The following is a 72,089-nucleotide window of genomic DNA, read 5'->3' as shown; positions in this document are numbered from 1 at the left end:
GACCAAAAATAAGACAATGAATAGATATATTTTTTTTATTATTTTTTAATTTTTTTTTTTTGAGGAAGATTAGCCCTGAGCTAACTACTGCCAGTCCTCCTCTTCTAGCTGAGGAAGACTGGCCCTGAGCTAACATCGTGCCCAGGACCAAAGAAATTGAAATATGTACAGACCATACAACTAGCTAAAAGTAGGTCAGTTCAAAGACCTAGGCCTCTGAGAAATCATTTCAGTGCTCTTTCCTCTGGAGTTTTGTTCTGCTCTAGTACCCTCTATGTAGTAGATACTCATATATTTAATAAATGCATAAGTAGTTGATACTCATATATTTAATAAATGCATAAGTAGTTGAGAACTGATTTTATATTTGCACAAGTAGCATTTGGATTATTGGAAATATAAAATAGAAGTAAATGGACTATAATATAGGTTTTTGTTACAAACATTTAAATATTTTCCTTTAAACTAGGGTTAAAAATTTTAGCTACATTTCATTCTTGGCCTTTTACAAGTTTAATAAGATTGCGCATCTTTGGATAAAATCTGTCAGGAGAGATATTCCACATATGTCACTCTCTACCCCATTCTGAGTTGTGATGCATTCATATCCTGACCACATACCCCCAAAATATCCATGAATTTGGTCCTTGACACAAGTACCCCAATTCTTGCCTCATCCTGGGCAGTGCTCGTGTGGACGATCCTTCCGATATGCACCCTCATGGTTCCTTGACTTAAATGCCAAAGCTGTCATCTATACTTGACTCGATCCCTCTGTCATCATCCAGAGCTGCCCTCCCTCTAACATCTCAAGTCCCCCTTTGCTTTCTGCCCACACCTTCTTATCCTTCCAGGTGTTTCCGTCCCTCACTGTGCTTACACCTGGTCTTTGACCTCATCGAGTTCTCCAGTCTCCCCATCCCTCCTTCCACCCCCAGCCTATGGTCCATCATAACACAGCTTTGCATATATCTGTGACTTGCTTACACATTTCCCTTTGTCATACCTACTCCACAAAACTGTCCACTCTGATGAAGTTAATCATCTTTTTCCTATAATTTTCTGTGAAAATTATCCCCAATCTCAGTTTTGTCTTCCTTGCCACCCAGAGGCAAATCCTTACGGTTTTCCTTTGTGAGTTCTCATTGTAGTTCCCTTCAGATGCTAAACCAACCTCTCTCCCTCTTCATAAGCTCTCTTGCTTAGTTAGGACCCTGCTGGACCCTTGAGGTTAGCTATCACAATCTCTATCTTCAGTTCCTTTCTCTCGTGCCTGACCCTACTATACGGGTAATAAAAAGGTAAAAACTTGATTTTTCAGCCTCCCTTATAGCTGAGTGGCCAAGTGATACCACTTTTTCCAACTAAGCACAAGCTGAAGTCTTCGGAGCTCTTCTTCCTCTTTCCTCTTTGTTCCTGGAACATGACTGTGAAATCTAGGAGCGCAGCAGCCATGTTGTAACAGTGACTTATAAAGCAACATGTGAAGGACAGGGACACAGGGACACGGAAAGCCAGAAGGGTTATGCTGATGATTTTGTGGAGTCCCTACACCCACAGCTACCCCCAGCTGCCTAATCTTTCAAGTTTAGCAAGAGAGTGGTTTACATGTCATGCCTGCTTCCTCTCTTCTTACTGACTTCTTTTTTTTTTTCTTTTTTTTGAGGAAGGTTAGCCCTGAGCTAACTACTGCCAATCCTCCTCTTTTTGCTGAGGAAGACTGGCTCTGAGCTAACATCCGTGCCCAACTTCCTCTACTTTATACGTGGGATGCCTACCACAGCATGGCTTGCCAAACGGTGCCATGTCCACAACCGGGATTGAACCGGCAAACCCTGGGCTGCCGACACGGAACATGTGAACTTAACCGCTGCGCCACCGGGCCGGCCCCCTTACTGACTTCTTAAACCACTCTACTAAAATTGTTCTTGGAAGGATTACTCCTAACTTCATTTTAAGTTTCCAGTTAATTGAGTTTCCTGTAGCATTTGCATTATTGATCAGACTCTCCTCGAAACTCTCTCTGCCTCTGGCTTCCTCTGATTTTCTTTTGACCTCCAGGATGAATCCTTCTCAGCTTCCTCTTAATTCTCCACTTGACTTGCCCCATTCCCCCATTCCCTCAATCTCCAATTTTGCTCCTTTTCTAACTGCCCCCTGAGTGATGGTATCCTGAGGCTCCCTCCTTAGCCCCCTTGCATTTTACTATTTATACTCTTCATGATTAATCATTTACTCTTTGGTTTAAATGCCAGCAATATTCTGGACACTTCCAAGTGTGAATCTCCTGTTTAGATCTCTCTTTGAAGCTGCATCTACAGCTTCTTAAGAGGCATCTTCACGTATGTGTTGTATTGGTCAGGGTCCAGTTAGGAGATAGAAAACACACCAGTAATTTAAATAGAGAACATTTACTATAAAGAATTGTTTACTAGTAAAAGGTGATTAACTACTAAAAGGAGCAATAGAGGACTCTAAGGGTATAAAAATAGTAAATGCAGAAAGCAACTACTGCCTCTAGGGCTAGGGAAGAGTGAAAAAGTAAGAAATAAAGAGTTTTGAAGAGCTGCCCACGCCCCCCAAGGTTGAAGCTGGGACCTCTCTGCAGAGGGCGCGGCTGCCAGAGGAATAGGAACAGGAAGAGGCAGTGGTGGAAAAACTTGCCAGAGGGCACAGGGCCGGGGCTGGTGGGAGAGGGTTTCTGAGTTGAGGCCCCCGGCTTTTACATGCTGACTGACTGGCTGCCATACTCAAATAAAAGCCCACTGGAAATAGGAAGAAAGCCCCTTCCTGCCTATACGGCCTCACACTGTCCCTCCAGTGCTCTCTATTGACAAAGCCTAACATGGAGCCAGCTGGCAAAGACGTGTCTACAGGGTCCAGCTCTAGGACACAAAGCAAAGAAGGGGACATTTGGGGGCTCAGAGTCAATAAATTGATAACTGGCATTAATGGTCAGCTGGCACCTCCAAGTCAATCTGTCAAAAATAGAGCTAATTACATTTCCCTCTGGTTCTTCTCTCATTGAATGGTATCACCATCTCCCCAGTCACACAAACTGGAAACCTGTAAGGGGTCTTAGACTCTTTCCTTTTCCTAACCCTCACATTTCATCATCAAGTCCCATTGATTTTACTTCCTAGATGTTTATTCATTTAATAAAGATCTACTGATGTACCAGGCACCATTCTAGGCACAGGAGATACACAGCAATGACTAAAACCAGATAAAAATCCCTGCCCACATGGAGCTTACAGTCCAAGATTGGGGAGGGCGGCATAGAAGAGAAACAGAAGAACTAAGTAAAATATACGACATGTTAGAAGATAAGAGTCATAAACAAAAGTGAACAATGTAAGGGAATAGGGAGTGTTGGGGGCTGCAGTTTCTATAAGGTACTCAGGGAAGCCCTCATGGAGAAGGTGGCATTTGAGTAAAGATTTGAAGGAGGTCAGGGAAGAAATGCTTTGGGGAAGAGAATTCCAGAAAAAAGGGCAACAAGGGAAAAACCTCTAAGCTAAGAGTGTGCATAGTGTGTCCGGGGGCAGCAAGGGGGAGATGAGTAGGAGAAGAGGTCAGAGACATGACAGCTGTGTGGCTCTGTAGGCCATTGGAAGGCTTTGGTTTGTGTTCACACTATGATTGGAGGCCATTGAGAGGTTTTTTTTTTATTATTGTGAGGAAGATTGGCCCTGAGCTAACATCTGTTGCCAATCTTCCTCTTTTTGCCTAAGAGAGATTGTTCCTGGGCTAACATCCATGCCAATCTTCCTTTATTCATTGAGGGATTGTGAACAGGGGAGTTACATAATCAGATCTGCTTTAACAGTATCACTCTGGTTGCTGAGTGAGAACGGCTGAAGGGGGAGTGAGGGGAGAAACGGGAGGCCAGTTGGCAAGCTTCTGTGAGCATCCATTCAAGAGATGATAATGGCTTGCCCCACCGTGGTAGCAGTGGATGGGGTGAGAAATAGTCCTACTCGCAAAATGAGAAGTCTCTCTGTCATTGCTGCCACACCATCTTTGTCTTAGACCTCACTCTTTGTCTCCCATTTTCCCTCTTAAGTCAGCTTACTGCTTGCAACCCCAGTCCCTTCTTGTATCCCTCACTAAAATTTCTCTTTCACACTGATGTTAGTCATCTTTCTAAAATGCAATTCTGATTTTCTTAACCACTTGACTCCTCATCTCTAATAGGATAAAGCCCAAATTCTTAGCATGGTCTACGAAGGTTGTTCCTGCAGTAATCTAGCTCCCAGCAGTGTGCCACGTGCTCTAGGCAACCCACTTTACTCTCAGATCTTCAAACGGGCCATGACCTCCCTTTCTGTTTTGCCTTTTCGCATTCTGTCCCTTCTCTCTAGACTGCATTGTGCTTGACACTGAGTTTAACAAACAGATCAAAATCTCCTAAACTTTTGACTTTCATTCGAATAGTTCGGGAAGTCTTCCCTGACCCTTCTCCTCTTTGCCCCGCCTCTGAGTCTAATGATCTCACACATTGTTCTTTTGGAACACATGCATCCTATGGTTTGAAGTCTGTCTCTCTTGCTAGACTGAGAACTCCTTGAGACAGTGTATGTGGTTTTTATTTCTTTCATCACATTTAAAGTTCTTAAAAATTTATGGAATGAATAAATTAACATAGTAAATGAGAAGTAAGGGTTAACACGTGTAAGACTGAAGTCACGCACATAAGCTTCCAGAGAGGGATTGTGCCCCAGCAAAGCTCCATGGAAACCAGCTATAGGCCGGAGCTTAAAATAGTAAGTCCAGGTCAACGGCAAGACTTACATCTCTTCATGAGATTGGGCACAGGAAAAGCGAGGGAGAAGGGTGTGCCCCTAACAAGGATAAATTCTACCACAAACTTGGTCCATCATATGGCTGTAACCTTGAGGTTTGGACTCCAGACCTCTGCTCACACCAACAGTGGGATTTGTGCTCACTCCACAAACAAATGCTGAGCTAGTAGATGAGACTGGAGCCAATGCTATGTTATATACCGTATTATATCGTCATTTTATCCCAGCCTCGATCTTACCAGAGGAGGGCTGGTGCTTCCCTCTTCAAGGAGTAGAAGGGCCTCTCTCACCAAGAGCTGAGATTCTTTTCCCAGACTCTGGAGTCAGCCCTTCGAGATACCTTTCACTCTCATAGGATGCAGCAGATCATAAGGCCACCCTCACGTCTGCTACTGTTCCTGTTTCCAGCGCGTCCTGGAGGAGTACTGCTAGGCAATGTACCCCTATTTGCTTGATATTAAGTTTATTAACAAACAAGTCAAAATCTCCTAAACTTCTGATTTTAATTTGAATAGGATAGACTAAAATTTCTAGTTGCTTTTCTTTGCATAGATCAGAATATTCTCCTTTGTATGTAATTAAGTACACTTTGAGATTTATTGAGAAAGGTAGGCTGGGACCAGGTACCTAATGAAGACCCCAGGCAGAGCCTTTGAGCCATTGAGAAGGAGTTGGCACACAAAATTTTAGTGATTCCTTAAAAGCTTTAAGCAGGAAATACGCTGCTGGGCATTTTGGCTGGGCTTCTCACACTATTTCTCCCTTTTCAGACTTAACCTATTTATCCTTGTTTGTCTCACAGATTTGACTTATGGCTTTCCGCAGTCACCTTCCTTAACATTCAGTGTCTCCCAGTGGTGTTGAAAGCTGCAGGGTACAGGCCGCAGTGGTGGGAGCATGCGACAGTGCACCAGGTTCAATCCACAGCTCGACGTGAGAGCCCAGGCCTGTGAAGGGAGCCTGCACGAGGCCAAGCCACATGTGGTTCCAATAGGGACACCAAGGACAGGGGTGGGATGAAGCTGAGGACAGAAATTTGAGTCAGAGTGAGTTTAGCCCAGACTTGACCCTGCCAGCTTTTTGTGAAATGCCTTGTTTCTCTTTAAGCTGCTTTTCCAGTGGCTCAGGAGGCAAGGCTATGGTAGGTGCGATGCTGGGGATATCTTCTGATGTTAGTTTCAATTTTAATCTAAGAAATATAAAACAGAATCAAATACTGGGAGAGTACTAAATGGCTTATGAAAACCCGCAATCCCTCCCCTGGTTTCTCACCTCTGGGCTAGTCCGCAAAGGCAAATTCTTTAGAGTCATTTAGTAGGCTCCTTTTGTATTTATTTTCATTTTCCTAAATACTGTTTACTCTATCTCCTGATTTGCCAATTTTAGACATTGTCTTATACCTTTTGACCAAGGGAGATGAGGATTTAGCTGCCTTACAGAGACTCGCTGCCCAGCCTCCCCACTCTCTCCACACACTCTACTCCTCACATCCCATCTTTCCAAAAAGTTGCATCATGACTTGGGATCATCAAGATGCAGAGTTTACATTTTTATGACTATACGAAAATTGTTCACTCACTGCTGAGCCAAGTAGCATGCTAAAATTTCATTTCTTTTCGTGAACAAATATTTTTTTCTTGGAGTTAATCATTGCTTCATTTCTTCATCTGTTTGAGTTTTCTTTGTACCCATTGCTAAATATTTTCATAACTTTCCATGGCCTCTCAATACAATTTTCCATATTTGAAATGAATGAGGTCATCGATCAGCGTCTTGTTTGTCCTTGAAGAAGCCTCTGCTGGAGCTTTTCAACTTCTTGCTTCCATCTGGATTGTGTTCTCTAGCCCGCTTCCTAGCTGGCATCCTGAGATTTATGTTGGGATTTGTTGTTGAGTGTCTTTGTTGGATTCCTGGATTCCTATATTCTGTGTCTTTTTCTGTCTTGATTTTTTCCCCATTTATTTCAGTAGATCCACAGCTTGCAATGGGTTTTCAGAAAACTACATGGGAAAAATCTATGAGACACTGCATGTGTGAAAAAGTGCGTATTCTGCCTGCACATCTAATTTATAATTTGATTTGGGGTAGAATTCAGGATTCACAATAATTTTCCTTCAGAAATTTGAAGGATTTGTCCCACTATTTTCTACCTTCAAATATTGTCAATGACTTGTCCAATGTCATTCTTCTTCTGATCCTTTGCGTGTGATCTATTTTTTCCTGTCTGGAAGGTTTTATGATTTCATGATTTCACATTTCAGAGTGATGTGCCTTGGTGTGGGCCTGTGTGGGTCCTTTCAAACTGTATTCAGTTAAGTGAAAATTTCTGGTAGTCTTTCTTTAATAACCCCCTCTCCAGTCTTTTGTTGTTTTCTCTCTGGAATTTCCATGAGTAGAATGTTGGACCCCTTGAATTCATCTTCTAATTCCCTCATCTCTTCTGTTTTGGTTCAGCATTTAGTCCTCTCACTCCATTCTGCGAGATTCCTTGGCTTTATCTTCTAACTATTCTATGGAGTTATTTATTTTAGCTGTTGTTTTTTAATTTGCAGAAGGTTTTCTTCTTTTCTGATCACTCTTTTCTTTTAATGGTGGGTTGGGGAAGGGAGACAGTCCAACTGTTCCTTATACAATCCTCAACCATTTTCTGAGTTTTCACCACAACACTTCACCCCTGCCTTGTGTTGTATGTGTGATGCTGGTGAGTCCTGAGCCTGTCTCAGGCTCTCTGTGGGTGGGCAGCATTGTTACTCATCAGCATCTGTGGGCACTCTGGTCCCGCCCTCATCTACTCTCTGTTTCTGCCACTCCTCTCCATTTGCTTTCAGTTTTCATTTATTGCGGTTTAGATGTTTCATCAAAGATGAAGTTTGTGTTTTGAATCTTAACACTTTATGCCATTTCAGATAATTTCTGAGATAAGAAGGGGACAGAAATATCTATTTTGCTATTATAAAACCAAAAATCCTTGGGATATATTTTAAAGGCATAACACAGTTTTTCACCTAACAAAGATCAGACTGAAAAACCATCCTTGACTCTATACTTGCTCTTAAGTCTAATATAGAACTATAACTCTCTCTTTATAATTACACATGTGTAGCCTGATATTTATTTACACAATGAGGAAAATTGTAGCAGCACAAGCTTGCCTCAACTTGAGGGGTTAAATTACAGCTTTATTAAATCAAAATATCTGCTTATCTGAATCCACCCATTTCTGCAAAATTAGATAAGCCTTGCCCTTATCCTGGGCTTAAGCTTAGGCTCTTGACTAGATGTTTTCCACAGCTACGGATTAATCTGAAACTGGACAAGAATTTCTCTGTTTACCCACCATTGCCTCATGTAACTTGCAATTTAAACTTTTTTTTTTTTTTCCTTAATGGAGGCACACCATTCATCACCACTTAGAAGAGCTTGGTCTGGCCAAGTGGAAACTGTTTCTCCATGGGTCCCATTACAGGTGTCAGGAGGTACCAGGTGGTGGGGTGCAATTGCCCATTTCCAACGTGATAGGTATTTGAAGCTATAGCCTTTTGCAACTTTGAACCCCTTGTGATGTTTGGAAAATTCCCCTCTTTATGATGAATCTGTGTCCCCGAAGTTGAAGTCAGAATACTGGTCTTTCCATTTTCTCTTGTGGCTGAAGCATAGCTGTACGACCTAGCCTCCACCAGTGAGGCCCACTCACGCAAGACTTCAATTCAGAAGCTAATGGCATGAGGAAGTTGTTGTGGGGCGTCCAGCCTGGTAAAGGCGGAAGCAGAGACAGCCATTCTGCAAAGGCAGCATGACAGAGGTCTAGTAATGGCATCAGGGGTGCAAACTGTGGGGTCTCTGCCCACTGGTGGCATCTTCACTGGGGCAGATCTATGGTATAATTGGGGCATTGTGCCAGGTAGCATAGCCTCTAACCCTGCTTTTCTGGTACTCCTCTCCACCTTCTGGAATATTTTGATATTCTGTAAAAAATTGATTTTTTGTAAACTAGCCAGGGTGTCAATCTTCCTGATTCACCCATTGGAGATGGAATACAACATCTTTTCTCACCTGTGTTGTTTCCATTGTTTCTGACATCTAGTTTGAGTTTGGATTTTGTTCACCCTTTTTGTTACCTTGCTGGCTTGCAATTGGCTTTATTTCGTGTGAAGAAAAGGCACTTCTAGTTGATTTTGAAGTTCTGAGGCCAAGAAGCCAAAGACTATATTCTCAGAAACCATTTCTAAGTAGTCTGAAGTGTGGATCAGACTGGGTTTAGTTTCCGACCTTGCGGGGCCTCCCAGTGAATTGTGTTCCCTGCACTGTGCAGCGTTACTTGGAAGACGTGGTGACCCTCAGTGATTCCTCATATGTAGTGGTACCAGGGCGGAGTAAGTTTATCCTTTGCCATGAATTCTTACGAAAACATTTATTTCAACATATATTTTCACCTCCTTTTTTCTCAGAAACATTCTTGGAAGCTAAAAATTCTTCCTGCTTTCTGAAGAGTGGCAAAATACTGACTAATCACCAATATCCTGCTCCTTCAGCAGTCCAGGAGGTGAAGATGGTTCTGCTGTCTCAAAATAGATGGATAGTCCCAGAGAATTCCTGCTTGTGCCCTGAGGAGATCCAAATGGCGTGATTATTTTGTTTCAGCCAGTGTCTCAACCCTGACTTCAGGACTTCGTCTCTGCTATGGAAATTCGGCCATTGCCTGGGATGCCCACATTTTGCTCTGCAGTTCTGTGCCTTGAAGAAAATCCCTCACGTATTTCGCTCCTGGGGACAACTTGGAGGTGGCCAGTCAGAACTAATTATAAGGGGTACGTATTTTCTTTCATTTTGTATAACCGAGGGAAAAAGTATTTGAGTGCAGCCACTCAGGAATGCAGTGAACATTATGGATATTTGCGTCTTGTTTATAGCTTATTTTAAAACTAGTGGTCTCCAAACTTTTCTGGTTGTTTCTTGAGTTTGTCTCTTCAATGTGTATATATTAGTGTATACATGATATTCATGAGCTTCTCTAACAATGCATTATATGTATATATAAAAATAGACAAAAATAGTAATAGGTTACATTAAAATTAATATAAATAGAAGTTTTAGTGTTTTCTTCTTCTGCCCTGATGGATTGTATTGTGTGTCACTTAAGGTCTACAGATCCCATTTTGGAGACGACTGTGCTTGTCTATGTGTGGACAGGGCAAATGGGAAATAAGATGTCTGAGCGTTCTCCAAGGAAGCATCCTAGTTTTGAAAAGATTACGGGTGTGCATCCTGCCCACATTCTCATGTAATGAGGATATGCTTTCTGCTCTTGCTCTTGCCTTACCATACACCTCTCTCATGGGTTCCTCCTCCTGCAGAGGGGGCAGAGTGGTAGAACAGGAAGGGAATTGATAAGGCTCTGGAGTGCGGAAAATGCAGCTCTGCCGTGAACTAACCTCGCAACTTTGTGCAAGTAACCTGACCTCTTTCAGCCTCGGTTTTCTGGGTTAGGGGGGCCTTCAAGCCAAAGGAGCAGGCTTGGGAGCTGATGAAGCACATTCTTTCCCTGACCAAGTGTAAAGTACTGTCCAATCTATTATGAGAAGCTGGTGTGTTTAAGAAGGACCAAGATATTCTTCGGTTGGAAGGGAGGTAGTGTTGGCACTATGAGACTCACCGGAAGATAGCGCTGGAGATTCCTGAAAGCGGAGCTCCTGTGTAAGGCACGGTATCAATGGCAGACTACCATCTATGACCTTCCTGCAGAGGGTCATCTAACTTTCGGCTCCTGGGATGGAAAACTCATTTGTTTTTAAAAGTAGACCATTCATTCCATTAAGAAAAAGTTGATCTGAGACTGTGTATTTAACACTTGAAAACTAAGAAATAATACGCAAATGTAGCATGAAATAATTTACATTTATAGATGTACATGGCACCCCTTTAACAAATCTGAAGACAATGATTATGCTCCTCTTAGCCTCCTTTAAGATAAGCATGCTCGATTCTTTAAATAAACCCTCACATTCAATGACTTTCTGACCCCTTGGTATCCTATTTGCTCTTCTCTGAATACTCTGGAATTGGTTTAAGGGTTACTGGTTCCCAAAAGGAGACTCCTAGAGTTGATTTTCTGAGCAGGCACCAGTGTCTGGAGAGCACCGCCTCACTGTGGGAAGACCCATTTCTACTCCTTCTTGTCCATCCACTCGTTCCAAGGAGTCTTTTTGTAAGCAGGCAGGGCTTCAAGTCTTCTGGAGGGATCTCCATGCTTCACTGGTTTCTAGGTAGCTGGCTTGAAGACTGAAACCTGAGTAGTAGATGATGAGTTTTGGATTTTACTCCCATTGTGTCTTTCTGCCGGGCTTGGATCTCCAAAAGTTCAATTTGGCCAGTTTTCTTGGATAATAAAACTTGTTCACATCATCTGGTTTGCTCTGCCAGCCTAGATTCTGACCTCATCTTTGCCCTCAGGACTCCCAATAACATTTTGCTCTGCATACCCAAACCCCAGACCTAATTTCTCCAGAATTGCTTGTCTTATGGTCATCTTGAGCTTGGAACAGCAGTCTCTTGTTCCTCTCAATTCCTCCACCTCTTAATGGCTGGGCAATTTATTGCACATTTAAAATATTCAGGCTTGTATTGTCTGTTACCCTTATAAGCCCATGTCTTGTCTGTCTAGCTGAATTATACATATTCTGTAGGTAGGAACTAGAGGTTTTGCATCTTAATATCCAATACAATGTTTATTGTATATTCTTGAACTAATTAAATGCTTAATAAATGTTTGTTGAGCTGAAGCAAGATATTACTTCTACCTTAAGGTACTTTGGAGAATTATTAGACTTTTTGGGCCAGTCACTATTTTTATACCTTGAAGAATTTCTATGTTTCTCCTTTTTGTTAACTTTGTAGGTTGTATAAGACATTCTGCATCCCTTTTAGTTTTGGTTTTCAGGAAAATTATATCTAAGTTCACTTACTGTACTTGGCTCCCTGCTCCCCTTACTCTCCTCAGTTTTAATTTCCCATTTCTATTATACCAATTTTTCTGTCTCTCTCTTTTATTTTTTAGCAAGACATTTTTAATCATTTTGAGGGAGAAAGATATTATGAATATGCTTGGATAAGTCTCTTTTTAACAGAAATCAAATTTTTAAATTTATTTTCCGTTTCGACATTCGGAAAGTATTAAAGGAACTGAACTAAAAACGTAAGAGGCAGAGAAGTTCTAGATGCCTACCCATTAAAGAAATATTCATCATTTTTGCAAGACAAACTGATTGTAATGTTTTTTTGAAAGGTAATGCAATCTAAGGTGAACTGAATAACTGGAACTTCAGAGGGAAAAGAAACTAAAAGATTCGTGTATTTCAAATAATGCTACTAAATTACCTGGAATAGAGCCATCTGGACAAATTCCATGTTAATACATGAAAGAAAGACAAGCAATTTCCTTGGAGTATACCTGCATGAGCTATCTTCCAAAATAGACAAAATACGAGTTTGGAGAATAATGAGAAATATTGAACCTAAATCAATGTTAATGGCTCTACGGGACATGGAGTGGCTATAAAATAATCAAAAGTCTTGTGTGCTGTTTTTGAAGTTATTCTTACTTATTTTGGAGTCCTTTCTCCATACTACCATAATGTTGTAACAAGGTGAAAATGGCAAGTTTCATAAAATCTGCACTGGAAATTAGAATATATTCCTTATCCAAGTTTCATGGGAATTTGTTTTATACTACTTACTTTAGAACTTTAGTCTTATATTGTTCTCTGATTGATTCAACAAAATAATTATATACAGGAGATACAAATGAGTAAGACCTGGAAATTGACCTTCAAAAACTTTTTGTGTAATAGGGAGCTCATAGTCTGGAATTAATCTAATTATATCAGTTACATTCTTCAAATATATGATGTGTGGCCCAAGAGAAGTATGATGTCATGTTATACCCTGATACCCCCTTGTTGTGTTGAGTAGCAGTAACAACTCACAGAAAAATAAGCAGGATTTTAACAAGAGGGTACAACCTTGCTATCAAACTTTTGAGTTAACCCTACCATAAGTCACTGAGGTGTATAATTCCAAAAAAAAGATCACAACCATAAAGGAATTAAAAAGGAATAAAAAATTATTAAGTTCCAGTCTCAGCCGGCATGTAGATAATTCTGAGTGACTGGCACAGTGTGATCCAAATAGTTGGTGTTCCACAAATACTTAATGTTTGATTGATTGATACAGAAGAGTAACTAACCTATTGGAGGCTTGAGATCAGGGTCTCTAGATCACATTAGTTTATAAATCAGTTCACGTATACATTGCAGAAGGAGTGCCGTGTTCCGCTAGAGGCATGAAGGATATTGTTAGACATTAGGATGGCAGTGATAAAGGAGAAATGTATGAATGAAAGTTACAACAGCAGTGGGGTCTGGGTCTGGTATGAGAAGGAGAATAGTAGAGTTCCCAGATCTGAAAAGATGATTATTTGGTGGTTGGAAGTCACTCAAGAGATAGTAAGCATTAAGAACTAATCTCTGAATTCCCCTAGCCATGATTTTTAAGTGACTGGGAGATGAAAGATCAAAGACAATGACCAAGGTAAGATAGAGGACCACCTTTGGGGAATAGTTGTAGGCAGACAGAGTCAATGACCCATCAGATGAAGTATATCAATTACTGAGGACACCAGGACATCTCAAGTCAGTTTTCAAGTACTAATAAATCTAGTAGGGGAAATAAGACAGTGTTAAAAACTATAGCCCAAGGAAACTGTCAAAAGAAGTACACAATCAAAGTACTGTAGAACATCAAAGACTAAATTTAAGGAAACTAACATTGAGTAAATGCATACCACGTGCCAAGAACATGCTAGCTATTTTTTTTTTTAAATGAACAGGAAGACAATATCATTTCTGACTGGAGGATCAAATTAGGCTTTATCATTAATGTCTCTAAAATAGATGCTTGGTTGCAGAACCAAATCTTGAGTCAAATGATCTGGATTCTAATTTGCCACTTAATCATTGTGCTATTTTGGGCAAATCACTTAAAAAGGATTCTTAATTTATAAAGATGGCACTAGTTGTATAACCTTACAGAGTGATGGGGAGCACTATTAAATGAGATGAACTTAAAAATGATTTGAAAGTTGTAAAACCTTATACAAATGTAAGTTATCATTTATAACAAATGGACATCATTCTGTATAAATTTTAGATGTTCAATAAATTTTAGATGTTCAGAAAAAAATGGAAAATTTGAAATCAACCCTGTTATTATCACTGCTGCCAAGTGATTATAATGTGGCTTATTTCCTTCTAACAGCAAGAGATCCATTATACTTTGCTTTATTAATGGGAAAGGAAGTCTAGTTATCAGAATAACTGAATCGATTTTATATTGGGTTATTTTCTAAGTAATTTCCTTGAAATAGGATTCTAAAATACCAATTGGTATTTAACTGATATTCATGTTGATGAATATGCCAAATTCAACTTGACTTAGCATAAATATTAAAAAGACTTTTGGCTCCTTATCAGATCTAGCAAGGAATATTTAAGAGTCAGACATTGCTGGGATAATGGAAAACCAAAGAGATCAATGAGTTGCTTTAATGAAAGATTTATTATTTATATGTATGTATTGTGATTTCTCTTATAGGTTTAATCTTGGTAGCATTAGATGTTGGTTTTAGGGAGGGGTATTTTCAGAGAGAATAAAGATAATACAGTCTCTGTCTTATTCTGCTTCCAGAGTTAAGACTCCTGTGTAAGTTGAGGAGCCAATTCTTTTGGTGGACTCTGTTCAAAACTGGTGGCCTTGGAGGTCATCTGATAAATGGGTTATCATAACATACCCAAGTGTGATATATACTTTCTCCAAATCCAAAGGGTCCTACCAAATGCTGTACCTCTTTTTTTGTCTTTCCTAACAGAGAGGTTTTTCTGGCATGCCCCAAACCATTGTATTCCTAGAAATTTCACAGAAGTGGCAGGCCCCCGGACCCTTGGGATTTTACTCCAATTCTTTTGTATGCAAGGGTCTTACTAGGTGTATATAGCGTCCTTGTCAATTTCTGGACTTGTCATTTAGTCCAAATTAGTATGTTGTCATTAATATAGTGCCAGCCCTGGTGGTCTAGTGGTTAAGATTTGGTGCTGTAGTCACCTTAGTCCAGGTTCTTTTCCCAGTCAGGGAAACACATCTTCTGTTTGTTGGTTGTCATCGTGTGGCGGCCGTGTGTTGCTGTGATGATGAAACCTATGCCACTGGTATTTCTAATACCAGGAGGGTCACCCATGGTGGACAGGTTTCAGCAGAGCTTCCAGATTAGACAGACTAGGAAGAAAGACCTGGCCACCCACTTCTGAAAAAAATTGGCCATAAAAACCCCACGAATAGCAGTGGAGCATTGTCTGATAGAGTGCTGGAAGAGGAGAAGGTGGTGCAAAACGACTGGGCAGGGTTCTGCTCTGCTGTGCACAAAGTCACTAGGAATTGCAATCGACCTGATGGCACTAACAACAACAGTAATAAGGTATACCAGCATGAAGAAAGGATGATTAAGGGAAACTGGGGAAATAATCACTTTATGTGTGTGGAGGGGAAGGTTCGTGAACCTTTGAATGGTGTGCAACAGATTTGGGTGGAAACACAATGTACCATTTGGGCTCCACAGGTTCTCATCTAAGCAAGGACCAGACTGCGTTTGGAATCCCCTGATATCAGTGTTATCTTATACCTTATATCTAACAGTTCTCAAAGACTGAGAATTTCCCATGACCCAGGGCAGCTTACTCTAGAAAGTGGTCTCAGACCCAATGGGGAGAAACAGAAGGAATACACCCCATATATCCTTATGGAGATAATTCAATGTCCTTACTCAAGGGACTGGCCTTTGCTTCAATGAATGGACTCAGTTCCTAGCAATTACTTGGATCTGGAAACTGTGGGTAAGTCATACTTTCTTATAGTAGTGACTGATTTCATGTTTTTGCCAGCTTTTGATATTTTTGATTATATAGATCAAGCAAAAGTTAGTTTGCTTTTCTACAAAGGTGACAAGACAATTCAATGGAGGAAAGAACAGTATTTTCAATGAATGATACTGGGAAAACTATACATCCACATTCAATTGGATGAAGTTGAACTCCCAAATCTCTTTACATACAAAAATTAACTGAAAATGTATCATAGACTTAAACGTAAGGGTTAAAATTACAAAACTCTTGGGAGAAAACATAGGAGTAAATTCTCATGATCTTGTGTTAGGCAAAGGTTTCTTAGATATGATACCAAAAGCACAAGCAAAAGAAAAAATAGATGAGTTAGATTTATCAAAATAAAGAAATTTACGCTGCAATGACACTATTGAAAAAGTGAAAAGATAATCTGTAGAATGGGAGATAATATTTACAAATCACATATCAGATAAGAGACTTGTGTTTAGAATATACAGAGAACTCTTACAACTCAACAACAGAAAGACAAACTAATTTTTAAAATAGGCAAAGCATTTGAATAGACATATCTCTAAAGAAAATACATGAATGGCCTATAAGCATATGGAAAGATGATCAACATCATTAATGGTTAAGAAATACAAATCAAAATTACAATGAGATACTATTTCATACTATTAGGATAGCTAAAATAAAGAGAAAGGCAATAATAAGTGTTTGTGAGATTGTGGAGAAACTGCAATCCTTTTGCATTGCTGGAGGGATTGTAAAATGGTGCAGCCTCTTTGGAAGACACTTTGGCACTTCCTCAAAATGTTAACCAGAGAGACCCAGCAATTCCACTCACAGGTTTATACTCCAGAGAATCGAAAACATATGCCACTCAAAAACTTGTAAACAGTGTGCATTGTAGCATTATTCATAATAGCTCAAAGTGGAAGCTACTGATAGATGGATAAACAAAATGTTTAAATGGATAAACAAAATATTCATACAATGGAATATTATTTAGCAATAAAAATAAGTTAAGCACTGACATGCTATAACATAGATAGACATTTAAAATATTATACTAAATGAAAGAAGCTAGTCCAAAAGGCCACATGTTTTATTATTCCATTTATGTGAAATGCCCAGAATATCATAAAGATAAAAAGTAGACTAGTGGTTGTCAGGAGGTTGAAGGAGAGAGGGAATGGGGAGTGTCTGCTAATGGGTAAAGGGGTTCTTTTTGTGGTGAAGAAATGTTCTAAAATCATGGTGATGTTTGCACAGCTCTGTGAATATACTAAAAAACACTGAATTGTACACTTTGAAGGATGAATTTCATGGTATGTAAATTAAATCTCAATAGATTGCTCTTTACCTAACAATGCCATGATCTATTAGCTCTCATCGTAGATCCCAGTAGATCAAAACACTTTGGTTGCCCCTCCAGTCTTGTGATCCATTGCAATAAATATGACCATGTTGCCTTTGACAGTGAAGTGCCTCCATTTTGCCTCTGCATTCCAGGATCCCACCATCCCCATTGATATAAGGAATCCAAATCCACATAGCATCCTCCATCACTCCAAATTACAGAAGACATCTAGAACAGAATTTCTCAAAGCTGCTGCTGCCCTTTTCACATGATTATAGTAACTGTCTTTATGAAGAGAATGTCCTAAAAACCCTCTCCTGGAAGAGTTAGATGGAGGTTCTTGAACCATACACAATAAATCCATTTTAACATTTACACTTCCTTGAGCTTTCTCCTCTCTTCTTCAATACTATGCCAAAGACATTCTATCACACCTGTTTCATTTACTGTAGGCCATAGTCAAGGGCGCACTTCAAAGAACTTCCCCATCAAGCCATTTGGAACTCTTCCATGTGCTCTTGCCAAAATATTGAACCCTGAGTCCAGGGTTAGTGCTCCCTTGTTAGTAAATTCTCCTCTCTCTAATTATATATTCTGTGCCCTCCATCCCACTTCATACTGTCAAAATCCGGGACATAGTCACCAGGTTCTGCAATTCCTTCGGTGTGCAGGCTCTTTTCTCTGGAGCCTGTTCCTCTCTGCTCAGGCTATGCTAAGACCCGACTCAGCTTTTAGCCAGGAGGCAATGAGGAAGAGGCAAGTTTTGTGGAGAACCAGATAAATTTCTGCCGTCATGCTGTTTTGCATATTTCCTAATGAAAAGCTCACCAACTTCATATATACTCACAGTATGCTCATATTTTGTGTCAAATTATAAAAATATCAACTTGGTAATATTTCAGATGTGTACTTTTGGCTATGAAGAAATTTTTGCGATGGTAATTGTGGAAAAATGATCACCAAACAAATTATTCTTAATCTTGCCCAGAAAATTCAAGTCATGATTGTTTAGTAAAATAACATACTTACAAAACAAATTGACGTAATCATTTTACCTGACCTTTCAGTGGAAATTTATTCAGAGAGTATATTAGACTATCGATCAAGACTAAATTCAGAGACTATTGATCAAGCGGAGGAAGAAGGCAAAGATACTCATTTGGGATCGTTTTCAGCTGTGTTTCCCCAGAGGGTGACCCTAACCCAAAGAATTAAGCGAAAGTGGCTGATTTGGGATCTGTGTTCCTACGAAGCACAGAGTATAAGTGAGACAGGAAAGGAAAAGATGCTGAGTCAGAGCACATTAATGAGTAGTTACCCCTGTGGGCAGCAGGCACCTAATCCCTCTGGGGGTCTCTGGGAGATGGTGTGCATGCGGAACCCCTCAGAATGATCTCACCCAAGGAACAAGGGGGCTGAGGCACTATTCTCCAACTCTCAACTGTCCTAGAAGGCTGCCTCGAAGGGTGTTGACTCCATAGCACTTCTGGCCATCCCCGCTCACCCTCAAAATGCCCTTAGGTGGCGACTTACAGGTGTCTGCAGTTGAACACCTTTAGCCTGTATGAAAACAGTGAGTACCAGGGGATGTGGGCAGGATCTCAATAAATTTCAGCTGAAAAAATAAGCAAATCCCACATTCTTTAGTATTTGGCTCTCAAAATCACATATTTAATGATATTTTTTATTCTCTTCTCAGTGGAGAATTGAGAAGTGAATAGAAGGATCATTTAATAATGATATATGAACCCTCGCCCAACCACACTATAAACACCATGAGAGCAAGGGGTTTGTTTTTTTGATCACTGTGATGTCTCCAGTATCTAGCAGAATACTCAATTAATGTTTGACAACACCATGTCTACTACTAACGTTATCTAAATGGAAAGTTTCTCTCTCCCTTTTAATTTTTAAAATTATGCTTCAGAGCCTTCTACAAAGTATTAATCAGTTAACCAGGGCCTGGTAAAAAGTAGGCGCTCAGCAAATATTAGTAGAATGAATAAATGAACCAGAGGAAGTCATTACTAGACAGTGTTACATCTTTAGTCATGCTATATTTATTTTCATCTGTTCTAATATTTAGCTATTGCAAATTTTACTATGTTAAATTTTAACGGAAGCCAGAGTGCTTAGTCTAAGGGTAGAACTAGAAGATACAATTCTCTTATAAATGATACACGAGTCTATTTAGCCTGCATATATTATTAGTTCTCGTGTATTTAGAATTTCAGATTATGCAGTTTATGTCTACATTAAGGATTATTTTGACTTTTGATGCAAACGCACACACAGACACACACACACACGCACACTCACACAACTAGCCATCTCCTTTATTCTCTTCATGGAGATATAGAAGATTCCTCTGAGTTCAGAATAATTCATATTTGGCCCTGGACTATGTTAAATAATTTATTCTTGGAAACTTTTCTTAAAGATTTTCCCCTTAGGTTTTTGAAATTGGTTTGTATGCCCTGAATAAAGATCAATTGAAAGTGTAGGGGAGCCTGAGTCAGAAAAATTTGGGGTAGAGAGGAGAAACCAACCTGAAATTAAATATGGGCTTCACACGATCCACAGAATATAGATTTGGCTTCTGTTTTCTGTGTCATGTACCTGTATTTGGAGTGTTTGGTGTATTCTTCATCTTAATTCTTTTTTTCTCTCTTTGGCCAGGACTGTATCTGTCTACATACAGCTTAATTGATGCATGACCTGGCTAATTCCCCTGGTTTCTTACAAGTAGAAAAAGATGGAGGTAATTTGATGTCTGTTATCCTACTGGGAGGGAGTTGTCTGTGAGGTGAGGGTACATAGATTTTTCTCCATTGTTTTTTTTTCCCTAAGCATTTAACAATGAATAGCGATCTAACGCTTGCAAGTTGGTATCAAAATAATCTCTAGTTACAAATTAGCTACCTAAAATTATTTATAAGTAACTTCTGGTGGCATTGCTATTGCAAATATCTGTGGCTGTACTATGCAAAATACATATTTAGCTTTGTAATGAATTGTATCCCTTGAAAAATAACTGTAAGTGAACATAGGGTGAAGCTAGGTTTTGTGGAACCCAAAGATTATACTTTTGAGAGAATTCTTTTAAAAAAAGAATGCAATATTATTCCAAAATTAGATATAAAAGCGAATATTTATTTAGAATGAGAAATCACAACATATTACAAAATAATCAAAACTGGAAAATCCTACCTACCACAAAACCTGGACAAATAACATAGCTTGCTATTATTAACTACCTGACACATACGCACGGTAATTTTTTCCTGTATTTTTGACTGCATATTTTTGAAAGTCTCTTTTCATAACAGCTATAAAATTTGTTTTTTCATAAAGAATCGATAATTTAGTCTTTCCTCTAAGCAGGGTCAGTCAGAAGTTATTTTTACTGTTGATAATTTAGAAAATTTGCTTTCAGTTTCCTAACTTGTGATAGGCAATGCCCTATAATTGTCAGGGTTGCTGTCTTATTTGGGAAAACTTCTCTGAAGTTTCTTTCATATCTGAACTGTGAGGTTGTGGGGCAGCTCTAGCTGTCTTTTCATGTATGGCCTGTTTCCAATTCTTACTCATCTCCGCTTAGCTGTATGTTGGACTTTTCCGTTATATTCACTGTGTCTCAACTTTTCTTCCATCTTTAATCTCTTTGCCTTTTTTAAAAGTTTTGAATACAGTCATGTGCTGCGTAACGATGTTTCTGTGAATAATGGATTGCATATGTGACAGTGATCCCATAAGATTAGTTACCATACAGCCTAGGCGTGTAGTACACTATACCATCTAGGTTTGTGTAAGTATATTCTATTACCTTCGCACAATGACGAAACTGCCTAAAGACACATTTCTCAGAATGTATCCTCTGCCTTGAGTGACACATGGCTGTATTCTCTTCTGATTTATCTTCCTGTTAATGTCTTTTTCAGCTCTATTGTTAAATATGACTTTTATTTATTTATTTTATTTTATTTTTTTGGTGAGGAAGATTGGCCCCAAACTAACATCTGTGCCAATCTTCCACTATTTTGGATATGGGATGCTGCCACAGCATAGTTTGATGAGTAGTATGTAGGTCTGCACTGGGATCCAAACCCATGAGCCACGGGCTGCCAAAGAGGAGTGTGTGAACTTAACCACTATGCCCCTGAGCTGGTCCCCAAATCTGACTTTTAAGTTTTGATTTCTGTTATTAAAGTTTTTATTTCTAGAAATTCTTTTTCAAATTTGCTTGGTTATTTTAAAATCCCTTATTCCTTGGTCACATTATCGGTCCCCTTTTTATTTCTTTAAATCATAATATTTATAGTTATTTGATATTCTGCTCTTATTCCAATACCTGAATATTTTGCAATCTGATTCTGTTCATGACTGACTCTGTTGCCTCCTGCGTGGCGCCATATTACCTTGTGTGTTTCGATTTTGACTGTGAGTTCACGTTTTCTGGAACTTTATCTACGGGGATATTTTAAGGCCTGAGTTGGAGGGGCACATATTAGAAGATTTTTGTTTGCCTCTGCTTAGTCATCAAGGATATCAACTCAGGACTACTTTAAAGTTAGTTCTCAGCCCGAGATTTTGTTATTTTTATTTTTACTTTCTTTTTAATCTCACAAATAGTATCAATTCGAATGGCGGCTTGCGTTTCTGAATTCTTGGTGGAGAATTTCCCCCTTGACTCAGCACTGAAGTTAGGGCAAACACGTTACCTTGAGATCCCCTCTTTGCGTGGGCTTATTTCTAGCTCTCCCTCGCATTGAAGGTGAATGTCATTGACATCCCACGTTTATGTGGGGCGTCCTCATTTGACTCCCTATCTTGAGTTGGCCCTCGAAACTCAAGCTCAAGTTTGTCTCCTTTGCCCTGTACCAAGGGCCATCAAAACCCAAGCTCAAGTTCACAGGGTTCAGCTGATGCCCTTGGGGTGAAGCCAGAGCCAGTGCTCTGCTTGCCTTTCTCAGTTTCTCCTTTCACTTGGTTTTTTAGCCTCTGAGCATTCTCTACTTCCTTTCCAGAACAGCAATACTTTTAAAAAGATAGGAAAAAAATGTGCAGTGTCTTTATTGCTTTCAGCAAGAGAGTTTTTCAGGTTATCTACTTTCTGTACTGTGAAACAACAATCTCTTTTATGTTGTGTTTAAAATTGGCAACCTGTGGAAATAGGATGGCTTTTGGGTTCCCATGGCCCTGCGTTTGGATCCCGGTTCCACCAATTACCTTGATGCATAGCCTTGCACTAATCACAGCGTCTCCAAATGTGTTTCCTCAACTTTAAGCAAGAGACAGTAACAACCACCTACTCTACCTGATTGTTGCAATTGTTATTGATAATGTAAAGTACCGATCTCAGTATCTAACATATTGAAGATCTTCAATAAATGGTAATTATCATCATCATCATCACCCTAATATTAGTATACATAATTCCTTACAATATTTACTATTTAGCATCTTATTATATATGTGTGTTTATATGTATGTATAGATATAACTACTTTAACATCTTATTGTTTGACATCTTATTGTTAAAATAGTTATTTATATTTCTATTTTATATAGTTTATATATATTATGTATAATATTATATATATACTATGTATAATCTCCATACATGCATGTATACTTACGTATGTATCTATATCTGTACTTTATCTTAAATTATTTTGGTTTATGATGTACAATCACAGACAAATAATTAAATCTATAAAAGAGCACTTACCCAAATAATATTCCACTCCCATTGCCCTAGTCCAGGTCATCACCATCCTTCATCTGTACTGTTACCACAGCATCTCGACCACTCTTTCTATATCCAGTCTTGGCCCCTTCCAATCCTTTCTGTAAACCCCCGTGGGAATTACCCTTCTGAAATGTATGTCTGTTCACATTACCCCCCTGCTTAATGGTTTCCATTGCCCTTGGGATGACATAAAATTCCTTTATGTGGCTGTCGAGGCCTTTGAGACCTGTCCTTACTCTTCTCCAGTCTCCCTGCTGCCCTGCCTCATGTTTGATGGTCCAAGCGCACTGAAGTCCTGCCAGTCTCCAGGCTTCCTCTTACTTCCAGGCCTTGGCACAAGTTTTATTCCTCTTGTCTGGAATGTTCTTCTTCCTCATTCCCCTTTCCATGGATCATTCCTATTCATTGTATAGGTATCAAGGTTCTCTTCGCTAGGAAGCCTTCCCTGGATTCTTGTCACTTAAGTTAAAATTGGTTGTTCCTGCTTCCTATTTCCACAAAACTCAATTTTTACCCTCTTATAACATTGTGTGAGCCCAATGGAGTGCTGAACTATTTTGCAGAACACCAACACCAGCACAGAGCCTGCCATGATGTGGGTGCTCAAAATCTCAAAATGCATGAAGAACTGAAGCAATAAGTCATCAGTGATCTTGGCCTCCAGTCTCACTTCCCTCCACTTGCCACTTCATGTTGTTGTCCCAGACAGAACATACTTTAGTTTGTCATATGTTCTTTCCCTCCCAGGCTTGGCACATGCCGCTCCCTGAAAGAAATGCTCTTCTTCTTCCTCTTTTTTTTTTGATGAGGATTAGCCCTGAGCTAACATCTGCCACCAATCCTCCTCTTTTTTGCTGAGGAAGATTGGCCCTGAGCTAACATCCATGCCCATCTTCCTCTACTTTATATGTGGTATGCCTACCACAGCATGGCTTTTGCCAAGTGGTGCCATGTCCACACCCGGGCTCCAAACCAGTGAACTCCGGGCCCCCGAGAAGCGGACCGTGAGCACTTAACCGCTGCACCACTGGGCCGGCCCCTTCGTCTTACTCTTCATATTTCTAAGTCCTCCTCATCCTTCAGATGTCATGTCAGCTCACCTGCCACTCTCCTCTAGGATGCCCCTCTCACCCTTTGCTGCTGTTCAGTAGGGAATTACACTTATGCCCTCATGACACTGCCCACAGACTCTATCGACATTAGTTGAAATACGCCTTCCTTGTTCCCTTTTGCATCTCTAGTGCCTGTCACAGAGTTTGTGCACCGTCAGTTTTTGTAGAATGAATGAATGAGTGACCTAGTGTTCTGTTGAACGTATCTTGTGGAAAACTCTTAAGAAATAGTGGCCGCAGGGTATTTGATTTTTGCTGTCTGATTTCCTGGATAAACAAAACCTAAAATGAATTTAAATTTAATTTAGTGGATATGTTTTTTCACTCAGAGTGTGAGGTATCAAATTATAAAGAAGAGGTCCCTAGCTTTTTTGGTTGTGTATTCCATTTGTAAAACAATTTTGAGTATGTGTCCTGTTTGTGTACGCATGTATGTATGCAAACAGGCATTTTTGTACAAAAATGCATGTAATATAAAACACACAGAAAACAAGATAAGATAAAATATCAAAATAAATATACACAGAAATTATGATTTTTCCCCACACTCCATCTTGAACTCATGCCTCAGGTCTCACTTATACAGATTTAAGGGCACCAACGAGACCTGAGCTCTCACAGTAACTCTGTAATTCATGAGCAGAATGACTTTGCTCAGAAACCCCAGGCCTCAATTTCAGTATGTGTAAAATGGGGACAATAGCTAATACGTGTGGTTTTGCAGTGATTAAAGAAGATACTGTATGAAAAAATGTTTAGTCGCTCATTGGACACATGGCAGTTGCTAAATGTTATCTGACTTAAAATCTTCCTTCTGATGAATTATCATTAAACATTTCAAGATATTCTCGACTTATTTCAGATATAACATATAAACATGGATACTGCTGTGCTCATTTTCAATTATTGAAATATTAAATCACGTAGCGGAAGTATATCTATTTTTATAAACCAATTTTATTCTTCTATAAAGAAGGTAATTGGAATAGTACCAGGATGTTCATTGTTATTTTGACATAAAACTTATTTTAATTCTTTTGATGCAAACTGCAAAAATTGAGTACAATGTGTATATTTCATAAGCACATTGATATTAAAATACTCACGGAACTATATTTTATTAGTATATGCAGACATTGATCATTTAAAAAAAATTTTTTGGTGAGGAGGACTCGTCCTGGGCTAGCGTCTGTTGCCAGTCTTCCTCTTTTTTTTTTTTTCGTTTAAGGAAGGTTGTTGCTGAGCTAACGTGTGCCAATCTTCCTCTATTTTTCATGTGGGATGCTGCCACAGCATGGCTTGATGAGTGGTGTGTAGGTCTGTGCCTGGGATCCGAACCTGCCAACCCTAGGCTGCCAAAGTGAAGCGCTTGAACTTAACCACTATCCCACCAGGCTGGCCCCGACATCTGCCTTTTTGTTTTTTTCAAGGAAGATTGGCCCTGACTTAACATCTGTGCCCACCTTCCTCTATTTTATATGTGGGATGCCTACCACAGCATGGCTTGATAAGTGGTGCACAGGTCCGCACCCAGGGTTGGAACCAGTGAACCCCAAGCTGCAGAAGCGGAGAGTGAGAACTTTACTACGCCACTGGGCCGTCCCCCTACATCCGCCATTTTTAAAAGAACATGGCAATGGAAAAACACTTTGGTGAAATAAAGGCATTTTATTTTTGGTCAATGGATGATCTACAACTCCTTTTGAGCTAATGGAAAATTAGACTACCTTGTAGGCCTACCTACAAATTTTAATATTTCATGGAAAACTCTGTATAAATAAAATAGAATTTTTAAGGTCCTAAGTTTTGGTTTACATATAACTTGCTCATGTGGAGAGTTTTTTGAAACACAGTACAGTATCTGTGTGTAAGCAGAGGGTACAGAACATAACTACTTGGTTAAAGAGAAAATGTTGGTTTGGACATCATAACAACGTTGCCTAGTGTTTTATGGTTCTAATACTGTTATATATTACTCAAGGAATGTTTCAATTGCATTTAAAATGGAAGCCTCTCTGCAAAAGATTGTATGGAGAAATTCACAGAAGTATGGAACAGAATGGGTGCCAGAAACACTAATTTACCATTTTTTTCATTCAAAAACCTTTTTGTGAAAGCCAATGTGCACCAGGCACTGTTCTAGGCCATGGTGGCACAGTAATGACCAAAACGTGTAAAGTCATAGAGCTCACATGGGGTGGGAACTGGTTTGAAACACACAGTAAACAACACTTAGAGACACATACTATAAAACATCCTGTAGTGAATGAAATGTGCTTTGCAGAAAACTGTATCAGGTAAATGGATAGAGAACCATGGGTGGTGGGGGAAGCTGTTTTTGTAGGTAGGGTGGTCAGAGAATTCTTCTTTGATGTGGGCACATTTGAGCTGAGACCTAAAGGAAGTGAAGGAATAAATCATACCATACCCAGGCAGAGAGAAGAGGTAGTGCAAAGGCCCTGTGGTGGGAGTGCACCTGATGTGTTGGAAGAATAGCAAGGAGATCAGTGTGGGTGGGGTTGAATAAGTGAGGGGAAGAGTGGTAGGTAATGATTTTATGGAGGTATCTAGGGGGCAAATTAGGTCAGGCCTTGTAGTCCACGGTAAGGACTTTAAATTTTACTCTAAGTCTAGTGGGAAGTCCTTGGACAATTTTGAGCAGGGGCAGGGGGGAATAAGATGCGCGCTTTAGAAGGATTGCTCTAGATGTTGCTTGGCAAATAGACTAGGGAGGAGGAGAGCAAAACTGGAAGCAGGAAGATGAGCAGGAAGCTATTGAAATAACTCAGGTAAGAGATAACAGCGGCTTGGCCTGAAAGAGGGGGGGGGGAGCTGCAGCGGTGGGAAATCTATGTAGCCAAGCCTACACATGCAGCACATGGCTGTCTTTTAGTGGCACAGCCATCAGAATTTGCTGATGGATTGGACTTGAAGTGCAGGAGATGGAAAAGTCAAACGTGACTCCATTATAATTGGCCTTGGGATGGGTTAACGGAGAGCTCATTTGCTGAAGCGGAGAACAACTGGAGGTTGCTGCAGGGTTTGGGAGGAAAGATCAAAAATTTGGTTTTGGATATTTTAATTTGAGAAGCTTGTTAGGAAAATAGCAGTCATGCCGCTGAGACAGTCGGACATGTGTCAGGGCTGAAGATGGGAATTTCAGAGCCACCCGTGATTAGCTGGTGTTTAAAGCCGGGAGACTCAAAGACGTCACAGGGCTTTCTTTTCTGTCACTTTTTTTGTCTTGTAAGCATCAAGCGACAACTTCAGTTTTCAACGAGACAGGCTATTACTGCACAGGAAAATTCAAGTGACGAGAATGATGTTTGACAGCTAATTTTGTCACAAGAGCTGTTTCCTTTGGAAATTAGCCGTATGTAAAATAATTACTTAAAGGGTTTTAGGTACTTTACCTGTATTTACTCTTCGAAATGAGGCTTTTCTAACTAGGATTTAAAGTAAAATTTTAAAAAATTAGTTCCCTTTAAAAATGAAAATGGAAGGATACTCTTTCCCAACCATGCAAAAGAAATCTGAAAGGAATCTGAAAAACACGGTGAATTGCCAAGGATGCAAAGCAGTGAAACCTGAATTTGAAGCCAAGTTTTTTTTTTTTTTAATTCAGGGCCCATTTTTTTAAGCCACATGTATGACAGTCATTATGTTTGGGAGGTAACAAAGAGACTGTCGTGTCTTCTACTTCTTTCATTGCTTTTTTATAAAAAAGTCTAACACTTTTTTTTTTTTAGGAAGACTATCCCTGAGCTAACTACTGCCAATCCTCCTCTTTTTGCTGAGGAAGACTGGCCCTGAGCTAACATCCGTGCCCATCTTCCTCTACTTTATATGTGGTACGCCTACCACGGCGTTGCTTGCCAAGAAGTGGCATGTCTGCACCCGGGATCCGAACCAGCAAACCCTGGGCCGCTGAGAAGCGGAACATGCGAACTTAATTGCTGCGCCCCCAGGCCTGCCCCTTACTCTTGTTTTTAAATCACAAAAGTACACAACATTAAATTACATCATTAAAAAATATTATTTTTCACACGGCAATCTGAGCTATATATTTACTTTTTATTACATGTTTCAAAAGTTCTATTGATTTTTCTGATCGTAAAATAAAATACATGCATTGCAAAAATTCACATGATATAAAAACATATAGGGGCTGGCCCTGTGGCGTAGTGGTTAAGTTCAGTGTGCTCTGCTTCAGTGGCCCGGGTTTAGATCCTGGGCACGGACCTACACCACTGGTCAGCCATGGTGTGGCAGTGATCCACATACAAAATAGAGGGAGACTGGCACAGAGGTTAGCCTAAAGCTAATCTTCCTCAAGACAAAAAAAAAAGAAGAGGAAGATTGGCAAACTAATAAGTATACCTCTATATTGTTTTTTGCATTAGTTGCAGAATATTGGTAGGAAAATCATCACTTATTTAGCACATCTATTGGTGAACATTTCAACTATTTTCATTTTCTTCCATTATAATCAGTGTTGTGGACAGCAGTATAAAAAGATACGTACAATAAAAATTTTGATGTCAAGTGACCAATTGTCCCCTGCAGACATGGTACCAATGGATATTCCTATAGGTAGAATATGAGTGTGCCCATTTCCCCAAATTCTTGCCAGCATCTTGTTTTATGATCTTTGCCCATTTACTCAGTGAAAAATACCATTTCCATTTCTTTGATTATATATGATTTTTCATTTGAGTATAGCAAATTAGTATTTATTCCTTTGCCAACTCATAGACTTTGCCCACATTTTGTGGCATTTAATTCTTCAGTTTGTTTACGTCTATGAGCATTTTACAGAGTAAAGATACCAATCTTTGACTCTCACAAATAACTATTTCCCCCCAGTTTGTCCTTTAGCTTTTATTTTGTGTATGGTGTTTTGTCACATCAAAATTTTGTAATTTGGCATACTTCAATCTGTTATGCATAGATTTTATGATATGAAGCCATATTAGACACTGTTTCATTTTTTGCCTATGTCTCAAGATTTAGCATGTTTTTAAAGCAGTATAATAATATCCTGTGTAGCATTTTTAATTTTTTTGAAGTGCTTTCTTGTATAGTATCTCATTTAATCTTTTTTTTTTTAAAGATTTTATTTTTTCCTTTTTCTCCCCAAAGCCCCCCAGTACATAGTTGTATATTCTTCGTTGTGGGTCCTTCTAGTTGTAGCATGTGGGATGCTGCCTCAGCGTGGTTTGATGAGCAGTGCCATGTCCGCGCCCAGGATTCGAACCAACGAAACACTGGGCCGCCTGCAGCGGAGCGCACAGACTTAACCACTCGGCCACAGGGCCAACCCCTCTCATTTAATCTTTACAATAACTTTGAGAGGCAGAATAGGCATTCTTTTTCTCATTTCATTGATGAGGAAGTTGAGACACAGAGAGATAAGAAACGAGCCTGAGATTACACAGCTAGTAAGTGTTTAGACTAGAAAAAGAACGTCAGCTTCCGTTCTTGTGCTCTCTCCACACCAGCAAAAGTTTTGCTCAATAACTAAGTGCAAGATTTCTAGCCTGTGTCCACGTATTCTGGTCCTATTTTCTCCTCTTGGCGTTCAGTAGCAGTTGAAGATACGTGGGAGGTACTCGCTAAACACTTTGTGATGGATGCTTTGCATCACTGCGAACATAGCTTCGCCCTGAGTGACTGCCACAGTTGATGGGTATGGCTGCCTAGAGGACTATGAGAAAGAGTTTGAAGTGCCATCTGGGCTCAGCTGGAAACGGTGTGATGATTGACGAGTGACATCTGTATCTGAGCAGAGAAAGGCCACATATTCATGCTCATGAAGAGAATAATCACGTGTGCAATTTATTTTTTTTTTTGCTTTTGAATTCCTTATCTGATTTTTAAGGCAGTCTTTCTTCCTAGCTTTTTAAGTTATAGCATAAATTTATTCAATTCTGAGAAACTTGTAAGAGATCTACAGGTATTTCAAAACAGTCATTTTATGAGTTATGCATCCTTTGTGTGTGTTATAGAAATAAACTCCTCGAGGAAGGGTTCTTGGCTTTTTCGTTCACTGCGGCATCTCAAGTGCCTTCATATATTAGGTACTTAATCAGTATTTATTGAATGAATGAATGAAAGTCTAAATGATTTTCACATTCTTTTAAACTATACTTACTTTATGTATTGATTTTTATTGATGAGAAGCCTAAATCTATCCTTGTCTGGGGATTGGATGGGGTCTGAAAATACTAGTATCAAATGCATTAGACAAGACATTTAATTTTCGTGAATTTCTAGAGTTGTCTTATAAAACACATCCATGTGATTACATGGATCAAAATTTAAAGACTACTCCTTGCCCCGTTGCTTAGATTAAGTCGTATTTAGGAGAATCATTTAGTTCCAGCCCTGGAAGGAGCCTGATGACTTGACTCATTCTGTCCAATGGTATGAGCAGCGTGAGGGTTGTTCTTTGTGTAATGCTGATCTTTGTGTCACTCACACCCAGCATAGTGCCTGGTACCTCTTGAGGAGGGAACTTCTTCAGTTTAATCTCATCTTGCTCCAAAAGTGGAGGAAGTCAATTGGTCAGAATCACATTCTATTACACGTTTGGGTTCAAGGGCATTAAAACTCAGCACTGCACTCATAGCTTCTTTTCTCTCTCTGTATACATCTCGATATCTGTATCATCTATATCCTTCTTGTTGCTTTCCTAGGAAAGCCATGGCCATGAGGTGAAAGTTCTTCATTCTCTTCTCTCTGGTTCATTATAACTAGGTGGTTGAATGGATTCCAAGCCCATCGTGTGACCCGACCATCTTTCTTTCTCTGACGGCAGCTAATATATGCTGGACCCTAAATTTAGATTAGGAATAGCGATAGTAGTGAAAAATAGAATGCCCCAGTAAGTGTCCAGCTTAGTCAAAAACCTTTATTTTTTTATTTATTGAACAATCAATAAATTGATACTTTGACTTCTGTTCTGCTACTGCTCCTTGAGGGTAGGGCTGTTGTTCTGAAATCCTTTAGGGAGGAGAGATGTAGCAGGGAATGACTGGGGCATCCAAGTATCATTGGCTTTGCTTCCTTTTGAAAGCAGTAAAACTAGGATTATAATCTATTATGACTCATTATAGTCACTACATAAATGTTTACTGAGTGAATTAGTAGCTCATATCCAGCCCACAACCTGATGTTTGTCTCCCTTCTAGAACGTCTCTCTCAAACAATTGGCCTCTGCTTGAATTGTCAAAAGTCATCTACCTCAATAAGACTAAAATTTTAAATTGGGAAATGAGAGTTCTGTACTATATTTATTTTAGGGAAAGAAATTGATCCTTGTAGAGACAGATGGTAGAGTTCTCACCTTTAAAAAAAAACACAAACAAGAGCTTTTAGAAGCCTAGTGCTAAAAATCACAGAAGAACGGAAATTAAAGAGGGAAAGCTGGGATCTAGGAGATTATTTTTATGCATTTTAAATATTTTCAATTCTACACAATGACAACTGAACTTGTCAATCATCTTCAGTAGCAAGTATATAAGTTTTGTGAATGGAGAATCAGATAATCTCTAAATTGGGAAAGAAAAGACAAAACATCTAGCTGCTGAAAACACACCAGCACACATGAGAAATGAAAGTAAACGTGAGCAAATGAAATGGAAGTCACTGGACTGAAGACGTGGTTTAAATACACTCCACTGAGGAAAAATGTGAATGTCTAACACTATTGAAAATACGTCTCTTGTCATTGGAGCAGGTATTTTATAACAAAAAAAGAACTAGAATGAAAAGAAAGACATATCTAGAACAGGAATATTCAGATTTCATCTCACCCCACAGTCCTATCTATTTTTCCTCTTGGACCCCCCAATTTGAATACTTAAATTGGGGATTTCTGTAATTCTTATGATCCATTGAATCACTCTACCAAAGATGTTTAGAGATTTCCATTCATTTGGAATGAAGATGTGATGGTGTAATTTTTATTGTTGGAGAAACCGGCAGAAAGGAATCGAATGAGAAGTAGCTGGGGAGGAGCCAGGGATGGGGTATCATATCCTGGAAGAGAGGTGCTTATCAAAAATGGGTGAAGGCAGGACACTGAAAACAAACAGGTGCTTGTTTTCAGCTTCATTGCCCTGAACTGCCCTCAAAAGACTTTCCTTGTAAGTAGGAGGACTATATAATTTCTTGCCAAAACAGAGGCACTTTTCTGAGTGAGATGGAGTGCTATTAACAATTATGCCTGGACAATGGTGTAAATCTGACTTTCCTGGGCAAACAGGAACAAATGGCCGCTCTACCCACTAGGTCCTCTGTGGTGTGAGCTCCACCTCCCATGATTAGCATCTTCATCCTCTCTTGTAGATACCATTAGAGTTTGATCAGTATTCTCATCCACACAGGCTCCCAAAGAGTGGATACCCTGCCTTCATTTCCTTTGTTCCTCTCGTAGCAGCACAGCCTAATGTAACCAGAGTAAGAAACTGGCCACAGATGCTCCCTTTCCAGAGAAATCCCAACAATCTCCTTTTACTTTGGCTTCTTCTTTGGATCTTTATGACTCTTTCACTGCTCTGTTAGTGTGGTAAGCTAGTCAAGGGAGTAGTTTACCCACCCTTGGGTTGAAAGCTGTTTCTGCAAGTTATTCTTTTCTAGCTGGTGTGTGCTCTGGGCTGGGATTTTCTCACCCGAACTCCAAGAGACAGTTATGAGCTTAAGTGTATAAAGCAAAAAACCCTATTCTTTCTGCCATTGCTTTAAGTCCCCAGGCTCATGTAAGCCTCAGCAAAGATAAATCTCCAGATGGGTTGGTCTAGTTTATGAGGGTCCTGCACTGAGATTTGAGCTCAAAGTTTCAACTGGTAATAAATTATTCCTTTGTCCAGCTCATACATAAAATAGATCAATACATGGGAAGTCTTTCCATTTTAGCTTCCTTACGTTTTCCATTTTAGCCTTCCTGATGCTCATAGTTTGATCTTCTGGAATATTCTGCCTTTTACCTGCCTAGAATCTTTAGGCATTATCAAAAATTTTTGAAGTTCCTTAACTGGTCTGGATCACTTTCTCAGAAGCCTGTAATTCTTCAGTTGGGGGCTATTCACAAATATTTCAGAGACAAAGGTAATTCTTTTTATTTACTTCCAGATAGCAACTTTTTCTGCTCAGATGTCTTTGGGTCTATTTCTTTACTGGTAGATTGAACATCATTTCCAGCCACTTGGGGAGCCCTTTTCTTTCCATTCTATTTATTCCCTATAGCCTCTCTCCAATACATGGTATTGATTTTGCCGTTTGTTCTTTTTACCTTATTTTTCCTTTTTTAAAATGTGAAATATACATCTATAAGAGTATGTAAACATGTATGTACCTTTTAAAGAATAGCAATAAAAAGCCAAATCAAGTGTACCCACTACCTAAGTCAAAAATACAACACCACAGACTGTTTAAAAATTCTCTGTGTGCCCTTTCCCAATTCTATCTCCATCCTGGGCAATATTTTGACTTTTGTGTTAATTATTCTCTTGCTTTTCAAAATAGTTTTTTAAAAAAATCAACTTTGTATTATGTATCTATAAGAATATATTATTTAATTTTACTTTTGTTTGAACTTTCTATAAGTGGAAACTGTACAAGTTAGCTTTCACTGCAAAACAAATTACTCCAAAACTTGTTGGTTTAAAATAATAATTATTTGCTCATAATTTTTTAGATCAACAATTTGGGCTGAGTTCAGCTAGAATGCGTCATCTCTGCTCCAAGCGGGGTCAGCTAGGCTTATTCACACGTTAATGGTCAGCTGCTCCACAGGCAGGTCCACGGTGGCCATATATCTGGTCACTGTATTGGTGGGCTGTCAGTATGGGTGATGGAGACAAGTGGGCCCAAAGGCATTCTTCAAGCAGCAGGCTAGCCCAGGCTTATCCATTTGGCAGAGGTTGCAGGGTTCTCAAGACCAGCCAGGGAGTTAACTCCAGTGTGTAAGTGCTTGTATCATGTCTGCTAATAATTCCTTGGCCAAAGCAAATTACATGCCCAAACCCTCATTCAAATGGTGGAGAGATAAACTCCACATTTTTAGGGGAAAAGTGACAAAATTCCACTGCAAAATGAAAACATTTTCATGGGAATTGTGACAAAATCGACTGCAAAGGGCCGTGTATACTCTAATTGGAGGAATTTGTGGCCATTTTTGAAATCTGTCATTGTTTGCTCTACCAGTTACAGAGAGAAGTGTACTAAAATCTCCCCTTATGACTGTAGATTTTTCTATTTCTCATTGTAATTCTGCCAAGTTTTGTTTTATGTATTTTGAGGATATATTAATTTATTCATATGAGTTTAGAATTTGAATATTTTCCTGGTGAATTAAACCTTTTATTATTACGAATTAGAAGGCCCCCAACCCTGCCCTTTATTCCTTTTTGCTTCTCAGGTATTCCTTTTTATATAAATATCCAGCTGGCTGAAGAGCTCCTTATAGAATTTTCTTGTGAATGTCCACGGAGGGTGAATTTATTAGTTTATTAGTTTATTAGTCAGGGAAATATTTTTATTTTGCCCTTGTTATTTAAAGATATTTTTGATGGGTATGGTAGATTGACGATCATTGTTTCTCAGCACTGAAAATGCCATTGAGCTCTTATGATTTCTGTTGTTCTTTTTTGAAATTTCACTGCAGTCCGATTTATACTCTCTTCCAGGTATTTTCTCCATAACTGCTTTTTACTCACTCTCACTTGTTTTTGGTATTCTTTAATCTCAAAATAATGTGTTTTTCTTTTTCTTTTTCCTGTCTGGAATTCAGTGGCTTATTGAATCTGCAGATTGGTGGCTTTCATCACTTTTTAGCAATGATTTCTTTCAAATATTGCCTCTGTCCTATTATTTCTCTTCTTTCTTTCTAATATTTTAATTAGATGTAAATTTGACTTGCTTCCTATTATTTACCTTTTCCCATAGTGCCAGTCATAATTTATGCATTTATCTCATTCTCGGCAGTATAAATCAAATGAAAGACTAGTTGTTGAGTGTTCCTGTATTTGAAACTTCTGCTATAATCTCTTTGAAGTCATTTGTGTCTCATTTGTTTTTGCCTCATTCTCTCCCTTTCTCCTCACCTCTGCTCCCGAGTTCTGAGAACTGTGTGTTTGGAACTCAGTGTATGTTGGCTAAGTTAATAGAAGCCACTTGTTAGTGGCTTGTTAGTCTTTCAAATCAAGCCTCTACATACTAACCTATCATTACTACTTTTTGAAACTAAGGATAATAACATGCGTGTGTGTGAATTATTTACCTGTGGAACTTTTTTCATTAGAGAGAGCCCACTCCATCATGCAGTTAAGAAAGTGTAGGAAGAAGGCAGGACAGGACGGAACAATTAAGATCTCCCTCTCTACCCCTTCATTGTTCCTCCTCATAGGAACAGTGACTTATTTGTTTAGGAGAGGAAAAAAGTTTGACTTCCATATCAACTTCATTAATCACAAGATGGGGCCAAAGCAGGGTAACTTTGCCAACTCTTTCTTAGCTTTCTACCAATCTCTAAGAACTACCTGCATTCAAACATTTCTATATTTATAGTCCCATTAAATAAGCAAACCAGTCTTAGGTCTTTACAGTCTTAGGTATGGCTTCCTCTCCTGTGGCATAATGTTTGGGTCAGAATAATGCAGATACTGACTTCCAAGTCTTGAGCAGAAAGATACAGTCCTACTGTCATCTCCAATATAGCTGTTAGCAGAGAGCCCTAAATAAAGCTGAGAATTTGTTCCGTTTAGCTCAATTTTTTTTCTCTGCAGACTAGAAGACAAGAATGAAAGAGGGTGGTAGGATTTAGACATCATATCTTACCCTGGAATCTTCATAAATCATAAAAATCAATACTGATGATGGATAAAGTCTGGATAGTGATTATTGTAAGTGATGACAATAAGTACAGTGAATTGGAAAATACTCAAATAAATTCTAATGACAAAATTTGGCTCTTTACTATTATGTAAAAATTGGTGATTGGGAAAAATAATGAAACAGGAAGACAATTAAAATGGCTTTGGATATAATATATTTTAATTCTTTTGTTTGTTTTCAAGTTTGCTATTAACTGATTTTGCAGTTTTTGATGAAGACTCTAGGTCAGGGATCGAATTTATTAGAAGTTCTTGCATTCTTGAAAGAACTCTGTAGGATTTATTGAAATGAAGACCTTCTCAATCTATCTTCTGAATAAAATTCTAACAATTTTTATAGGTAGATGAAAAAAAATCACCAAGCCCAGCAAACAACACTCAAAGGAGAGATCACCAATGAGTAAAGAAAGAGAGAATACTCACAGATAAAATACCCTGACAGTATGTCCAGAATGAGAAAATGCAGGTGAAAATTTCCCTGTCTAAGAAGGAGAAAACAACCATTTTCTTGAGGTTTTATTACTTGTCAGTGAAATTAATAATTTTGATAATCATGTTAAGTATTCTGAGACTTGCCATACAACACTCTCACATACACACTCTCAAAAAAAGGAAAGTAAGAAGAGTTTTACGGAAATTTATTTTGGAAGATACACCAAAAAACAAACCAACCAACCCAAAAACCCAAACTCACAAAAAACAAAAGGAAGCAAACAAAACCCCATTAAATTCACCTAGAATCTTGAATTAGCTTTTCTGACTAGTTTAAATTCTTTAATTTGTGAAATATGGAAACTGTGCCTTACAGATGTTAGTTTGTCAGAGTTGAAATAGCATGTTGACAGGGAGAGGTCCAGACCAGGGACCAGGTTTCCTTGTTCTCAGACACAAATTCTTTCAATTAGGACGTCTCCACAATAGAAAATAGCTATTTTCTTAACAATTCTGTGGCTACTAGTGATACATAGAAAAAATATGGCCTAAGATTCATATTAGTCAATTATCTGGTATGCTAAGGAAAGTGGGGAAAGTGATATTTGTGTATGAGAAAGTACACAAATAATTAGTTGTCTAGCTTCCAAAAAATATTTTTAAACCATAAAATAAAAAAAGAAAGCCCAAAATATAGTGACATTATTCTGTAGTGTTACATTTATTCGCTCCTTGGGATCATATTTTAGGTAGTTTATCAAAACAGATCTGTCTCGGAATTAAATAAGAAATGATTCAATTTCTTTGGGAAATTAAGCTATGACTTTTCTATGTCTAAAATAGTCTTTCTTTATGTCTGAGATTCCTTTGGCCATTATTCTCAAATGAATTTTTCTTGTAACAACATAAAATGCTATTGATTAATGAATTTTTTCACAAATGAAAAAAATTGACATCATAATATCATGGCGTTGCTATAAAACAAAACCAAAAATGAAATAAAAACTACGATAGAGTGAATACAAATTGCTGTTTGGTAGCTTCTACTTTCTTCTACACTTAAGTTTTCAAAGAGAACAGTATATACTCTGATGTGCTCTTAAGGCTAACAAAAGGAGTTTTGTATACCTTGAAATAATACTATATAATATATACATCCTGTTGGCTGGTTGTTTTTTTTCACATTCCCAAACTCCTCTTGAGCAAAGCTCTTAAAAATTGTATCTAAGAGTAGAAAAGTTGGAGTCCTTAAAAACAAAATCAAATAAGACAAAACTTGCCTAAAGTCTTATTGACTATTTTCCAAACATCATCTTTTTGCCCACAATACAAAATGAGTATTCCATTCCTCAAGTTTTTATAATGTGTGTATTTTCTGCTTCCCTCTAGCCCTTTCTTGAATGTACACACGCACAAGCACACACACAAACTCACAAACATTGAAAACACTAATGGACTCCACATAGGAGAGATAATTTAACTGTTTTTTAATAACAGGAAAAAATTAAAAAGATAAAAAAAACAGCTTATGTTTTATATATATATTAAGACCCCAAGATAAATTAAATGGATCCCAAATGAGCTGTTACCATGAATTCCTTCCATGCATTAAAAGCATCTAGCTCTCCAGATTGCTTCAATAGGTCTCTAGATTTTTGGGAAATTGACTAATTTCAATACAATAGTTGAATTATAATTTTAAGATTATGGTATCTGAAATGCACAAAGTCTAAATTAAATTTCTGTTTAGTCATATCAACATTTGTTAAGAAAACATATATCTATCAAACAATTACATAAATTGTGAGTATTTGCATTACAAAGAATATGAACTCATTTTGCAAAATTCTTAATTATGTCCCTTGATGCATTTATGTCTTGGCTAACAAGTCTTTAGCAGCTTGCAAAAGCAAGGAGGAGGAAAGGCAGAAATCCTGAAAGCTGTAGCTTTAGGAGCCATTATTTAGCAAAATAATTCAGAAATGGAGCTAAAGTGTGTCTAAAACTATAAGGAAAGTAAAAACTAAGTTTTTAGTAATAAAATCGATTTTAAACATCTTCAAAAAATATGTTTTTCAAGAAATCCTTTTCCGTCTTTCCTATTCTGTTGAATTCTATGTTTCAAGGGGTCTCTCTTTCTCTCTTCTTGTTTGAGTACAATTATATGACATTTCTGAGAAAATCCCCTACTTGTGTTCCTGCTTCAGACCTAACACCCATTTTCCTTCCCATGAGAAGCCAATGAATGAATGATTGGTGACTATAGTCTATTATTCTTAGAAAAGGAATAGAAGGAAAAAGACCACATGGCATCTGATAATCCATTGTAAAATGTTCTCTTTGGAGATAATCCTTATTTTCTTTTTATATTTTTATGAAAAATAAGGTAAAACTTGCCCATCAATGTCCTAAAATAAGGTGAAACAGTTGAACATCCTAAACATAGACTATCACAAAGGGTCATAATTTCTTCTATGGGGAAAGTAATAGTACACCTCTGTCCTGTCAATGGTCACCCAAGCTTACCGCACAAAGCCTTGCTTCTGAATCAGTCCCTCTGTTGTCTGACCCTGCTATTCATAGAGTCATCCTGCTGTGGATTCTAAGATCGCTTTGATAGCTGGAGAGATCCTCCTGCCAGTAGAAGGCAGGAGCAGCGTGGATTTTAATGATCTGGGCACTACTTGTACTGTACTTGGTAGGGAGTAAAGAGAGAATAAAGACTTTTAGCCATTCTTTGCCTCTTGGTGTCCTGAAAATTTTCTCTCACTGTAATTAAGACTCAAAGTACTCTCTTGCCCAGTTTAGGGAGGCACCTTAAATGTGGTAGTTCTTAAGGCAAGTATACATTGAATTTTTATCTGGTAAATAATAAGAAGAACGTAGTATGCTGCAAAGAAATATAACAATCTGAAAGTGATTTCCCATGCAATTGTATTTTATATTTATATGACAATGATTTTTTCCCTTATTTCTGTAAATGACATAATAACATAAAAATTCTTGGGGTAGGCTTTCAAAGAGAGAAATTCTCCAATAAGAATCATAACCAGTAGCATATATATCCTTCCTAAGAGGCTCTATATCTTGTGTATGGCAGCGACAGGAAAACAATGAAAGTAATGGATGTACCTTTCTCCCCAACAGTCTACTGTGTACATTTTTATCATTATTATTTTATATTTTCTAGCTTTCAATATCCCATATTTCAAAAAAGCAATTTTTTCCTCGGAACAGCTAATGGATGTCTTGGAGTACTTACTGGGAGAGAAAAAAAAGAAAAATGAAAAATTCACTTTGAAAGTTGCAACTTCGAAATTCGCATTACTATGGTTTGTATTTTTCATATATTCCCTTTCTTAGGTAGAAGAGGTTATTATTATAAGACTAGATACATACTGTGAAGTGAAAGCAAAGTAAGGAAAAAATTTCTCTATGGGAAAAATAAAATAACTGCACTTTCTATAAGGCATAGATAGATGTACGTGTGTAACACATAGGCTTACAAAATAAGCTGGCAATGAAACCACTTGCAATAGCAAAATCTGAAAATATGTTTATGTAATTTACATAGACATATAAAATATTCCAGTATACATCTTCTTAATACCTTTTCTACTTCTTGCACATTAAATGACTTGATCTGTTAGTTATTGTCAGTTCAGAGAACACATTCTCATCTTGACAGCCAGAATCTTTGTATCTTAGAAAAAATTCACAAAACATATGAACCAAGACAACCCGATTTGAGAAATCAACTCTATCATTTTCCAGACTGAAGGCTGATTGTACATTCATCATAAAAGGCTGAGAGACATTTTTTCATTCCTATCTCTCCTGGAGGGTATTACTTGTATTGTAAGACTTAGGCCAGTGTTTCTCTGAGTGTGGTCCTGGAACCACCTGTTTCTGATTCATCCAGGGCTCTTCCTGCAAATTTCTGGGATCTACTCAAAATTAACTGAGTAAGACATACATGTTAAAAGGCACTTCAAGTGATTCTCATGCACAGTGTGTTTTGAGAAAGATTGATTAACGGCCCCCTCTCTTCTCTTTTGCATCACCTTCAGGTTCAGCCATGTAGCCTTTGTTGGAGAAGTCAAGATCAACAAGGGATGGAGTGAAGTTGCCCCACAAAAGAAGAAAGTGTGGGGAGAGAGGTTGGTGCTTGGAAAGAAGAAGAGAGGGGCCTGAGGATGGATTCACCGAGCCAGGCTCAGTAAATGGATTCTGTGAATAGCAGAGATCCACATAGCTCCTCAGTAGGTAGCGGGCCACTGATGTGAGCGGCTCTTAGATACTGGAGGACTGATCCATGTAGCTGAGCAGGCAGTCCATGTAGACAAACTCTGGGAAATGTACCTCTCTAGCTTGCCCTGGGAAGCAGTATCTAATAGATGCTTGATAGTGACATCAAGTATAACAGAAAGAAAAGCAACAAACATCGGAAACCATCACTAATCAAAGACCAAGCCAACTTTCAATTTATTAACATCACATAAGAATCCAGAGCTTTGAAAAAATCCAGTGGATAAATGTGTGTGGTGAGGGAATGAGAGCAAACATTTAATACAGACTTGAATTAAAAATATTCTAAAGATACTCACAAGAAGACCAACTAGCAACACTTCATAGACAAGACACCATTGTGACCAGAACCTAGGTGAGGCTGATGCAACTTCCTGGACCACAGAGACTGAGAAGGACTGCATTAGAAAGGTAAGAAGAATGATTTCACTTTGACTACATTGTCCCTCCCCCAGGCTGGCACAGTACTGAACCAAGAGAGCCCCCATGGGCCTACAATTTCTTCAGTGGGAAAGAGTTCCCAAGGTGGATATGCAGCTTCCCTAGAATTGTGGGAGGCTTCCCAGGAGGCCCACTTGGGTCTTGCCTCATGCGGATCTTGGGGAAACCTGCAGGGCTCAACCACTGGGAATCAGACAGAGATGGGGAATGGGGAGGGGCTTCCTGCCACCAGAACTCAGATCTTGATGAGCCACATTCCTGCTCACAGAAGTGCCCAAGCAGAGATCCCAGCCAGTGGAATCCCTATCCCAGCCAGATGGACAGAGCCCCAAACCAGTGGACCCATTTGTCCAGGGAGCTCAGTTGGCAGTTCCACCCAACTTGGGTCCTCAGCCAATGAGCTCTACCAGCCATGTTTCTTATTCTATGGCTCTACTTGGGCAGGGAAACAAATTCCAAACTGCTGAGCATAGCCTCCAGTCCCACCAACCAGGAAGCCTGGCCAAAGAACCCATGCAGCTGTGGAACCTATCCTATGGCACTGCTTGGGGAGGGAGCCAAGCCAGGAGCCCTGCCAAAATGTTGACTATAGCCTCTGGCCCTGCATAACCAGGGGGCCTAAATGGTGACCATGGGAAGCCTTGGAGCACAACTATGGTCCTGCACAACATAGCTTACAGTCTTGTCCTGGCAAGGGGCTCAGGTACTGACCCTACCCAATCACAGAGCATAACTTGCAGCCCCATCTGACCAGGAGCCTGGACAGTGACCCTGCCCAGTTTCAGAGCACAAGTCTGGAAGATGAGATCACTTACTTAAATGCTCAGATACCAAAGTAAGGACATAGGATCACAAAGAAAATTAGGTAAACATAAAGCCACCAATGTCAACTAATAAATCTCCAATAACTGACACTAAAGGAGTGGAGCTCTATGAACTGTCTGACAAAGTATTCAGAATATCTTCATAAAGAAGTTCAATAAACCATAGAACACAGAGAAAGACAACTAAATGGATTTAGGAAAAAGGAAAACAATGCATGAGAAATGAAATGAGAGGTTCAGTAAAGAAACAGAAACTGTTAAAAATCACACAAGAAATCCTAGACCTGAAGAGTACAGTGGCTGAAACAAAGAATTCAACAGAGAGCTTCAAAATCGGACTTGATCAAGCAGAAGAAAGAATCAGTGAACTTGAAGACAGATCACTTGAAATTATCAAGTCAGAGGAGCAAAAAGAAAAAAAAGAATGAGAAAGAGTGAAGAAAGTCCACAAGACTTACAGGAAACCATCAAGACAAACAATATGTGCATTATGGGAATACTGGAAGGAGAAGAGGAAAAGAAAGGGACAGAAAGTCTATTTAAAGAAATAATGGCTGGAAATGTTCCAAACTTTGGATGAGAAATGGACATCTGGATTCATGAGTCCCAATGGATCTCAAATAAGTTGAACCCGAAAAAGGCCACACCAAGACGCATTATAATTAAATAGTCAAAAATCAAGAACAAAGAGAGAATTTTGAAAGCTGCAAGAGAAAAGTGACTTGTCACATATGAGGGAACACCCATAAGACTGTGAGTTGATTTCTCAGCAGAAACTTTGCAGGCTAGGAAAGACTGGGATGATATATTTAAAATATTGGAAGAAAAAAACTGTCATCCAAAAACACTATACCTAGCAAAGCTGTCCTTCACTAATGAAGGACAGCTAAAGACTTCCCCCCTCCAAAAAAGCTGAAGGAGTTCATCACCACTAGACCTGGCTTACAAGAAATGCTAAATGGTATTCTTCAAACTGAAATGAAAGCATGCTAATTAATAGCATAAAACACATGAACCTATAAATCTCACTGGTAAAATTAAATGCATAATCAAAGACAGATTCTGTAATATTGTAATATTGTGATTGTGGCGCATAAATCACTTACAACTCTAGTTTAAAAACTAAAATACAAATGCATTAAAAATAATTCTAGGGGCCAGTCCCATGGCCTAGTGGTTAAGTTTGGTACATTCTGCTTCAGTGGCCTGTGTTTGGTTCCTGGGCATGGATGTATACCACTCATCGGTGGCCATGATGTGGTGGCAACCTGCATACAAAAATAGAGGAAGATTGGCACAGATGATAGCTCAGGGTGAATCTTCCTTAGCAAAATAAAACAAAACAAAACAAAAAACAAAACTCTACAATAATTTGTTATTGGATACACAATACAAAAAAGAGGTAAGTGGTAACATCAGTAACCCAAAATGTCAGTGGGGGAGAAGTAGAAGTTTAAAGTTTCTGCATGCTATCAAAGTTAGATTTTTATCAGCTCAGATTTGGATGTTATAACTGTAAGATATTTTATGCAAGTCTAAGGGTAACCACAAAGAAAAAATTTGTAGTAGATACACAAAAGATTACGACAAAAGAGTCAAAACGTACCGCCGTGAAAAGCCATCAAATCACAAACAAAGACAGTAAGAGAGGAAGAAGGAACAAAGGATCTCTAAAACAGACAACATTTACAAAATGTCAATAATAAGACTTTATCTATGAATAATTACTTTAAATGTAAATAGATTAAATTCTCTAATCAAAATAAAAGAATGGTTGAATGGACTAAAAACAAGATTCAGTGATACGCAGCCTACAAACTCTCTCTTTTGCTTTAAGGACACACAGGCTGAGAATGAAGAGGTGGAAAATGATATTTCAAGCAAGTGGTAATCAAGAGAAAGCAAGCTTAGCTATACTTATATCAGACAAAATAGATTTTAAGCTAAAAGTGGTAAAAATAGACAAATAAGTCATTATATAAAGATAAAAGTGTTAATTCATCAAAAAGATATAAAAATTGTTAAAATTTACGCATCCAACATTGGAGCACCTAAATATATAGAGCAAATACTAACACAACTAAAAGCAAAAATAAACAGCAGTATAATGACAGTTGGGGACTTTGACATTCCACTCTCAACAATGGATAGATCATCCAGGTAGAAGATCAATAAAGAAACAGTGGATTTGAATGACAGTATGGGCCAAATGGACCTGCCAGAAATAAACATATGTTCTATCCAACAGCAGCAGCATATATTATCTTTTCAAGTGCACACAGAACATTTTCTAGGATAGACCATGTGTTAGGCCACAAACCAAGTCTCAAAAAATTCAGGAAGATAGAAAGTATATCAAGTATCTTTTCTGACAACAATGGTATGAAATTAGAAATCAACAACAAGAGGAAAGCTGGAAAATTCAAAACCACGTGGAAATTAAAAACACACTCCTGAACAACCAATGGATCAAAGATGAAACCAAAAGGGAAGTAAAAAAAATCTTGAAACAAACAAAATGGAAATAAAACATTCCAAAACTTATGCGATGCAATGAAAGCAGGTCTCAGAGAAAAGTTTATAGCTATAAACACATACATTAAGAAAAAGAAAGGCAAAAAGAAAGATCTTGAATAAACAATGTGATATTAATCTAATAAGCAACCTAAAGGAACTGGAAAAAGAACAAACTAAGCCCAAAAATAGCAGAAGGAAGGAAATAATAAAGATTACAGCAGAAATCAATGACATAGGGAATAGGAAAACAATAGAGAAAATGATCAAAACTAAGAGTTGGTTCTTTGAAAAGAAACAAAATAGGCAAAGCTTTAGCTATACTAACCAAGAAAAAAAGAGAGGACTCCTAAATAAAATGATAAACAAAAAAGACACAACTGATACCACAGAAATACAAAGGATTGTAAGAAACTGCTATGAAAAATTATACACCAACAAATTGGACAATCTAGAAGAAATGGATAAATTTCTAGAAACATACAATCTACCAAGACTGAATCATGAAATAGAAAATCTGAACAGAACAATAATGAATAATGAGATTGAATCAGTAATCAAAAACCTCCGAACAAAGAAAACCCCAGGACCAGATGCTTTCACTGATGAATTCTACTAAACATTTAAGGAATTAATTGCAACTTTCTCAAACTTCCAGAAAACTGAAGAGGAGGGAACATTTCCAAGCGTATTTCACACTGCCAGAATTACTCTGATACCAAAGCCAGATAAGGATATTACAAAGGAAGAAAACTACAGGCCAATATTCTTGATGAATATAGAGGCAAAAATTCTCAACGAAACACTAGCAAATCAAATTCAACAGCACATTAAAAGGATCACACACTATGATCAAGAGGGATTTATCCTTGGGATACAAGGATGGTTCAATATACGTAAATCAATAAATGTGATACATCACATTAACAGACTGAAAGATACAAATCATGTGAGCATATCAACAGATAAAGAAAGAGCATTTGATAATACTCAAAGTCCTTTCATGATAAAAATTCCCAACAAATTTGGTATAGAAGGAATGTATCTCAATATAATAAAGGCCATTTATGACAAGTTCACTACTAACATCATACTTAATGGTGAAAGGTTGAAAGCTTTTCTTCTAAGATCAGGAAAAAGTGTCCATTGACAGATAAATGGATAAAGAAAATGTGTATATGTACAACGGAATATTATTCAGTCACAGAAAAGAAGGAAGTCTTGCCATTTGCGACAACAAAGATGGACTTTGGGCACATTATGGTAAGTGAAATAAGTCAGACGGAGAAAGACAAATACTGTTTGATCTCACTTATTTGTAAAAAAACCTGAACTCATAGAAACAAAGTATAGGTTGGTGGTTGCCAGGGCCAGGGGCTGGAGGAAATGGGTGAAGGGGGCAAAGGGTACAAACTTCCAGTTATAAGATGAGTAAGTTCTGGGGATCTAATGGACAGCCTGGTGACATTGTTACATGGTAACAACACTGTACTGTGTACTTTAAAGTTGCTAAGAGAGTACATCTTGAAAGATCTCATTGCAAAGAAAAAAAGGTAACTATGTGAGGTGATAGATGTGTTGACTAAACTTAGTATAATCATTTCCTAATATATATGTATGTCAAATCATCACATTGCACACCTTAAACTTATACAATGTTACATTCCATTATATCTCAATAAAGCTGGAGGAACGAAAAAAAAAATACTCTGAAGACATTTGACAATTGTATTCAGGGTGCATGGAGCCAGTTAATATCATTTGAACGTGTAGGCCCTATATGTTCATTGACTACAGAAATTATATTTTAAAGGGTCACTGAAAGTTGTCTATTCTATTTCTTATTTCACTACATATAAGAATAAATATTCCAAACAAAATGTTTACTTTGCGAAACTTACTGAAAAATTCCTCTGGCAGGTACAGAAAGGAAGCCCCCTGTTTTTATTTATTGAGAGCATGTGAGAGATTGCAAACTTTAATGTAAATTCAAGGGAAATCCTTCTTTTCTTGGACTTTCAATAGTATTCAATGTTTTAGGAAAAGTATTACGTAACTATACGTGTTAGGCATTTGCCTATCTCTCAAACTATTGAAATGCCTATCTCTCAAACTATTGATTCAATACCAATATTTCTATTGTTTATATTTCTAAGGGTAAATAGTTTTTTTTTAAACATTGAAACAATATTTCAATGTTTGTATTTCTAAGGGTAAATAGGACAATTATATAATGATATGATTAAAGCATTCTTTAGATTTTATTTTTCCTCAGTTCTTGTATATGTATAACGGGATGAAAACTGAGTTATTTGATTCAACTAATAAAATCATTAAACACCTCCTTCTATTATCTGGACAGTTGGAAATAATCTTTAAAAGCTTAATCTTGAACTCTAAATAACTGTTCAAATTCTCCGGTTTTGTCTGAAATGTAGCTCAAGTGTTTTGACAAAGATTTAGGCCTGATTTTTTTTTTTTAAAAGAGAAAGCAATCTGAATTATGGTATTATAGGCTATTCTACACTTTTACATTTCTTTTTTCTGTGAGTATTGTGGAAAGCTTCAGTTAAATCCTTGGGTGTGAATAGAAGCCTTTTGTTTGAAAAAATGTTTCTGACTGGTTAGGATGTCATCCTGGAAAGAGTAGTGCCTGATGAGTAAGACAGCCAGGCTCTTTGTCCTGGCACTGACACCAATTAACTGTGTGACTCTGAACTAAGTCATTTCATGTCTCTGTGACTGAGCTTTTCCATCTACAAAGTAGAGATAATGTCTTTTTTATGCCTATTTTGCAGGGTTATTATAAGTGTAAGTTGAGCTTCTGTCAGTGTTGAGTGCGTCCTGGGATAAAGACAACGTGGTCATCAATGATGAGGAGAAGAAGGAAAGTTAATGAATGGACGTAGAATCCATAGGGACTCAGTCACCAACAGGATGAAGAGTCAGGATACCCTGAAGATGTGGGCTCAAATTATAGAGAACTTGCTGGAGTAAGAGACTGTAATGTCAACAGCAATGGGGGCAAGGCCTGCAGACACATGGGAGTTGAGGTATCTGAAGCCCCAAATATTCTTTCCTTGGCTTTAGCCGGTGGCACTGTCAGTGTCAGCTATCAGCTCCAAATGGGAGCTCTCAGGGATGGAATGACAGGAAGAAACTGAGAAGATGGAGGGGGAGGATAAGAAGTAAGAGGAGGAAAGAAAGGCACAAAAGAAGAAAACAGATCTTTCTGGTATTCTCATTTTGTCTTTTGTAAGGGCTGCACCATAAGAGGAGGAAGAAAAGCAAGAAAGAGGAAAAGAGGCTTTCGTGGCTTCTAGGAGGGGAGAGAAGTATTAAGACCCTTTTCGGGAAGGACATGACTCAAGAATCTGCTGAACATTTACTTACCAGGAGAAGTGGAGCTAGCGAATATATAGTGAAGAATTGATTATATATTCAATTTGGAGGAGCACAAGAAGCATATTTGTTCTAATCCAAATTCTGGAGACAAGAACAAATACAGTTTTGATCTTCAGAGAAGCTGGTTCTAATTTTAACATCAATTTAAGAGAGACAGGACTAGAATCTGTAGACCTCAGTTGAAGACTTATCATTTGTCACCTAGACTAGTATAATAATCTCTATTTTTTTTCTCCCTACTGCTAGTCACTTCTTATAATTTGTGCTAGGCATTGCTGTCAGAGTGATCTGAAAAAAAAAAAAAAGAACAACAAGGACAAAAAAGCAAAAGTCTGATCATTGCTTAAAAGTATTCATTGCCTATAGGAATAAAGTCCAAATTCTTCAATGTGACATTGGTAGTTTTGGTCATACTCTAGCCTGCCCCTCCAACTTCACATCCCAACCCCCTTGATTACAGAAAGTTTAGTTTATTACCAATTTTCTCACCCCACAGAGTTACAGAAAACTTGGAGAGTGGATCTGTCCTGGATGCCTCTTGCAGAGCCAGCATCATTAGCCCCAGATTTCTGGTCTCCATGCTGCCTGTGGGCCCCTGTTTAGCCCGCTCAAGATCACCTTCTGTGAGCTCCAAGATAGGTTTACTTGGATTGTAGCTGATGTTAAATCTGAAGCCGTGAAAACCCTACTTGCAAGCTAACAAGCCAAGCTGCCATAGTTTCATATCTCGCTCACTCTATCTCCTTATGTCTGTCTCCATACTCCAGATCCATATCTGTATCTATATCATCTACATCTGTAGCAATAAACATGATATCTCAGGATCAGAGGACAGACTTTCTCATAGTACAGCTTGCATCAGGTCCCCAAGCCCTAATTCTCTGTGGGGTGGCATGGTGAAGGCCATATGTACCTGCACACGCAGAGGTTTCCACTACAAAGGAGGAACCCCAAATTATGAACCTTGGAGCTTATCTAGGAGTTGCTGGCACATCTGCTCATCCTCCCCTCCAGGGGCTTGGAGAGAAGTGGAGGAGGGAGGCAAGAGGCGAGTGAGTAAGAAGGAGAGGCTGGCTTTGCTTGGGAATGTAAACAAACCTTCCCTGGGGAGAGGATGGAAAGGTCTCTAGTCACCACTCTGCAATGTAAACAAATGGTTTCAGGGAGAGAAATCTCTACATCTCTACAGATATCTCTCTCAGGGTTGCCCTTCAATTACCTTTAACAAAGGTGCCCGTGCTCTTTGCTCTGAAAGCCCTGACTGCTGAAACATGAAAATATCTATGGAGCATTGGCTCCCAGCAGCTGCCCTTCCTTGCATTATTTCATCCCGTTACTTCCTTGTGCCTTCTCCTGTTTCTCTTGGCGAAAGATGAGACAAGACTATGAAATTTAGCACAATTTTAATGGCGAATTTGGATAATGGGAAGGAAGCACAAGACAGAGAGTAATTTATAATTGGTTCTAGATGTGGTTACTTTCAGAACTCACAGAGCCTGAAAAAGGCCCATCCTCTGGGATGCCTTTCAGCTGATCTGCTGCCTACATCACAGGAAGCAAGTGCCTGAGCCCATCTAACCTCCTCTAAATAAGCCTGTGATGGAGCAGTTCACTGTGCCGGCTGTGGAGAGCCCTGCATTAATGCAGGGACAGTAAAACAGTGCAGCGGGGCATGATAGAAAACCGTGTCTCAATTTCAGCTGGATATATGATGAAACACACTGGAGATCAGCGAGGAAGGGATGTATGATTTAAGAAAGGGTTCTAGGAAAATTGTTCATATTGAAGGAAACTAGTACATATCCTACTTCACACCATAAGCAAAATTTAATTTAAGGTAGGTTAACTAAGTGTGAAAGGTAAAACAGACTCTATTTTTTGGGAATTGTTTATTAACAAATCTATCTCCATACCAGACTGTCTTGTCTGTCACATAGTATGTGCTCATTACATGATGTTTGAAAATACGTTTTGAGATTCAGGGGAAATGTCTCTGTGTTTTCTGGAGCCCTTTGTAAAAAAAAAAAAAAACAATATTGTTTAGTATTTCTCTACTGCCTTTGTTTTTCAATTTGTGATATTTCAAATACAATTTCATAAAAATTTAAGATGAAAAAGTATCAGAGATGTGAAAAGACTTGGAAGAGAAGTTAAATACAGAAAAATTCAGGGAGATAAAGGAATTGTAAAAATTTATCTTTTCTAAAAAATTAAATTTTGAGTAATTTTAGAATGTTTAATGAAACGTTTATGTGAGACATTCTACATTGCTTCCCAGCTCTCATAATTCTAAATTATTACTACTACAAGTTAAGACTTGGCACTTAATAGGTACTGACAAATAAAAATGGCAAGCAATAGGATATATTGGAGAATATGAGGAAGCCATTTAGTGTAAACCTAATTTAGCCTGACCTTGTCTTTCCAAAAGGGCCTGACCGTGGCTGTTGAGCATGCATTCTATATCTGCTTTAGACATTCCCTATGGCAAGAGCAAAGGCCCTTGAGATAAAGGTGCAACTTCCCTCCCCCTCCCAATGTTGACATTTCCTTAAGGATTAAGCATCTTTCCTTAGGCTAGAAACTGATTGCTGCGCTCACCTGTGACCACCCAGCTTGAGACAATAGACTTGCCTCCTGCTACACCCTCCGAGATAGCAGACCCACTACCTGCTGTGTCCATCAAGCACTGTGTCGAGAGGGCAATCCTGTGACTATTGTGGGAGGGACATTTCAATCACATGTGAAACGTCCTGTATGGGAGTATATAACCACTCTGTATACCTCACTTCTTTGGTGCCCTTTCTTCCTTCAGGAAGAAAGGCCCCGGGCCATGGTCCTCAGATTTTAGCTCAGAATAAACTCACCCAAATTTTCATTTATAGATTGGTTATGGATTATTTTTGTCGACAGTACTTAATGAATGGATTGAATTAATGAATTTAAAGGAATTTTTGGTACCAGCAAACATAAATTCCTACACATCAGGCAATTATACTGCTGTGTCACTTGGTTCTGCGGTAGAAAATGAAGGCCGATGGAAGCAAGGTTAATTAGCATTTGATTGTGTTACAAAATAACACTATATTTAAAATGGTGTTAGAAGGTGTAGTGGGCATTCGTCATTATTTTGTCTGTTCAAATGCTTTCCCGTGTTTGGGAATCCCCTACCTTGGTGAAGTTGGCTGGATGGGGAGGGAGGAATGTTGGCAAAGACCTTCTCCCTCTAAAGGAGCTGTAAATGCTCCCCATTGGCTCAGTGCCTCGCAGTTAGAGTACTGGCAGATTTCCCACGATAGGCCACTCAGCAACCCTCACGTCAGATGTTCTCTCAGGAGCCAGTGACATGAGGGGGAGGCGGGCAGCTCTCGCTTTGGTCACAGCAGAGACAGCAGAAGCTAAAAGCTTGGGCTCCTGAATGTGGAAGTGCACACAACTGTGGAAGTGGCTGCAGCAAAACGACGTGGTGGTCACATTGGTACTGGTGGGATGTGCCCTCTCCTGGGGGGAGCCTGCTCACGTCCCACCCCATTATGGTCTTGTCCTGGGGCCTCCAAAAGATAATCACATCCAAACATTGTCCAAAAGAAGTGTAGTTTTCAAACTCTGTGTTATTCCCTTTTGAACAATACCATGTGTCAAGCATTAGATTTCCAGTTCGTTTTTACAGTTTCTTGTCTGCTCTCAGTAAATATCATATTTCTTCAGTTTTTAGAGTCTTTGCTCCCAAATTTCCTCTGGGAAGGTGCTTGAACTTGAGTACACACACACACCTCTCCACACAAACAAACAATAATATAAAGACATAGGGCAGCTTCTCTCCTTACGGAAGACAAGAAACATTTATCTCAACAAGCCAACTAAATCTTCAGAAACCCAGCTCTGCTAGAAACATCTGTACTCAGGACGGATGCTGTGTTGTTGAACAGAGGTTGTTGAACAGAGGTGGGTTTTTCTCCAGAAAATGAAGGAGGCATTTGCCTTAAAGGTTAATTAGATCCTCCATCTGTCAGGAGACAAAAGTTGAAGTTTTAAAATGGCAGTTTTTCTAGTTTCTAGCCACAAGATTAAAAGAAAAAAAATCAAGCTAAGCATTCTTTATAAAAAGGAAAGTAGAAAAGTAAGATTAGCGGGACTCAGGGTGCACGAAATAACATGGTGTTAATATAATGGCTCTCTGTCTCTTTTGGCTAGGCAGGCAGCCCAACACCCAAGAAGTTTGGTTTTTAAATGACCTCATTAGTGGGCCTCAGTAGGAAGCAGATCCACACCTTTCAATATGAAAATTGAAAAAACCCAGTTATTTCCTCACTCTCTCTTTGGCAGCCAGAGCACACACACATGATTTCAGCTCCGCCATTGGGACACTCCTGCCTGGGAACTTGAGCCTTGAGAAGGAGCTGTGGAGCTGTGAGGTTTCAGCAATGGCTGTAGCCATGCACGGTTGGGGATTACTCCCTGCTCTCAGCTTCCAGAGCTGCTTAGCGCCTGTTTCCTTCTCAAACCTACTGCTCTGCTTTGTGAAGGCCTCTATTGTTTTATTAATCCCATCTATACATAAGAGAGCCAGAGTTTCTTCCCACTGCTTACAAGTAAGAATGCAGACTGGAGCAAACCATGACATTTTTGAGTCATGAGATTGAAAACTCTACGACATTGGTCGTCATTGGGCTATGAGGGGGCCAATAAATGGCACCTCTGTCTTCCTTGCTCAAGTTCTTGACCACTATAATTTTACTTATTTATCTTATTTATTTCTCCCAACCTTAGTATTAGCACCGTAGCTCCATGAACACAGGATTTTTTTCTCTATTTTGTTCATGGCTGTAGCCTTGGCATGTTAGATAGCACCTGGTTTACAATAGGCTTTCAGTAATTATTTGCTGAATGGATGAATGAATAAATGAATGAATGGGAAAAGCGTATGAAACTACAAACATCAACTTTATTACAGATATAAGATTATATCAGAGGATTGAAAAACGTATACTCTCAGTTGTGAGCCTCTTTTACCACATGGCAGAGAGCAGAGCAGAACACACTTCCTTCATGGGCAGACCAGCTGTCAAGAGGAACAGGGAGGAGCTATGCCAGCTATGCCAGCTTATCACTCGTAATCTACTTAGCAATAATGAGGAAGAGTGATTAAAGGGGTGGACATAACCTACGAGTGTTATGACAGGGAAGCTCACTTCATGAGGAAAGAAATAGCAGAAATTGGGAAGCAATGCCCCTTGATAATGCGCAGATGTACAGATGTACAGATTTACTGCTGTCTAGGCGATGTTGAATGGGGTTACAAGGATTTGTCATGGCGCTGTTCACATTTAGAATTTGACTAAAGTTTGGACTTCAGGTAGGAAGAAACTCTTCCCACTAAAGTGATTTTGAAATCTCCCTTCACCAAAAGCATGAGCAACAGAAGAAAAAATAGATAAATTGGACTTCATCAAAATGAAAACTTTTATGCATCAAAAGACATTATTAAGAAAATGAAAAGACAACCTACAGAATGGGAGAAAATATTTGTAAGTAATGTATCTGATGAGTCTAGTATTCAGAAGATATAAAGAACTCTTATAACTCAACAAAAAGACAAAAACCCAATTAAAAGTGGCAAAGGACTTGAATAGACATTTCTCCAAAGAAGATATACAAATGAGTATATGAAAAGATACTCAACATCATTATTCATTAATTAGTCACTAGCCATCACAGTGAAATACCACTTCATACCTATTACAATGCTATAATAATAATAATTAAAAATATGGAAAATAAGTGTTGGCAAGGATATGGAGAAAATGGAATGCTTGTACATTGCTGGGGAAAAGTATTATGGTTCAGCCACTGTGGAAAATAGTTTGGTGGTTTCACCAAAAGTTGAGCTTAGAATTACCATATAACTCAGCACTTCCATTCCTAGGTATATACCCCAAAGAACTGGAAACAGGTACTCAAGCAAACCTTGAGTACACACATGGTCATATCTATTTACAATTGCTAAAGGTGGGAATAATCTAAATGTCCATAAATGCTGAATGGATAAATAAATTGTGATATAAACACAAATGGAACATCAATCAGCCATTAAAGAAATGAAGGACTGATACACACTACAATGTGGGTGAATCTCAAAAACATGCTACGTGAAAGAAGACACACACGTATTGTGTGCTTCCATTTATATGAAATATCTATGACAGATAAATTCATAGAGAAAGAGTGCAGATTGGTGGTTGCCAGGATCTGGGAGCAGGAGAGAAATAGGAAGTGACTGCTTAATGGCTACAGGCCTTTCTTTTGGGGTGCTGAAAGTATTTTGGAACTAGGTAGAGGTGCACAACATTGTGAATGTGCTAAATGTTTCTGAAATGTTCACTTTAATTGGTTAGTTTTGGGTTATGTGAATCTAACCTCACTAAAAATGACAACAAGAAAAAACTTTCTCTTTGGCAGAATACACAAGAAAACATCAATCTCTTGGGAGCAGTCAGTCACCAAAGGAAGAGAGAACAAGGAACAGAGTGCTCAGGTTAGAAAGAGTGCTACCAAGGCCATTCATTCAACGGATACTTATTAAGCACCTACTAAGTGCCAGCCTCTATTCTGCATACTTGGGATACATGAGTGAAAAAAATGAGCAAAGTCTCTCCTCTCATGGAATTTGTGTTCTAATTGGAGGAGACATGTAATAAATAAGAGGCAATTTATATAGGACAGTCAAAGGTAATAAGTGCTATAAAAAACCTACAGTAGGGTGGGGGGATCAGGAGTGCTGAGGGGGTTTTTAATTTTAAAGAGGTGATCAAGGGAAGTCTCATTGAGCAGGTAACATTTGAGCAAAGATTTGAAAGAGGTGAGGGAAATAGTTATGTGGAAATCCGAGGAAAGAGTGTTCTAAACAGGAAGAGTATGCTTGGCGTCTTCTAAGAACAGCAAGGAGGCTGGAATGGAGTGAGTGAGGGATTGAACAGTAGGAAGGGTGGTCAGAAAGGAAACAGAGAGAGCAAACCCTGTCATGTCCTATAGACCACTGTAGGATTTGGACTTTCACTACAAATTGCATGAGAACTTGTCGTGTTTTGAGCGTATGAATGGTTAATCTGATTTTATGTTTTATAAACTCTGGCTGCTGAATTGAGACCAGACTAAACAGAGGCATAGATGGAAACAGGGAGGCCAGTTAGATGTCTCTTGCAGTGGTCCCAGCGAGAGATGAGAGTGGGTGGGACCAGGATGGTAGCAGTGTAGGAGTGGAGAAGTAGTCAGATTCTGGATATATGTTGAAGATGGTGCTGACAGGATTTGCTTGCTGGGATGGCTATTCTTTGTGAGACAAAGAAAAAAGTCAAGGATAACTCCCAAATGTTGACCTGAAAACTGGAAAGATGGAGTGACCATGGATTAATACCATAAGACCATGGATGAAGTAGGGTTGGGAGGGAAGATCAGGGGTAGAGCTTTGGACAAGTTAGGTGGAAGATGTTCTTTAAATATCCAAAGGGAGATATCATACAGGGCTGTTGGGTACATGAGGATGGAGCTTAGGAGAGAAATCCTTTTGGATGAATAAATTTGGGAATTGTTGGAATATAAATGGTATTTAAAGTCAAGAGACTGGATGAGATCACCAAAGGGGCTGAGTGTAGATAGAGAAGGGAAGAGGACTGAGGACTGGGCTCTGGGAAAACTCCAAAATTAAGAGGACTGAGAGATAATGGGGCACCAGCACAGGAGATGAGAGGGAACAACCGGTGAAATGGGAGGAAAATCCGGGAAGTGTGGCATCCTAGAAATTCCAAAGGAGATCATGGATATGTAGAGTAATGGATAACATAGTGACCCAATGTAACAAACATTGCTGTATATGGAGTTAGGCATGGACTGAGAATCTACCACTGGATTTGTTAATGCAATTGTTATTAGGGATCTTGATAAAAGCAGTTTCAGTGCAAAGGGAGAAAATCCTGCTCAGGTGGGTTTAGGAGAGAATGGCAGGAGAGGGATTGGAGACAATGAGGAGTGCAAATAATTTTTTGGATGAAGTTTGCTACAAAAAAGGGGCAGTAGAAAGCAATTGGCAAAGGAAGTAGCTTCAAGAGAAATTATTTGAAGGTGGGAGAAATAAGAGCATGTATTATTTAACATAATATATTATATAAATATAATATAAAGCACATTAGAGAAGAGCAAAAATGACCTGGGAAATACTGAGATCTTAAAGATCGTAGTGGTTAAGTATCTCAGTGAAGATTAAGACTGAGGATTAGTAAGAAAGACCTGAAGCAAGAGGCCGGCGTCTTAGTGCTGGTTAGACCACATGGGTCAAGAGCAAGATGGAGACACTATGGAGGAACCAGTGGAACCCATTCTGCTCCCTTAACCACATGGGAAATTCTTTTCAGAATCCACTGCATAATAAATCGTACACACTTCACATTTCAGTTGGTAACGATGTGTTTTGGGAACATTAGTTATCAACTCCAGACCCTGGTTTCTTCAGCTGTAATATGTAGATAATAGGGCATACCTCATTAGTGCGCTGTGCATGCGAACCTCTTAGAAGAGTGTTGGGCACCTAGCGAATGTTATTTGTTATTATTATAGTAGTCATTCCCAATCAATTCCTTTTCCAGCTTTACAAAATCCTAAGTTAAGTAATTCCTTTAATTTCGCGTTATGTGTGTAGGACTGCTATTCAAAGTATCTAACAGCCAGCCAATTTATCACCTGCAGTGACCAATCAGAGCGACCACCAGCGCTGGTGCTAGAGCAGCGTTCTGGGGTCTCCCACAGTGTGAGGCATTATCCCTTTAATTGATTGACTGTAAGAGGTAAGTGTGTAGATGGGAAGGGGGTGGGGAGCCTTTGGGAAAGAGCCAAGTTAGCAGGCAACGGGTATTTACAAGCGTGATGGAATATTTCAATATTATGACATCCTGGTGTCTAGTGCCACCAGCTGAATATTACCCCAGGGGATCTTATCCGGGTTTAGGAAAAAAAATTCTGATTTCCAGAGTGAGCAAAATCAGGTAAACAGCACCCCATATAGAAATGTGTAGGAAGAGTGCTTCTTTCTGTTTGGCTAGCCCAACTTTTCAAAAGCAGGTAAATTTAGCAGAAGTAGAAACTTAAGGAGAATAAAGAAATTTCCCTCTACATTAGCATGCATGTTGTGTGTGTGTGTGTGTGTGTGTGTGTGTCTTTTGGAGCATGGGAGCTGCTTTTCTTTGCCTGCCTCTTCTGCCTACCTCTTTCTTCCTCCTCTGCAGGAGAACATTCTAAAGAATTGGTCAAGTTCCTGGGAATGCTGAGATCGTTGTGTGGGAAAGGCTGCGCATTTACCTGTGGGTTGATCCTATTCTAGCCTCCATCAGGTACACGGATGAGGTCAGCTCTCTTTCTCCTTTTTTCTTGGTTTTTGGGCCTAAATGCCCTAGTCATTTTTTAGAATTCTGTACCACTTAACCACTTAGAGGATAATAAGAGCGTAGGTAGCATTCTGATGAGGCTTTTAGTCTAGGTCGTGTTCTGTTCTGTCTTTACCTGATTTGGAACGTTATCTTGTATACCATTTTTTTAAATTCTTTGAATGTTTGTTTTTATGGAGGAATCCATGGGCACAGAGTGATTGACCAGGCATAATTAGGGCACCTCTCGTTTATTTAATTAACACCATTAAATTCTGATTCTAACTGATAATGAATAGAACAAACTTTAAAATATAAGAGAAATGATTAAAGTGAAGGAAGCCTTGGTCCTTTTAAAAACAAACAGAAGTGTCAAGGGACATGTTTCAGAAAAGAAAAAGGAAGTAATTAAGGTGAAGAAAAAACATCACATAGTAGACATTTCTACAAGCTAATGCAATCAGTCAAGATTATAGTTGGATATAAAAGGTTAAATAATTGTAAACAGTGAACATCTGAGAATAAAGAAGAATCAAAGTCAATAAAAGGAAGATAGAAATAGTCAACAATAACACCATTAACAACAAAAATGCAACAGACTTCTTCAAATCCTCAAGAAGAAGGGAAGATGAGTGGTTAGACTAAGAGATGAAAGCACTCTGCTCAATATTTTCTCTTAGGTAGGAGAATACTTCTTGGCATAATCCTTTTCTCCTAAAGAATAGTATCTGTTAACATTAGATGGTCAGGCAGATTATATTGAAGGAGATCTTGTTATGGTTGCCTGAGAATAGTGTATAAAGGAAGAAAATAAGATTAAAACAATCAAATTATCACTGTCCTAGGACAAACTCTTCTAATAGATATGTTCCTGGACATTCAGTAATCCGTATTTATTCTCTTATACCATTTACTGTAGCGTCCGACCCAGTGACCTGAAAGATCTAATGCAGCTACTGAATATGCCTAATTTTCACTAGGCAATGGCTTATGCTTGATAATTGCTATGCTAACGTTAGATTGGTTTCCTTGGGACTCTAAGCTTTATCAATTAAAGTGGAGTTGATGTATAGCCCTTGAGGTATACCTATGATTATCTTTGTTCCATAGCTGTGAAAATAAGAAAGTCATATTCTGGAACACTTGGAATATATTTACCTGTTGGTGATAAGAATTGAATTAGAGACAAATAAATTGTTAGAACTAAAAGGAAATTGAAACAGCTGGTTAATTGAAATCAGCCAAATCTCACACTGGTTTTCTCCCCTCAACAAAGCAGGAGAAAATCCAATGGAGGATTGTGGTCCCATATTGCTTGATTTCTGTACAACGTTAACACTATGACCAGTCTCTCTCCTTTTGAAGACTTTCCTCCTTTGGCTTTCAAGACATTGCAATTTCATTGGCTTTCAGACATGTCTCATTTCAAGATTGATTCCTTCCTGATTACTATATTACATCCTCCATTCTGGCAGCTCCTCTAGGTTCTACGAGGGCTTCTTTTTCTTTCTCTGCTACTCATGTGTAGGTGTCTCCCCAGTTTTAATGTCGCTTCTTCGCTCACATTACTCTGGCCCAGGGTGATGTAATCTATTGTATGACTTCAAATCTACTGACCTTCTGATGATATTTAAATATCTTTCTCCAGAGTTCCAGACCGATAAATCCAAGGGCCTGCTGGACAACTTCATTGTGTGTTCCACAGACATCTCAACTCAACACATCAAAAAGAACATAGCAACTAGTAATAATTGGTATTCTCTACTTCGGTGAATACATTATCATTTATGGTAGTCCCAGTTGCCTGAGTAGGAAAACAAAATCATCCTCTTCCTCCACAAAGCTGGTATCCAATCAATCTTCACGCACTGTTGATTCTGTCTCCTTATTGTCTCTTAAAACAGTCTTCTTATTTTTAGCTGAACTGCTACTATTTCAGGGTTTTATCATTTTTCCCCTTTATTTCTGCACCAACTACTTTTTTCCACTCCAAATTTGCCTTCTTTCAAAAATTTTTAACACAATAAAACAGATCTAATTCCCTTAACAATTGTGAAACTTTCTTCTGAGGAAGAAATACTCTTTATGAGAATATGCCTCAATATGCCTGCTAGGAGGCAGCTGACTTACCCCAGGACAGACATATCTACAGCAACCGGACATCAGAGCAGAGGGCACACTGTTTGGTCAAATAGAGGGAAAGTCATTCGCAGCTCCTGGGGATATTCACCAAAGGAGTGTGAAAGTCACAGTGGTACAATGTGGAAAGGGAGAGAAAGAGATGCATGCCCCAGGGAAACCCAGTTCAACTCTAGGGCAGTGGAGGGCCAAGTGCATTTTGAGAGTAGTGCCTCCTGTTCCCATCAATTTGCATCATTGAGATGTAAACCTTTGTGTGTCTTCCTTAAGAAATTCTCAGTGGAGTTTTCAAAACAAAACAATGAAAAATATCAAACAAAAAACCCCCAAAAATCAAAGACTTGATGTAAATGGAAAAACTTTTTGTGTGTTTGAAACTGAAGGGGAGAGCGGGATTTCCTAGTAGGACTGACATTGAAAGGCAACAGAGGCCTGAGAGAGCGGGGAGGCCAGGAAACAAGAACTCCGTGGGAACTAGGAGAGCTCTATGGGAGGTCTATGGGAGGACCGTGAACTTGGGGAGATCCCAGGGCATTTCCATTGTGTCACTGGGCAGGGTCAGTGCTGCTGACATCTGGGTTACATGTTGGTCACACTGTAGACAGAGCCATTACGCTTTCTAAAGCACAAACACATCTTTTTCAAAACTCTTCAGTGACTCCCTGTAACTTCCAGATAGGATCTAAATTTCTTATGGGTGAATGCATGCTCCGCAACCTGCACCATCATCTCTTGTTATTTCTTCGTCAATTGCTAAACGCTAGTTAGGTGCTGCTAATGAATATGTCCTCAGCTTGATTCTCTCCGTTGTGTATTGATGCTCACATTCTCTTCTTTGTCTGGCTAAGCTCATATTTTGATAGATTTTAAAATATTTTCCCCACTCTTTCCCTCTTTCTCTACCCTTTCTCCTTTCATTTTACCTTTCATTTCCTTGACGTGTGAGCCATCTGCTTCTGCCTGTTCATCAGGTTGGGGATTCAAGGAAGGAAATTTTCATTTCTTTGAATGTTTATTGCCAAAATGTTTGAATGGATATGTAACAAAACAGATATTGGTGACATGAGATGGCGACAATAATCATTGGAATTCTTCTTGGGGAAGCATATATTTGGAAGAAACTCAGTAGGTACACTCATGTAATTAGAGATGGTAGCTAAGTAATCAGAAGTAGTCACGTAGGTGTAAAAAGACAATTACAATGCATCATGGAAAGTGTTATTGAAAAAGTCTGCAGGAAGTTGTAAGGGATTTCGTACAAAGGGCACCTGATCCAGTTTCAAAGACCAGGGGACTCCATCATTTTTGAGATCCCTAGGTGCCTGGATCTATAAGACAACTGGGAACTATTTTCAGTATTTGCAAAAAGCCAGTAGAAATGACTCATTTACTGTGGCAAAATTGCCTACATTAATTAAAATGTCAACTTTCTTTGCTTTAGCCTGGACTTATAATTAGCACACGGTGGAAATATTAGTTTTCCCAGGCTGATTAGAAGCTGTGATGGGCAGTTATGCCTTTGATGAATAAAACTCAGCAAATGAATTAATTTACTTAATAAATGAAGATTGGTAGATAAAAATCCTTCAAAACATGGGGTCTCAGTGGAACTATAAGAAAAGAAGTCCTTGGTGGTGGAAAAACCGGGAAAAATTGTACTTAAAAAACCTCTTTTGTACCTTGAAAACCAGAAAAAGAACGGCACTTGCTGATATAACAGTGATTTGCTCAGATCAGCTGGCCTTTGCCTCTCCCGGAGTGGATTTGGTCCTTCTTTTACGTTTGACTCACTCCTGAGCAGTGACACAAAGCTGCAGGAGCAAATCCCCCGTTTACCACTTAACTGTCAGCTGCCCCAATCCTAACCCACACGATAATTTTGTTTCCATCACACTGAGCAGCTGCTCTAGAGGAACCTGTCTTGTTCCCACTTTGCAGCTGATTAACTTGACAGTATAGTCAAGCTGCAAGGGAGTGCAGAAAGAAGAGACTTATCTGCTTGTTATCTGAGTGTCACCACTGTCAAGATAGACTGAAGTTAACCGTCTCTGGCTCGGCGACCTTGCTTTCTGTGCCTGGTCCAGCAGAGATGGCCACACTAACATCGACACACATGTGAACACTCACTTGTGCGTAGCACAGGACTCTCTTCTCATGCCAATCCCCTCACTGCAGACAAAACAAACTTCAGTGAAAAATGTGGAAATACAGAGAAGGAGGATTTGAGGAAACTGAGTGTTTTGAGGAGTCTGCTTCCACTTATCACCTCTGTGACCTGCGCAATTCGTCTCTCCCAGGCCTTGTCTTCTTCTTCTTTTGGGTAGTGATTCAAATATTTATTTTATTAGGTTATTTTAAATCCATGTGAGTAAAGTCTCTTATAGATAGTTGGACCCTGCTGTAGATTGAATGTTTGTGTCTCTGCAAAATTCATATGGTGAAATATGAACCCCCAAGGTGATGGTATCAGGAAATGGGGCTTTGGGGAGATGATGAGGTCATGAAAGTAGAGTTCTCATGAATGGACTTCGTGCCCTTATAAAAGTGGCCAGAGGAAGCTCCTTTGCTCCCTTCTGCCATGTGAAGGTACAGTGTGAAAACAGCAGTCAATAAGGAAGCTGGTTCTCGTCAGACATGAAATCTGTTGGTGCCTTGATCTTGGACTCAAAGCCTCCAGAACTGTGGGAAATAAATTTCTGTTGTTTATAAGCCATCCAGCCTATGGTATTTTGTAATAGTAGCTCGGATGGACAAGACAGAGCTTTTCTTAGCGTTCTATGGTGTGAGTCTGCCCTCACAGCGCTCGTCTGCCCTATAATCCCCCTTTATAAGTGCCCATCCTCCTCTATCCTGGCCCCCTTCTATCCCCAGATCTTTTTCTCATCACAAGCATCTGTCCATTTCTCTAAGGATTCTCTAATGCCTACTTCTTAGACCGCTATTTTAACTGCTGTGATAAAGCATGATTTCAAACTGATACTTATCTATTTCCTGGTTCTCTGGTTTAAGCAAAACTTATCTGTTTCATTATCCTCCTGGTGAGTTCCATTTGCCTCTCTGTAGATTGCAGGCGCAATTTTCATTTGTGACAATGGGGGTTCTTCCTGTGAAATCAATTCAGAGGAACCCCAGCTGGGAAAGAAAAGAGTCTCAGTCAAAAAATAAAAGCAGAGACATTTGTTCTTAAGGATGTTCTAGGCCTTTTGATGCTTCTTTGGGTGTTGCTTTGTGTGACCATGCCCTGGGAGGGAACAAAGGGGAAAAGCACCTGGATCCTTTGTTCTGAGGACTTTTTGGAACATTTTTGCTGTGATTTTCCATTTAATAATACATTTCCAAAGTGTGTGGTAAAATCTTTTAAAGTGATTTCACATCTATCTTCTTATTTGATTTTTCCAGCAGCCCTTTCCAAGAGTCATGAAATTCCAGAGATGAGAGGTCATTTAGGTCAAGTGTTCCTCTTACAGCAAAGGAAGCCCACCTTAGAGATGGTAAGTGGTAAGATCTGGGACCAGAACCATCACTACCAGCTCTACACCGTGTCCTTTATTGAACAGCATGACCCTACACAACATGGCTCTATCAACCAAAACGATCATCAGAGTCTCAAAGCCCCCCTCCCACTTCTCATTATGAAAGAGCACACTCAAGGTTCTAGGTTAGTTCTAGATTTCTTGTAGGCAATGGGACCAAGGGCTTTATATTTCTTCTATTAAAAAAAGGTTTTAAGTAGTTCTTGCTCCAAGGCATGTGTTCATGGCTCTCTACATTTTAACCATGTGCCAGGGATTCCTTACCTAGCCCAGCTACGCTTTGGTTCCCTCCTTTGATTCCTGGAGATGAGAAAACCTTTACTATTGGGGGTGTAGGGGGAGGGTAGCTTTGGTAATCTGCCACTCATTCCAATTCCTGTGGGAGTTTCCGATCATGATGTTTTTATGATACGGAAAATAACCAAAATGGGAACTAAGGAGCCACTTAATAAATATCCGGGGCGATTCACAGTAACCCACCATCCCGATGCTAGCAAAACCTCTGTTGAGAATGCGTCATGGGCCAGGGAGCATACGTGAGGCCCCTTATGTCTTTGCTTTTGAATCTGAAGTAGCTGGACTGGCAGAGCTGATTTTGACCAGACTAGCCACCCAATCTCATTAAGGAGGAGGTGAAAGAGAAGAAAGTGGCCCATGACCTAACTCAGGAGACAGACTTTGCCCAGGTCAGTTTACCACAGGAAGTCTCACGTGGGTCCTGTGTTAACTTTAAGGAAGTGTAATCTTTTCTACTGGAAACAAGGCCCTGTGCCTCCAGCTCTGAACTCAGATTAGCTGCTCCTCCTACACAGGAGAGGGACTAGTTAGAGGAGTATAGGGTCTGCAGGGAGGAGGAAGGGCAAAGAAGCGCCCTCCCCAAACAAGGGTGGCCTTCGAGAGCAGTTATGAGGCTTGAAAGCATTAATGTGAGCAAACGCCTTAGGACATACTGAGGGGCCCACCAGGGTTAAGCTGCTGTTATTCCTGGGTGCTCCTTCTCCTCTAGAGAACTGTGATAACGCTCCCAGATTAATCCCATCAGGCAGGAAGTACAAACATTGAACTACCCAGGAAAGTACCCCCGCAGATAGAACGAAATCTTTACATTTTCTACTAGCTGAGTGGCCCCGTCTTGGTGGGCAGCAATGAAATGAAGCTGCAAGAATCTTTTATTTTTACAGGTTGATATTAGGAGAAATCATCTATCAACTGCTACCACTTTAACAGGTTTCTGTCCAGTTACGGTTTACATTTTTACTCCAGAAACTCTTTTAAAGGGTTTATCTCATGTTTTTCTCATTGCCTTTGTACTAAAACATCTATTTCGTATGTCTCAGACTGAATCATTCTAGAGTGACAGAAAACACTTCCTCCTATTAGTGTCCCTGAAGAATCCCTCCTATTCATGTTCCTTCTGAGCTATTAACGCTCCTGGCTTTAGGGTGCTCATGGACTCTGTTAAGTTCTGGACATTTACTAAAAGATCAGGAGGTTCGTGATTCCAAATATTTCTAGATCTTGCCGTTGGAGCAGCAAAGAAAGAAGTATCTAAGAGCACATACTCAGAGCCGGACAGCTGAGGTTCAATTCAAGCTCAACTACTTACCCTCTCTGGAGCCATGCACAACTTAATCTATGTTTGCTCTAGTTTCCATGTCTGCAAAATGGAGGTAATAATAGTGCAACCTAATAGGATTGAAAGAGTTAATGTATATAAAGCACTTAGAGGCACGCCTCATGCTTGTAGTAAACGTTACCACTACTGTTATTCTGTAAGTGAAAAACAATATTAAGATCCTTCTCCACAATTCTTTACGGGGACCATGTAATTTATGAAGTACCTTGTTACCTTTCTTCCTTGCTCTTTAGCAACGTCACCTGTGGGTCTTTGGAGACCTCATTGTCGAAAAGATGCCATAAACTATAAGGAAACAACAAGCAGTTTTGGAAATGAACAATATAAAGAATAAAAATAAGAAAAATAATGTAGTTGCAGAGTCAAGGATGGCCTAAGACTGAGACCTTCCTACATGTGTCCGAGTGCGTGTTCCCATGTGTGCAGGATAACAAGGAGCCTGGCATGCTGGGACTAGACTCTGAAACTAGAACTATCCTGGGTAGTCCAGACACCTGTGTTCAGTTGGACGGTACTTAAACAGCCCAGGTTAGAGTCAAATCTATTTCCATTTTCAGAGCAGTAATTTGTCTATTTTTGTGGTATGTAAGGTTTTACTAACCACTAGTAAGTTTCTCTGTAATGTTTTCTTAAATGCTTCTTGTTAGTTTAATTCTAGTTACTCCTGAGCCATCCTCCCTGAAAATAAAAAGCTCTTGGTCAGCACCAACCATACATCTTTTTATATATTTGAGTTCTGATTACTTCATTCATCCTCTGACTCAGAATATTTATTCTAAGGCAATCTTAGTTTTAAACTAATACTGTTATTGGCCCTCAAGAGGTTATTAAACTTGGTTTGGATCTCAGTCTATCTCAAGAAACGGGAAAATCAAATGCTGAGAATATCAGCAATGTGAAATGTGTCACCGACTAGGCCATTTAGCAATGATCAGAGCCAGGCCTGGTGGTGAAGTACTTGATCTTAGGAATCAGATGTATGAGTTTCAAACCCATCAGCTGAGTGCCGCTAAATAACTAACTTGTTGTGGCTGTTTCCTTATATAACAATAAGACCACCTAATGGTTTAAGAAGGAGACATCTCAATCTAGTGTTTGACACAAAGTCAGCATTGCTCACTGGCAGGCAGGCTAAACGCAAAGCGGACTCCATCCCTCCCCTGCTGAATCCACTTTTAGCTTCCCATTGGTCTTGGAATTACATCCAAACTCCTCACTGTGGCCTCAAGTCCCTGTGTGACCTGGCCCTGCCTACCCCTCTGCTTTCATCCTGTAACACCCTCTGCTTCAGTGGCCCACTTTCTGTTGTTCCAACAGCCACATTCTTTCCTGCCTTAGAAATTTGCTATTTTCTGTACTTGCAAAGCGTTTCTCTCTGCTCTTAACATGATGAGCTCTTTCTCAGCTTCAGGTAGAAATTCAAATGTCTCCTTCCCTAACTTCTCTGCCGAGGAAGCTTCCCCTGTCCTCCCACCTCCCCATTACCCATGTTACTTCCTCTCATGTCTCCCTGTTTGTTTCCTTCCATGCATACATTACAGTCTGTCGTCCATATTAATTGTTTATTATTTTGTTTACTCTCTTATTGTTTGTCTCCTGCTTCCATGGAGGTGACTCCTGAATGCAGGGATCTTGTCTGCCTTGTTAATTGCCGTATCTTCAGCGCTGAGAAGTGTCTGAAACGTACAAGGGGGGCTCAGTAAATAATATTAAATTAATACTTTTAGAGTATTTGATATTAAATAAATTATATTATTAATTGCTTAATATTACATTACAATTTCTTACCTTGCAATGTCATCCTTTGTAATAATATTATATGATTATCCAAATAACAATTGAAAAGTAATAAAGTGCCTTCAAGCTGTTGTAGCAATTAACAGTTAGGCTTATTTCCAGGTCTCTTAAGAAGGAAAGGCAAGAAGGCAAACACTCGGCTGGGTAATTATTTGAGTTAGATCCAAGGAATTGTCATTCCTGAAGCATATGAGTAAATCTAGCCAGGTAAGTTTCAAAATGATATTTCGAACAGTATTTAGAACCAAGATATGCTACAATATTTCTAATTACATCTAGAACCAGGTGATGTCAATGATTCAACATACGTAGATAGAACCATTAGCTAAGTATTTGGTAGGCTGATTTCATGCCTATTTTTAGCAAGTGTATTTAACTAAAGAGGCAAGTGAATTTCTATGTTGTATTTAAGGTTTAATTATGATGACTAAATATCAGATTATTTTTCAAGATGTGATCTGGAGGCAAGAGAAGGACAGAGGGCCCTAAATTCAAAAGAGCAGTGATTTACTTCTGGCAGTGTCACTTGCTAGATGCATGAACTAAGGTAAGTCACTTCTCTTGAAGCCTAGGTTTTCTCATCTATGAAACTAGGATAAGTGTCACAGAATTATTATAAGATTAAATCAGGCAATGGATAAGGATGTTCTTGACAAATAGTTTTCCTCCAATGAGGTGACAGAGGAAAAATGGTGTGTTTGACTCTTTCATATACATTTCTTATTAATAATTTTTCTTCTTTTATGTAATATTTTGCATGTCATCATTTTCCATTTGACCACAAAGTACCTTTTGGCAAAGAAAACAAAAACAAAACAAAGCTCAAATATCATATAAAAGCAAAAATAATTCAGTAGTTTTTATTACATCAGCAATTGTTACCTGTGGAAACTGAAAAAGTCCCTTTAACTTAAGAATTGATATAATTTTTCCAATAACAAACAAACCTGTTAATAAATATTACTGTTTTAGAGATTTTCTACTGAAAGAGAATGGAGTAAACTCTGTACATGAGTAGCGACATTCTAGAATTCTCCATCAGTCTCTCATTCACCTAGAGGTCTCAGTGTTGTTTGAAAAGCCAAATGATTTGAATGCCCTGGTACTTGCCTATAGACTTTCCCTCTTTTTTTCCCCTTCAGCCTAGCTCAGTGGTTCTCTAGGTTAGTGTGCATAAGATTACTGTGCTGAATTCTGTATATAGATCATGTGTACTGTGCTTTAGATGAATTTAAGGGATTTTTCAAAGGTAGTTTTGATTATATACAATTATGGCTGTATCTGCTGAGGGGTAAGGGTTAACTTGCCCAATACTGATGCCTTATGATTGGCCTTCCAGTAAAAGAAGAGGTCTTCCTTAAAAAACATGCAAATTAGCTTTGGGCCAGTGCTTAAGATGATCGATCCTAGTCAACTGCAAGTTTGGACACCAATGTTCTATTCCTACACAATCATGGCAGGGAGGTGCTGGAATCACCCTTAACAATGAATACTTAAGGTAGAAAGCTAGGATTGGAGTCAACTAATAACCCTATTGTATCAACGCTATTGTATCAATGCCTGATCCACCAGAGGAGGGGCTTTACTTCCCTAATCATGCAGCGTAAGAGCCCTAGAGGCCAAGAGTTGGGGTCTATCTCTTAGAATCTGAAATACAGGCCTGCTACATTGCTATGCACAGTCCTAGTACACATCACTTCAGTCTCTATTTATGTCTCTTTGTCCTCAGTATTTTCTGGAGCCCACTTCATATAAAGCTTATGTTTTATTTTGCTTTAAATATTTGAGACATTACCTCTGTAGTTACTAACCAAATGTTTTTTTCTTAGAAATGTTGTTTCTTGATACTTCAGCCACAAAACAAAATCATTACCAGTAGTAAATTTATTTACAAGTTCATTTACAAAGAGATGATTTCTAGAAGCATTATTTTAACATACTTACACCTTTCCAATATGACTGGTTATTTGATTTCTAAGTTCACTGTACTTTTGAAGCATCAAACAAGAAGATGGCAGAACATATTGAAGGAGGCCGGAAGTGGTAGATGACCAACCACTCTTTTGTCCTACTCAGAATAATTTTATGTTACTTTTTTATATTGTCCTGACAAGCAGGGAGGTGACATTAAAATAACAAAAACTTAAATTTAAGATATAGATAGGTAAACAGTTCACTAACCTCAAAAGACCTTAGAGTACAATATATTGTACTACATTGTAATGGCTGATGTTCATTGATGATTTTGAGGTATTACTTTCCATATAAATGCTCTCTTTTAAAAATGGTAAGAACACTTTAAATATATTTTGAGTATTTTAATTACAAGTTAGATTAAATAGTAAACATTTTTATGATTATGAGGGCAAACCCTAAAATAGAAACTCATCGTTAAGAAAGACACATTTTGGGGCTGGCCCCGTGACCAAGTGGTTAAGTTCGCGTGCTCTGCTGCAGGCGGCCCAGTGTTTCGTTGGTTCGAATCCTGGGTGCGGACATGGCACTACTCATCACACCACGCTGAGGCAGCGTCCCACATACCACAACGAAGAATATACAACTATGTACCGGGGGGCTTTGGGGAGAAAAAGGAAAAAAATAAAATCTTTAAAAAGAAAAATGCTAAGAAAGACACATTTTCTAGGGCATCTCCACTTTCATGGTAGAGTGCATTGAACCCCGTGAACAACTGAATCTACCACTTAATTTACTTCCAAAGTATTTTGCAGTTGTTTATGGATATAACATCAGTCTTCTCTGCTTAGCTAGTTCAACTGTATGTTTCTCTCTTTCTTCTCTAAGGTGGGAGTGTATGGGATTTAGAGTCAGATGAGGTAAGAATGAATCCCAGCACAGTGGCCTTGGGCAGGCTTTTCACCTCCTTTTATGAAAATGTGGTAGCTATAGATTTTATTTTTGCTGAGCATGTTTTTCTTTTCTCACTCCTTGTGGCCACTGAACTCTTCTTTTCTGTGGGGAACTTCTTCATGCAGTTTGGTTGAGTCTGACAAGAGGTGGGTATGTGATCCAGGCCTGGCCAGAGAACCCTGTTCAAGTAATTGGTTCAGGTATGGCTGATGATCCAAGCCAAAAAACCAGAGTCTTCCAACTTTTTTCTAGAGTTGTCAGGAAAAAGGCACTCTTTCTCCCTGTTGGGACTGCTAGCTGTAAGGATGATGTCAGCCTAGACCTTTGGTGGTCATCTTTGATACATATGGAGAGAACCCAGCTGAGATTAAAGCCAACACAGAGGGGAACAGAGCTGAGAAATAAAGAGGGAATGCCAGAAATATGATGATAAACTTTGAGCCTATGTACTCTTCCAGGCCTGAAGACAACACTGTAGACTTTCTAGTTGTTTGAGTCAACTAAATTCTCTTTTACTTAAGATAGTTTGAGTTGGATTTCTGGCAATTTCACCTAAAGCATCCTTATTCACACACTCCCTAAATTCTGGTTTTCTAATTCATAAAATGGTGATGTTTCACTATGTCATAGAGTAAGATTTGAATAAAATGATGAATGTCAACTACACAGTACACACTTCACCCTCAATAAATGAACTCTGAATTCGACAGCAGACAAGCTCTAAGATTTCCTCCACAACAGGACCTCTCACTGTGTTTCCTCTCTGCCCAGCTGCCAGCTGATAGCCATTGTTCTCCTGGATGGGCCACTTGATTGTGGGGCTGCCTTTTCCCTAGCCCCAGTGGTCAGGGAGCCTTGCCCTGCTCTTGGCGGGCAGATGTTCTTAAGAAGGACAGGTCTCTGTCCTGACGTACGCTGGAATTGTGAAAGATCTCACCTAGAGATGACAGTATCTCGCACGAGAATTCCCAAGAAGACCACATTTAAAGCACAGATGAGCTGATTTTGGTCCTGGTTCAGGAACATCTGGAGGAACAGCTGTGGATGACCAGGACGTGTTTATCTCTTTGAAAAGAAAAGTAGTGAGAAGGCAGGAGTGTAGCACGACAAAACAGAGATCTGTTCCCATCATCCAAACCTGGAAGGAAAATAATTCAATAAAAACACAGCTTGTTTTTAAATCAAATAGCTTAAGAGGTATTGAATTGAGAGAGTAGAAAAGGGAACCAAAGTCTTTAAGCCATTAGCCTTTGTGCCTCCCGCCTGCTCCTGATATTAGTAGTAAGGATCTAGAAAGTATATCCGTATCTGATCTCGAAATTTTCTCCGTTGGCAAAACCTAAACTTCTTTATTATTGAAAGGTTAACTCCCTTGGGGTTTTATTTAGGAGATGGTGTTATTAATGTCCTGCAAAAGTCCCTAAAATTTACTATACTTTCACAGGTCAGTGTTTTTTTTTCTTTCTTTTGGCAAGATTAAAAAGACTGTACTATAATTTTTTCACAAATGATTTCAGTAGTTTGGGCTTCAACCCTACAAATTTATGGTCATGACTTTTAAAAGAATTTTGTTTTTTAAAAAAGTTCCTGCCTCATACTTCCCAAAACCAAGAAAAATAAAACTTCAGCATTTAGAATACTTGGAAAAAAGGAGACTAGTAGCAATTTTATGGTCTAAACACCTACTATAATAACCATGCATTTTATTTTCTTATAGCTGAGTTACTGAGGGCTTTTTCCTCTCTCCTCATAAACAGATGAAGCTTCAAGAAAATGGAGACGAATTAGAACCCAATAATAAACTAGCTGTGCAGGGCTGTTAGATTGGTTATTAGTCCACATTTTCTAATCCTCCTTTGTAGAGAGACTTTATTAAAAAATCAATTCTAGAATAGTCATTAATGCTAGTGGAAAGGAGAAATTCAGGTTTATTATTAAGAGGGAGAAAAAGTCTTGCAAAACATATGGGTTTCGCTTTATGGGAAACAGTTTCTAGATAAACATAGATGAATGATTTGACAGCAGCAGGGCACCCACTTATGTAAATACTGAACTGTGGGACTCAAAAAAACAAATTCAAAGAAAAACATTGTTAATCAGCTTGAGTTCCCTCCCTCCTCTCAACATTCTGAAAGAACCAACAGATCAACATTAAGGAATGCTTTCAACAAGAGCAACAAGCAGAGCCTGGGGTAGTGCTGCCCTTGGGAAGACTTCTCAGTGTTATTTGGGGACTTGCCCTTAGCTATTCTTCATTTTGATACATCACCCATGTGAAAATAGCCAAACACCAAAATACTATATTGTCCTGATTGCTTTTCCTTTAAAATTTTTCCTGCTCAACTTCCGGTTGACCTAGCGAATATGCAGCACCCCCTCCTTAGATGAAAATAGGTACTAAATATATACCTGACTTAGAGAATAGCTTACATACCAATATTCAAAGTGCCTTCCTGACAAGTGTCCTTTTTGTAGAAAGACACAATAAAGTGTCTTAGCTTGGAATCTTATGTTAACGAAATTTGCAAAGGGAAGTCAAGATATAAGATGCTCTTCTGAGTAACCCAGGTCTGATTCTCTTTCACCTAAAATTATCAGGAAATGGAGAATAGTTTTTCTTCCCTGATTTATTACTGCAATTTTCTTCACTGAATGCTTAGTGTAGCCACCATCCATGCAAATGTAACTGTTCTGAGAGACACATGACAGGCTTCAGGCACCTGTTAGATAAATCTGCAATCACTCGTGTCTTACCAAGCAGAAGACAGGGCCACTGGCTCAGTTCTTCTGCGGCCAATCATTTGCATATTCTTCTTCTTGAGAGAGTTTTTCTTATACACTGAGAAGTTCATTGCAAGGTTGGGATGGGGGGCAACTTCTGGATAGAAAAGCAAATGTCCA

Source organism: Equus przewalskii, chromosome 23, assembly GCF_037783145.1.
Source record: "Equus przewalskii isolate Varuska chromosome 23, EquPr2, whole genome shotgun sequence".
Lineage (NCBI taxonomy): Eukaryota > Metazoa > Chordata > Mammalia > Perissodactyla > Equidae > Equus > Equus przewalskii.
Note: the sequence above shows the minus strand (reverse complement) of the source record.